General features: G+C 50.7%; 1 protein-coding gene and 1 long non-coding RNA gene across 3 annotated transcripts in view; one reads left to right on the forward strand and one right to left on the reverse strand.

Annotated features, from left to right (window-relative positions):
- Nucleotides 1–9,829: 9,829 nt before the first annotated feature.
- Nucleotides 9,830–48,288, reverse strand: LOC131479568 (uncharacterized). Of its 2 annotated transcripts, none has more exons than XR_009244973.1 (4): nt 48,086–48,288; nt 24,564–24,709; nt 20,525–20,657; nt 9,830–10,011 (listed from the first exon to the last, which is right to left on the reverse strand). It is a non-coding gene; the product is annotated as an uncharacterized LOC131479568 (long non-coding RNA). The 2 variants fall into 2 exon arrangements; XR_009244974.1 differs by lacking the exon at nt 9,830–10,011 and adding an exon at nt 10,018–10,102.
- Nucleotides 48,289–65,592: 17,304 nt separating this feature from the next.
- DMRTB1 (DMRT like family B with proline rich C-terminal 1) overlaps nt 65,593–70,837 on the forward strand; it is a 6,436-nt gene continuing 1,191 nt past the window's right edge. Inside the window, exons 1-3 of the mRNA XM_004588789.2 lie at nt 65,593–66,298; nt 68,118–68,326; nt 70,602–70,788. Of these exons, the coding sequence (XP_004588846.2) occupies nt 65,707–66,298; nt 68,118–68,326; nt 70,602–70,788 (988 nt within the window). The 5' untranslated portion in view covers nt 65,593–65,706. The remainder of the gene's footprint in view (nt 66,299–68,117; nt 68,327–70,601; nt 70,789–70,837) is intronic.

Here is a 70,837-nt window from a genome sequence, read left to right on the forward strand (position 1 = left end):
AAGGCTCGGGTAAATTATGAAGAGTTTTGCCACCCGACGGTCCTAGTTCATCAGGACCTTAAGAACTCCTTAGCCAGATTCCTGTCGGTGTCACAGCATATTGGATTTGTCTTCTACTCCTTAGTCTCAGCATCCTTCCTGGCAAAGTTAGAACAACACACCGTTTATTACACATAATAATAAACTAAGAAAGCTCGGTTGGGGAGCTCTGTGATTCATTGGCAAGGATGACAGACACTCAGGAGTTGTATAAGGAGCAGGTGTGTAGCCTGGTGGTCATCCAAGGAACGAAGTTCAGTTCCTGGTTCCAGCCTGTGACTCCAGCTTTCTGCCAGTGTAGACCCTGGTAGGTGGTGGGATGGCTCAAGGTACTGGATCCCTACCACCCACATGGGAGACCCAGCTGGATTTCCTTGCTCCTGACTTTGTGGGTCTCTGGGGAGTGAACCAATAGGTGGGAGATCCTCGCTCTGTCTCTTACCACATGCCAAATAAAATACAAACCATAATTTTTTTCCTGGTTCTCTTAGCGATCAGGGCAACAACAGGGGTTCAGGGGCAGTTGCGGGCTGTAACAGGCTGAAGCCCACTACACTCCCACCAGTGTGTGGCTGTGGCATGTATGTGTGGCCTGGGCTGTTCAGGTTTAGTCCTCACCCAAAGGTCTTATTGGGGTTCAAAACTTTTCAGGCAGTCCCAGCTCCTCAGCTCCCTTGGACTTCTCAGGGAGAGAGGGGCTGGATTCTCTCAGCACCCTGAATCGCAGTGGTTCAAGAAGCAAACATCAGACAGCCCAGGAGTCCAGCCTGCACCAGAATTCCTGCAAAACCATGGGCTTGCTGCTGTCTCGACCTCCCTGAGCCATGGGAAGCCCATCTGTCTCTCTCTGGGCTTCTGTGAGAATCAGTCATTGAATGCCCAGCCTTAGCACATGGTAGCAGTTAGTTGTCCCAGTATGATGTTGCCCATGGTGTACCTTGTCAATCCCCTAACCCTCCCCACCACACCACCAGTGGAGCTGCAGTCCAGCTGACCACAGGCCTGAACCTGTCCTGGGCTTGGGGGATAGGCTTTGCTGGGACTCGAACTGCAGTCTGGCTCTGACACTTGGGATGGCGGTGCCTGAAGCAGTCGGTGCAGATGCCTGGGTGGTTGGGAGGATATTGCAGTTTTTATTATTTTGGGCACATAGCCTCATTCAGGAAGTGGGTGAGTTTGGGATAATCTGTTTCTTTCTTTCTTTTTTTTTTCTGCTGTATCTTACAGGCACCTGCTCCATTCAGAAAGAAAACAGGTTTCATTTGGAAAACTTTGTCCATAGTCCTTATCACCACCTCATTGAAGTGTGCAGTCCAAGTGTGAGGTTTGGCAGTGATGGCAGAGGCACCTGCTGAGAAAGAGGAGGGGAGACAGGGCCTGTGGAGGGGAGGAAGAACCCGAGAGGGAGAGACAGGGCCCTAAGAAGGAAGTCAGGGCCTGAGGAGGAAAGACTGGGCCTGGGGCCTGAAGAGGGGAGGCGCGGCCAGCTGTGGGAAGTCCCTCTTACTGGCCTGTGTGGGTGGGGCTAGGGGAACCATGCAGGTACTGGGAGAGGGTCAATCAAGGACAATTGACCGCACCCTTGGCAGAATATTTCATGCCCCTTGACATGGCATCTCTAGAAAGTTTGAAGTCACTTGAAGATGCTAACATCAGAACGTTGAGCAAGAGACAAAAGGTATAGCATTGTATGGCAGATGGGCCTGGCCACCTGAGGTTGGATGGAATGTCCCCCTACAAGAAAATCTGGAGCTCTGCTTCTGTCCCAGGTGCAGCAACAGTGGTCAGACCACCCCTCCCACCAGACAGCGGCAAAATCCAGCAAAGGTAGCAGCTCAGACAGCAGACCTCAGCCAGCAGGGGCTGCGGCCCCAAAAGAGGAGACCTGGAAGCAGTAGGCCTTGGCCATGCAGCAGCCTGTGTGCAGGTGCAGGAAGCTAGGGGTGCTGCAGGGCGGGGACAGGGCAGGCAGAGCCCAGGCTGCCCTGGGATGAGGGCTCTGAGCCGAAGCTCAGGGTTCACGAGCGCTGAAAGCCCAGAGCTGAGGCCCCAGAGGAGAGGCTGCCAGCACAGCAAGTTCTGGGGCCTCTACAGGGCCTTCTGCTGGGGCTGGGAGTGAGGACTCACTGAACCCCAAGGGGCTGCCTACAGGTAGCAGGGGAGTGATGTACAACCGGGGTCTCCTCTACTCAGAGTCATAAAACAACGTTACCAACAACATAGAGGTGACCATGTGGAGTCTATTCTGGGGAACACAAAGTTGGTTTCACATTTAGAAACTCATCCAGGAGGGGCAGGTATTTGGTACAGCAGGGAAATGTCCCACATCAGAGAACCTGGGTCTGTGTGCAGCTTCTTGCTGATGCATACCACACAAGCAGCTCGTGGCGGCTCCATTATGTGGGTCCCTGTCACCCATGTAGGAGACTCCATGGAGCTCTGGGCTCCTGGCTTTACCCCGACCCAACCCCTTTGGTAGATCTCTCTCTCTCTCTCTCTCTTCTTTTTTTTTTTTTTTTTTTTTTTTTTAAGATTTATTTATTTTATTACAAAGTCAGATATACAGAGAGGAGGAGAGACAGAGAGGAAGATCTTCCGTCCGATGATTCACTCCCCAAGTGAGCCGAAACGGCCGGTGCGCGCCGAAGCCGGGAACCTGGAACCTCTTCCGGGTCTCCCACCCGGGTGCAGGGTCCCAAGGCATTGCGCCGTCCTCGACTGCTTTCCCAGGCCACAAGCAGGGAGCTGGATGGGAAGTGGACCTGCCGGGATTAGAACTGGCGCCCATATGGGCTCCCGGGGCCTTCAAGGCGAGGACTTTAGCCACTAGGCCACGCCGCCGGGTCCTCTCTCTCTCTGTTTCTCTCTCTCTGTCAAATAAGTAAGAATTGAAACAAAAAACTCAATCAATGGAATTCAGAATTTAGTTGCAAAGTAAAAATAGAAAAACATACAACTGGCGGGTGTTTGGTGTTTGGCACAGTGGCTATACTGTTCTGAAAGACACCCTCAGCCCATTTCAGAGCGCTCAAAGTGGAGTCCTAGCTCTGCTCCCAGGCCTGCCTTCCTGCTGAGGTACATTCTGGGAGGAGCATGGGATGATACAGATAGTTACATCCCTGCCATCTGTATGGGAGGCCTGAACCAAATCCCAGCTGGCGGCATTGGCCTGGCCCAGCTCTGGTTGTTGCAGGTATGTGGGTAAGAGAACCAGCAGATGGAAAACCTCTTTTTGTCTTAAAATAAGCAAAACAAGAGAAAAAAGCAAGGGAAGCAGTCAGGACTGGAGTCTGTACTCAGAGACTAAGATCAGATGGACAGATCTGGAATGAATGTAGCAGGTGCCTCAGGGACACGCAGGGACTGTGAGAGGAGAGAGGCGTGAGGAGCAGCTGGAGGGCACAGGGTGACAGCCGCTCACCAGGGCAGATGAATCAGGAGAGACGCAGGCCAGGGTGACAGCCATTCACCAAGGCAGGAGGGCCAGAAGAGATGCAAGAACACTTTACAGATGCCTGCCCTGGAGGCGTTGGCCGCTCTGGCATGTGTCCCTGAGGCTGCAAGCCCTGCCTTTGTGTTGGAAGGTCAGACAGCTCCAGCTCCAAGGTACACAGAGGGAGGCATCAGAAGTCTTGATGTAGTGCCTAGAGAGAGGCCACGGGAGCCTGGGCCAGGCACTCAGGGGCACCGTCGTCATAGGAAGGCTGGGCTCTCCAAGTGGCCCGCGCTCCTGCCAGTTCCCTACTGGCTGTGACCAAGCCGGCAGAAGGAGGAGGCGGAGAGCTCTCAGGGCCTGAGATAGGAGGAGTCAGGCCCTTGTGGAGGTGCCAGACACACATGCCCGCTCCGAGGAACCAGCCAGCCTGGTCTCACGTCTAAGCTGGCAGGTTTTTTTCTTTGTGAAAGATGTTGGGCCAAGTCCATGTCTGTCGTTTCTCCAGCCCTTGCTTTTTTCCCACTCATTCGTGTATCCAGCAAATGGCCCCCAGTTCCCTCAGGCAGGAGTCAGCCGGTGCTGGGTCATGCCAGGGAACCCATCCGCCTGGTGCTTACCCCTCTGGGTTTCCAGGCTGGTGGCAGCCAGGTTACAGAGGAATTTGGCAGTGTCTCTCCCTGGCAGGGCTCTCCGGGATTGGCATCGCCAAACCCCTTTTCTTCTCTGCTGCCAGCATTCCCACCTCTCTTAGCATTGGGTCCCCTCCACGCACGTGTGTGCTACATCCCTTCACTCCATCCCCACCCTCCCCACTCCCGGGTCCTCTTTCTTCTTTCCGAAAAACACGCTTTCACGGCTTCCAGAAAATTCCCTCTGCTGGCTACCACCCTGTTACAAGGCAGGGCCTGGGATGTGCATGGAAACACGCAAAGCGGAAGCAGGCAGCCTTCTCACACGCCCATGCCTCGTGGGAGTCTCTGCCCCATGAGCCTCTTGCTCTGCCCCTGGCCCACCCTCACTCTTCCTCCCCCCCTCCCAGGGGGTGCCCTTCTTCCCTTGATGTTGCCTGCTGTGTTCTCAGATGTGTCCACTGCTGCTGACCTTGAACCAGTTCAAGTCTTCAGATCTGACTCCCACCTGCTTCCCTCCCATTCCCTTCCGCCTCAGGAGAACAGATTGTCCCTGGAGAGCTTGCCACACGCTAGGCTAGACGGAAACAGTGGCTGAGACCCGCCCGCGGAGAGCTGCATCCAGAGCTGTTTATCTTGCCAGCCAGGTCAATATGGCTTGGGTCCCTGGGTCACAGGGTCTGTTCCTCCCACCCCCCAGCCATCTGCAGGGAGCCTGCCAGCTCGCTTCTTCTTTATCTGCCCACCCCTGTGGTAACTACTCCCAGACAAGGCCTTCAGCAGCCTTAGCAGCCTTCTGTGCCCCACACACTGCCTGAAAACTTTTGTAGCCAATCGTGCTCTAAAAGCAGCAACCACCAACCTGTGGGAACTCATCCCTCCTCCCTTATACCCCCAGACTTGGGGCTCAGCCAATGCATGGTCCCTGGGTGATGTAAAGCAAAATGTGTGGCTTGTGGAAGGTATGCCTTCTGACTCAGCACACTTCCTGAGGATGGTGAAAAGTCTGGGTCCCTCCTGTCTGCCCCCAAGTCCAGCTTACGTTAATCTTTGATGGGTCCAGGTTATTTCCATTCATACTCCCTGCGCCTGGAAATTTCCATGGATTGCACTAGACAGGAGAATTCTCATTTCAAATGACATACACCTAACATTCACTGGTGTCACCAAATAACTGTTTATTGGCACACAGTTTTTTGAAATTCAGAGGTCTGATACTGGTGCTACAGCATAACAGACCAAGCCTCTGCCTGGCATTCCATAAGGGTGCAAGTTCAAGTCCAGGCTGCTCCATTTCCAATCTAACTCCCTGCTGATGGTCTGGGAAAGCAGTGGAGGATGGCCCAAGTGCTTGGACCCCTGCATCTATGAGGGAGACCCAGAAGAAGCTCCTTACTCCTGGTTTTAGATTGGCCCAGCTCCAGCCATTGTAGCCATTTGGAGAATGAACCAACAGATGGAAGAACTCTCTCTCTCTCTCTCTCTCTCTCTCTCTCTCTCTCTCTCTCTCCTTCTCTCTCTCTGTTACTCTGCCTTTCTAATAAAAATCAAATACATCCTTAACAAAAATACATATACATAACAAAAGCTTAGTGGCCTCCTTCTAATGATGGCTATACCTGGGACATCTTGATCTACCGACTCCTGCTTTTCCCCTGGTCCGGATCACTCTCAGGCACACCCATCCCCGGGGCCAGCCTCGCTCTCCCTATATCAAGGCCTGCAGGTAACCGGAGGCCAGGCAGCAAGCCGTGTTGTCTGCGGCTGGATCACATGGCTGGTCCCTAAGCTGCCCCCTAGGCACAAGCATATGCAGTGTTCTAAGGGGCACACCTGGTCAGACACTCGTTCCTGGAGGGCAGGGTTGGCACACCACCCCCATCCCTCTTGTGAGCAGTGAGTAGGGGAGGGCAGGGTGGGTGTGTGGGCTGGTCATGACACAACCACCCCTGCCCTGGACAACAAGCATTGTCAGAAAGCAGGAAGCTGTAGAAAGATCTGTTGGGCCAAGTCAGTGTTGACATGATGCATTATTGGTTCCCATTATCAGGTCACGCAGCCACCGCCACCAATGTCTCCCGTGACATGGGGCTTGCCGTGGTGAATTTAGGGAGAGCACAGGATTTGCCTCCCGGGCCAGGCTGGCTGCTCTCACTCTAAGTAACCTCAAAAGACCTTGCTCTAGATCCCGAGCACCCTCTCCCAGGCCAGCTTATCTCGCGAAGAGTTTGTCCCAACTCCGTGTAGTGAAGAGGTGTGACCCAGGCTTCGGGAAGAAGTGCAGGGACACTCAGTTTGGCAAGGACACTCAGTTTGGCAAGGACAACAGTCGCTGAAGGAGCTGTGGCCGCATACGAAGAGGTCATCTGTCCTGGGGCTCCCCCTGCTGGCCATAGCTCTAAATGTCATGCAGGAGCTCAGGTCTCTAGGGTGTGGACAATCTTTGGAGACTCTGGCAGCAGGGAACTTGCAGGACAGCCTAGGCATGGACAGGTGGCAGCCCTGGAAGAGGCCAGACTCTGCAGTCTCAAACGGTCTCTTGTTGCTGTACACAGAACTGTGCAAAGACGATACCTCCTCTCCCCGTTTGCACGCAGGTGGGGAGGGCTGCACCAGGCTTGGCCGCTGCAGAGCTCCTAGGACCCTCTGGGTCAACCAGCTCCTCTCTGCCTGTGAGTCAAGGTTGAACTGCTGCTAACCTTAGAGGGCTGTGTGAAGCTGACAGTGAAGTGCTGATTGATGTAATGTTCACATAAGCACCCTAGAAAAATTGTACATGCTTTAAATGTATATTGGCTGTGCAATCAAGGTGAGCAAGTTTCCCCACAGCTCAGAGGGAAAGGTGTACCCCAGGGAGGAGTTCTCTGTTTCCCCAGCTTGACTTCAGCAGTCTGGGAGAGAGAGAGAGAGAGAGAGAGAGAGAGAGAGAGAGAGAGAGAGAGAGAGTTAGTTTGTGTGTCCATTAGTGCAGGAAACTCTGGGCTACAGTGACAGTGGCCTCCCCAGGTGTCCTGGATTCCGTGGCATGCCTGACTTTCAGAGGAACTGAGTCCCGTCCTGAGTTCTGTCCACCTGTCCTTCCTACTCCTGAGATACATCACGGCCATTTAGACCTCCCTGCTCCTCGCCCATCCCATCCCATCCCATCCCACATCCCATCATGTCCTGTCCAGACCCACATGTGTAGACACTCCCTGTGCCCTACTCGATCAGCCCTGGAATGACAGAACAGGATGAGACAGAAATTCCTCCCAGAAACCAAGTTTTGGAGAAGTACAAAAGAACAGGATGGTAATTCAATGCATATTTTTTAGCCTGATATTTATAAAATATTACCATTTTGGCAGGTGATACTACCACCGTTATCGCAATCATTTATTTTTCACACAGAATGCTTGAAATCCAATGTGTGCACTGCACATCTTAGTTCAGATGAGCTTTGCAGCAAGTGCTTGATAATCATGCATGGTCGGTGGCTGCATGATTGGACAGCACAGTTCTAGAACCTTCTCCGTCTGTCCCAGCCCCTGATAGCAGCTCCCATACCCCTGTGGGGATGCTTTCTGATTGTTTCCGGGGTTTTCAACATGTTCTTGGTGATGATACAGCTAGAGTCAGGAATCCCAGGCAGCCTGCAGGCCAGGGCCCTGGACAGGGGGTTGGGAGTGGGGCATCCCAAGAGACTTTCCCATGAAGCCCCAAGCCCCAGGTGCTCCACCTTAGAGATTGTTCCGGAATCTGACGAATGGGTACACCTGATGTCCTCCTCCGCTAGCAGGGGTATGGGGGAAAGAACAGCCTTTGCCTTGAAGGACAACCCAGTGAGTCCAAGATGTGAAGAAATACAATGCAACCCTATTGTGGGGGATTTTTCTACCCTGAGGCCTCACAGACACTGTTCCCCAGCCATCCCCCAAGGAAATCGCAGAGTGGGACACCCTGGGGACCCCCAAGACCCAGACGGGTCCTCACCAGCACCATGCATATTGCTCTCCAGCACCAGCAAAAGCGCTGATCTCTCCCTGCAAAGCCACCCCAGGCCTGCCCTGCGCAGCGGCACTGTCACCTCTGACCTCTCTGTGCCTTCCTCCCTTCTCCTGAACGATATTCAAACAGCCCCAACATGCATGCCCTGCACGCCCCGGCGGAGGCTCCCAGGCCCGTGTCCTTTAAGGAACCAGGGACCCAGTGCCCTTCAAGTCCAGGGTGTACATGGATCCTCTTCCAGTGATTCTTCCTTCCTGCCTCTCAATTCTCTTCCCATCTTCAACCCTGCAGGAATGACTGTGAACAAGTTCTTGAAGCTTTCTGTGCGTGGATTCTCTTGTCTGTGTGAGACAGACAGTGGCACTGACCCTCACGGGGGTGTGGTCAGGATTGTGCAAGGTACACGTGAAAGGCTCCTGCCACGAGGTAATGCAAGCTTGCTGTGAGGACTGTGATGGCAATGATGATGATGTGATGTCGATGATAACGATCACATGGCCATGATGTTACTCCCACCATCAGGCAGCTACACCCATCACACAACTGCACCTGTGCCAGCACCAGTGCAGCCTCACATCCTGTTCCCACCTCTGCCAGAAATGGCAGGTGTCGGGGAGGCCAGCAGTCCCTCTGGAAGCAAAACAAGCTTGCCGTGCAACCCAAATGTGAGAAACTCAACCAGCAAAGCAGGTTGTGCTGTATGCACCGCAATCCGTCCCTTGTTCTGGGGGCACGCCCTGTCTTCCTTTCTTTTCAAATGCATACCGTATTGTCCTACCTCATGTTTATTTTATGGCTCCCTGCTTCCAAAATAAATATGCAGCTTGCTTCTCAAACGCTGAAGAGCTGCTTGCTTCTGACAAGCGGCCTCCTTCCCCCAGGACCTCGCAACAATTCCTGGAAAGCTGCTGAGGATGGATCTTGAGCCAAACCCACAAATACCAGCGACATGTGAGGCCGGAGGTGGGACGGTCCCTGTGCCCAGGAAGGGACCCAAGGACACAATTGCAGGAGCCAGAGCATCCTGTGGGGCTACCCAGGGGCTAGAAGAGCCCTGGCAGCGGGTGGCCCTGGCAGTCCTGCTTGGTCAAATGTGCCCCCCCAAAACAGCCCTGAGCTGCCTGGGGCGCTACCATCTTCATCTCCACATTCCACTGCAAGGGGATGGCAGGGTGAGAGTTCAGGAGAACTCTAGGCTTCCAGAATGCTTCCTCTTAGGCTAAACCTGAGTGGTGGTGAAAGGCAGGAGCCGTTTGTGACTCTGCCACCCCCACTAGGAGCCTGACGGCCTCTTAACCCAGGAGTTTTCTCGTGCCCTTGGACTTCCCAACACTGCCTCCTCCAGGCAGCCACAGGCTAGCTCTCCACCCGGTGGGTCTGTCTACACTGAGAGCGGGTCACAGTCTTGCTCTGCCTGGTTTCTTTCATACAGAATGACAGCCTGAGCTGCCCCGGGGAGATGGGTGTGCCAGCCCCTTCCCCAACCCCCTTTGGGTTCCTCCTCCTCCTCAGCCTTACCCATTTACCCTTCAATCTGCTGGTGGCGAGGTTTGCTCATTTACTGGGGACTTAGGCCTCGGCAGTGGATCTGCGCCTGGAATGGACCAGCCTCTGGAGCAGCAGCAGGTGGAGGCTCTGGGTAGTGGGGGAGGCCCTGAGGCCTCCTGCCCAGGACACAGACAACAGCCCCCATCTGGGACTTCCTCACAAGAAAGAAACAAACATGGTGCTCCGTTTTTTTGTTTTTGTTTTAATTTTTAACCTTTATCAATTCAAAAAGTTCAGATTCAAAAGATGAAAGGCCATAGACTGGGAGAGGCAGGCCCGATCCATGCCAAGCTGGCAGAGAGCCGCGGAGCGGTTGCTGGCTCTTCTGCTGTCACTGGGTCGTGGACAGGATGCAGTCCTCTGGGCAGGGACCTGGGGAAGCAGAGAGGAAGGACCCAGAGGGGCCAGGGGAAGGGGAGGCCAGAGGGGAGAGAGGCAGAGCAGAAGCAGAAAAATGGGGCAGCTGGGAGGAGGGAGGGGAGGAGAGAAGAGAAACAAGGAAAGGGAAAGAAAGGGAGAGAGGTGAGTTCATTTTTTTAAATTTACTTGTTTATTTGAAAGGTAGAGTTACAGAGGAGAGATTGATTTTCTACTGACTGGTTCGTTCTCCAATTGGCTACCAGTCAGCTATAGCTGAGTCAGGCTGAAGCCAGAAGCCTGGAGCTTCTTCCAGGTCTCCCATGTGCGTACAGGGGCCCAAATATTTGCTCCGTTCTCCACTGCTTTTCCAGATGCAGTAGCAGGGTCTGAATTGTAAGTTGAGCACCTGGGACTCAAACTGGCACCTATGTGGGATGCTGGCATCACAGGTGGGGGACTCCTGCTATGCCACAAAACCAGCCTGATTTCTGAAGCTGTAAGCACAATGACATCTGAGCAGCTTGGAAGACAGGAGGGCAAGATCCTGGGTGGGAGAAGGGGCCTGCAGTGAGCTGGACTGTGTCCTCGAAAAACACAGTGCGGAGGCCCCAAGGCGTGGCACCCATGAATGTGGCCTTAATGGACATAGGCCTGCAGATGGAGTTAAGTCACATGAGATCACCTGGAATTGGTGCACTTTATCATGACAGTGAACTTTAGACCAAATCACACATGGACATGAGTAGGAAACCCTATGGGAAGATGTGGTTTTGAAGGGGTATCGCAGTCATCCCGACGTAGGTCCCCCTCCAGTTGCCCTGGTATCCTTAGGAAAGCAGGAGAGCTGGACCGGAAGAGGAGTGAAGCCTCCTGGGAAACCAGCCCTGCACACACCTTGGCCGTGGACTTCCCACATCCAGGCTTAAGGGGAGATGAATATGTGCTGTGAAGGGAGCTTGCACAGGCTGGCAGAGCCCCAGCCCCTGCGGGCAGGAGGGCAGCTGGGGGTTTACCTGTCTGCTTCCTCGGGCCCACTTCGGTGGCCACTGTGTGCTGGCTCTCAGGTGGGGAGAGCGTGGGCATCACACTGGCACCTGCCCAGCCCTTCCAGAAGGCAGAGTTCCCTGTGTAGGGTAGCCCTGGAGGTGCCTCTAAGCATCTTGCCTCCCTAGGCCATGCTAGAGCCAAGTGCCCTTCCTCTGGGGACCTGAAGCTTCCTATGTGTGGCTTTCCTACCCGCGGAAAACAGGGTATCCTGCTGACAAGCTGGAACTTCCTTTCCCTGGATACATGGTTTGGATGCTTTCGTTCTGGCCCTGCCCTGCATTTTCTGCCAGGGCTGAGAGTTCATCACTAAAGGGGTGCCAGCTGTGGCCCAGAGCCCCACTCCTGGCTGAGACGCATGTCAGGAGCCCAGAGAAGGAAGGAATGTGGCCCAGGTCACACAGCTCTCTGGAGGTCAAGTTGAAGCCAGAACACAGGAAAGCCTGCAGCACACACTGCACATGCCACACAGGTGGGCTCTGATGCAACCCGACAAGGTTGCTGTGTTCGGGGCCGGCTGCAGAGCCTGGTCCAGAGCCACAGGTGCTTTGATGCCCAGTTGATTATGGCAGAATCTGGGTCACCGCACTGTTAATGCAATGTGCGGGTTTACAAGGTGCTTTTATTACAAAAATAAATTTCAGTAACCACCGTTCAACCAGACATTTTGCAATTAACAATAAAACTGCACAGCAAAGAGAAACGCAGCTCAGTCAGCCAAGCTGGGCTGAGTGCCATCCTTGCCCTGACCCGTGCTCCCCTCCGACATTCAACCTGCTTGCTGGCATTCACCTGGGGCGTAGCTCCACTGGCTCATTTGCTTTTTCGCCTGCTCTCTGGATGATTGGGCAAGTCCCTATTTTTAGCTAAAGATTGATTCCCTAACAGTCACAGTCCTTTCAGTGCTGAACAATCAGCAGCTTAAAGCAACTCTTTGCTTAATGAAATCTCCAGCTGGAATCTTGTTACTAAAACACAAGCTCTGGGTATGGAGACCCCCACTGCATCAGTCAGCCCCCATCTGCTGCTTTGTAACAAAACATCACAGATTGGGGGCTGGGGTGGAAAGGGCTGTGCTCCTGGTTCAGCCTAGCATCCTGATGTCAGTGCAGTCAAGGTGGGCCTAGGGCTCGCTCCCAGGTGGCAGCTGGCTGTCTTCTCACCACATTCTTACTGGCAGAGAGAGGGCAGGGTCTCACTGGGGCACTGGCCTCACCACGAGGTCCCCATCCACATGACCTCCTGGAGGTCACCTCCCACAGGCCTCCATCACTTTGGCAGCCAGGGCCTGGGAAGCCAGAGTCGGACCATTTGTTGGTCCAGTGCTCCTGTTCCAATCTGCACTTGGGAAGAGTGGGGACCGTTTCTCATGTATGTCCCCTGTGCCAGCATGTCTATCTCCTTCCAGCCATGCTCCCTTTGGCTTGCCGGTGAAGGTCCCTGGGAAGGAATGAACTGTGTGCTTAAATCCCACTCATCCAAAACAGGTGGGATGTTAATTGTTGTTCCCAGCTCCAAGGCCACTCTCTCTAGCTGCAAAGGAGCGGGGCCACCCCAGGAGATGAGCCAGGGACCTCTGATCACGGCTCCCCTGTGTGTGTGTGTGTGTGTGTGTGTGTGTGTGTATTAGTTCCTCATTCTGCCAAGAGCTCTGTAGCAGAAGGGGGAAACAGCCGTTCAAGAAGTGAATGAATTAGGCAAATGCTCCTGATCCTAAGGGTGGATAATGCATGCTCCACAGACTCGGCTTTTGTGGGATTTTTCTATACACGATGACATAGCTCATCTTCGTTTCCACAGCATGTATGTAGCTACGATCCAGCATGACTGGCATATGGCAGGGCAGCGGTATGTGTCTTTTAAGCAGAGATGCAACTGAAATTCGATATTTCCCATGTGGCACCTGATATACTGTGGGCGTGGGGGTATTTATAGAGCCGTAATAATATTTGAAAACACTGTGATGTCTACAGGCTCCTCTTTCTTTCTTTCTTTCTTTCTTTCTTTCTTTCTTTCTTTCTTTCTTTCTTTCTTTCTTTCTTTTTTTTTTTTTTTTTTTTGCAAGATTCATCTAGAAGGCTGTCTTTTGCAGACATGAGCTCCTGCCAGCCCTCCATGGCAGATGCTGGAATGCTGACAGTGTTAGGATACATGAGCCGTTAGGTTACGCGTGGTTGCCTCTGCACCCCTCAGAAGCAAAGTCACGTTCCCACGGGATGGCAACATTGGCCTTCCAATGCTGCCTTTTGCCCTTTAAAACAGAGTTAGGTGTTTGATGCTGTTGCCGTTCTTAATAACCTCTGTAGGGCCTCAAGCATTGCATGATGGTATTTTGTGCAACTGTAGCATCCAAGAGACTTGCAATCTGAAGATTGGTGGGCAAGGAGCCAGCCTAGTTGTCATGCTAACCAACCCCTCTGGCTCCTTGGTGAACCAAGGGAGGTGCCAATTTGGAGATCTTTTTTTCAATCACAGTGCTTCCAGGTTGATTCCTAGGGCCCATGTGACACTGTGCTTCCTACAGAATCAAGAGACTCTGTGCAGAAACCATCCGGGCCATGCCATCCAATCTACAGACCGCTTGCCAGGTCCAGTGCCCCCCACCCCATCCAGGTGTTAGCCAGAAATTGCCACCTCATACATGCAACATGAAGGTTCCCCTGGGGCCCAGTCTTACCCAAAAGTCCACAACTAAAAGTGGCCAAAATAGGATGCGAACCTGGGACTGCAGGAGGGAACCTGCTGCCTGGAGCCCTGCCATTGGAGTAGTGGGAGAAGGAGTAGCAGCGCCAGTCCCTTCCTGTGAGCAGGGAAGAGTATTCTGCTGGCCAGGCTGGGGCGTAGACACCACATAGGCACATCCCAGCCTGAACTTGGCCACAAGCTCAACACTGACCCCTCCCTATGCCAGGCTCAAGCCGGTGGGGGTGCACGCAGAGCTAAGGGGGAATGTGGTCCTTTCCCTGAAGGAATGCCCAGGCTCTAGGGGAGGCAAGAAGGAAATAGATGGCCCATAGCGCTTGGTGATCCAGGCTGGACAGAATGATAGTTGGGGCTGCTACCTTAATCCTGGGGGCCGGGGACAGCCTTGGGATGGGGTGATGCAGGAATTTCCCTGGAAGGGTGGAGGGCAGGTGGGAGCTGAGAAGGGTAGGTGGCAGGGGAGGGAGGGCTTCCAGGCCAAGTGACCTGCACGTTTCAAGGCAAGGGAGCAAGGAAGGGCCAAAGACTGGCAGAGGGACAGGAGCAGGTGCAGCTAAGCTAGAATGGCTCTACACTGGGGGCCTGGGCAGACACACCCCAAGAGGCCAGGGGAGTCCTGGGGGCTGTGGTCTTGACCTTGAACAGGTAACAGTTTCCCTGCGGAGGAAAGACTCAGGGATGTGAGCCTGCACAGAGGGCCAAGGGGACTGTTGAACGAAGTAGATCACAGGAGACAGAACCAGAATCACAGTGACCACAGGGACAGGGCAGCCTCAGGGGAAGACAGAGCTTGAAGGTGAGCCCTGGGACAGCCAGAGCCGGGAAGAGAAAGCCCGCTGAGGCCAAGGCCCTGTGAGTTCCTGCCAGCACACCAGGGAACAAGGGTGAGGGTGGGGGCAGAACAATGCTACCTGCTGAGGGGAGTTAAATGAAGGTCAGGAGGGACAGGGACTGGATAGTCCTGAAGGGCTCAGTAGTGTGAGGACCCAGCAGCCTTGGGGGGCCCTTATCCTCTTTCCCCTGGGCAAAAGCCCCTGCCAGGGCCACTGCAATGTCCTGGGTTGGGTTTGCCAGGTGGGCTCAGGGGTGGGGGACCATGCAGGCTTGCAGGCGATGAACCTGGCAGGATCTGAAGAATGCCACCCATGAGACTCCACACATCGCTCTCGGTGCCAGGAAGATCTGTGTCCAACTTTCTGTGGGCTCCTTGGTTAACAGGGCCAACTCCCAAGACAGCTGCGTGAAGCACAGGCCCTACACAGGGCCGCCCACCCTGGATTCTGGGGGCCCACCTGAGCCAGGATAACGGGCCACCAGGGGCCAGGGTCTCAGACCACAGCCCTCCCCCGAGGGCAGCTGCAGGGCAGAGTAGAGAGGTGCAGGAGTGGCAGCCACAGCTCAGCAGGGCCCTCAGGTGCCCAGCTGGGACCAGGAATTGCCCCCAAAGTCACTCAGGCTGGCTTTAAGAGAAGCAGCTCTAAGGGTGGCTGTTTCATGGGGTGAGCAAAGAGCTAGGGGGAGCTGGCTGTGTCCTGGCCTGAGCCGGCACGCAGACTCCCCGAGGTGCCGAGCCAGGAACAGCCTCCTGGCTTCACCCTCATGGTTCTGTTTCTGATCTCAGGGGTCTCTTTAATTGCCAAGGGGGTGAGTACTTAAGGGGCTGGCATTGAGGGCAGCTGGAGAGTACCCTGTACCACTCGGCGGTGATCCACTCTGTCTTCTGGGAAACTGAGTCAGTGGTGGGAGTGGGGGCCTTAGGAAACACACCTGCAGGCAACGCTGGCATCTGTACCCACAACACTTGCCCTCAGTCCACATGGAGCAAAGGTTCCCCCTATGGATGTGGCAGGGATTTGAGTCAGCCCAGATGCTCCCAGGTCTGGGTGTTGGACTGGGTGGTCTGGGGGCGGCAGCATGTGCAGCCATCCTGAAGGAACCCGGGGCGTGAGAAGTTGCCTTAGGGACGTTTCTCGAAAGCTGTTTGTAGGGGGAATTTGGTCACAGAGAGTCCCAGCTCCTCATCCCCAGCCCTGTGGCTGCTGACAGAAGCAAACCCCAGGCAGTTCCCAGTGCCTATGACAGCTGTTGTGCCATCTGACCAAGCATTCTCTGCAAGGACTACAGATGTGACAGATCCATGCTGGAGGCCATGGGAGCCTGGCCAGAGCATCAGGCACGGGGCCTTGGCTGCCTGCCGCCTCCCCGCCTCCCCGCCTCCCCGCACAGCACTGGAGCTGGGGGCCTGCAGCTGTGTCCCTGTCACTAACGTGGCCTGAGGGAAGGAGGACAGGGGCCTGAACTAGGGTACACTCATCATTTTTAAAACTTTTAAAATATTTATTTGAAAGGCGAGGGACCTGCAGACCTGTGTGCGCCACCAACTGGGACAGAGAGGGTCGACACAGGGGGTTCCCTGCTGCTGCCTCAGGAACCCCAATGGGGGCAAGACTGTCTTGGGGGTGTTACTTGAATGACTGGTGGGTTAGCTTGATACAGAGCCTGGGAGGTACAACCTCAAGCCTATGGCCCTAAGCTTGCTGCCCGATTGTCCTGATCTGGCCCCTCACCTGGTGGATCCTTACCGCTGATGGGAGCCCTCCCCTTCTGTGGGCATGGCTGTGCACCCCGCCCCCCATCATCCTGATTACTCCGAGAGCTTACTGGCTTCACAGTGCAAGAAGTGACAAACTACATGTCCTCACACAGGCTCTTCTTTGTTCTCTCTGTGTAAGTTCTGAGGCCTGTTGTCCATAGCTACCTCAGAGTGGCCACAGGCCTGTGCTTGCTTTGAATCTTGGCCTGAAGTATTATGCTACTTACTTTTCTTTCCATCCTTTGAAGAAATACTTGAGGTCTTCTGTTGGGTTATGGGAGCCAGCTCTCCTGTCTTTTCTGTGCATCTGGGTATGTTTGCCAACACTACATGGGAGTCAGCAACATGTGCTCTGAGGCCAGACCACACATCTATGGAATATTCTATGAGATAGGGGATCCTGTTGTTCAAAGGCAATCATGAGACTCGGGGAGCCCACTGCTGACCAGGCCACCTTTCCTGGTCTGCGCCAGTCCTGGCTCACAAGGCAATTAATCCTTGTTAGAGGAAACTGGGGAGATGGTCCAGGGTAACTGATTGTGAGTGGGCTGGCAGGGAGTGAGGTGACCATTGTGGCCTTGGAAGGGGCAGCTAGAGGCCTGTGTGCTCCTGTCCGTCTGGCTTCTTCATAGCTCACATGCTGGAGCAGAGGTGACCCACTCTCATTTTGGCGACTTGACCCAGAGCTCAATCCCTGGGACTGGCCAGGCACCGGCCTGCCCCAATACTGAGCTGCAAAAGCTCCAGAGCGTTGCATGCTGCTGGTTTTGTGGCTTTGTTTGTTTTTTGGTTCCAGAAGGATGGGTTTAATGTTCAGTCTTTATCTGGCTGCCATGCCCACAATCATGGATAATGATCACGTCTTGCTGAGGAATCACAGTGGGATGTAGACTATGCAGAGGAAGACAAACTGACAAGCACTGTCCCAGCCTGAAAGACTTACAGTCTAAATAGGCACGATTAAACGTCAGTGACAGTGTGGAACACGGAGAATTCTCCCTCACCAAGCACATGTGTGCACGTGTCTGTGTGTCATATATGTGTATGTGCGTGCATATCTCTGTGTATATATGTGCGTGCATGTGTGTCCCTGTATGCACGTGTTTCCATGTGTATATGTATGTGCATGAATGCATGTGTATCTGTGCTTGTGTGCAGGTATGTGTGTGTGTGCATGTGTGCAGGTATGTGTGTGTGCATGTGTGCAGGTATGTATGTATGTGTGTGCATGTGTGCAGGTATGTGTGTGTGTGTGTGCATGCGTGTGTATCTGCTGGGGAGGAAGTCATTGCTGGGAGTCCTCACAATTCCCAATAATGCAAATTGAACTAAAAAGTAATCTGAAGGGAGTTTAGAAGAGCAGAAATGCATGAACAGGAAACACCAAAAAAGAAAATGACAAGTGAGGCTTTGTATCATGCTTGCCATCTCATGGTAACTCTGCCATGCCATCACTGGCACCACAGAGCTCCAGGTCCATTCCTCCAGGCAGCCAGCACAGACCAGGCACCTACTGTACACCAGACCCCCAGCACGCCAACTTTTTTTCAAATAATGAGCGGCCCCTGACTGGCAAAGTCTGCCATTGTCCAAGTCGCAGTCATTGATGGATCCATGTTGGACATTGGAAGCATTAGGTCTGTTAGGCTTAGGATGTCTTCATGTTCAGTAACTCAGATCCCAGGGCTCAGGGTCCTGAAATGGACAAATGTTTTAAAAACAGCCAGGGTTTGAGGGTGGGAGCATGCTCTGGCAGCATCGATGCTCACCACCCATGTTGCAGTGGGAGTCTCTCCCAGCTCCAGCTCCTTCCTGCTGAAACAGACCAAGGGAGGCAATGCTGGCCACTCAAGTCACTGGGTTCCTGGAACCCATGCTGGAGCCCTGGTTTGCATTCCTGCTTTCAGCCAGGCTAGACCCGGCCCAGTTCCAGCCATTGCTGGCATTTTTAATGGATAGACCAGCACGCATGTGCGCAGGCACACACACTCACAGTGCAGGGATTTATCATGCAAAATTCATCACAGCAGTGGGAATCCCACCTAAGGAGTGACAGCAAACAGCTGCAGGGGAGGGTGAGGTGAGCAGGGTGTCCCTGGGCTTGGAGTTAACTATTCAGGATACCCAAGACAGGGAGGCGGGCTCGGTGGGAGCAGGTCAAAGCAGCTGGCAGCGAGAGACTGGCTGGAGGTGAGGTTGGCAGGACCCTCAGGGCATCCACAGGCAGCCGAGTCACCTCAGGGCTGACCCCTGGGAAGTCAGACTCACAGTCCTGCCTCTGCCCAGCCGGACAACTCTGGGAGGTGTCCCACAGTTTCTTGGGACCACCATTTCTCCTCTGTAATGCAGAGCTCTCTCACAGGCTGGCCGGGAGGACCTGGGGAGCTGGCCAGTGGCAGTGCTTGTCAGCACACACTACTAGTTAGCCACTGCTGTTCATAGGAGGGAAATGGTATTTGCATCTCCACCTGCCTCCCCATGCAATCCTCTTCCTCTCCTGCTGCTGCCTGGACTGAGGCAGGGCTGACCCTGCACAGAGGAAGCTAGAGTGGGCCTGGGAGCAGCCTGGAATGCAGTGAGTCATGGGTGCTCCAGCCTCTCCTAGAGGGGAATCACAGAGTCGGTGGCTTCCCAATGAAGTGTGCTTGCTGGTAGCCCTACTGTAGCTGTGGCCACTTGGTACCTCCACTGCTGAACCTGACTCCTGCCTGCTGCTCTTCCAGGAAGTTCTGTTCCTGCTGCCCTGGGCAGAAGCCAATCTGTGGTATGCAACCAAGATCTTTACCACCCAAGACCTTCTCTCTGGGACAAGAAGCGAGAGGGGCTCACCTGAGAAGACAGCCCTGAAATTCCCCCAGGGCACCGGCTGCAGAGCTGCCTGGCAAGACCCTCTGCACCAGATGTCGGCTGCCTACCCAGGACCACCAGAGTAGTTGGCAGGCCCCCAAGGAAACCAAGACCCAGGAAAGCCACACTCTGCCCTCGCCAAGCTCAGAGGCGGCAGGGGCCTAGGGGCAGGGCCCTGCGGATCCAGGTAAATACTTACCCAAGAATTGAAAACATGGTTTGTGGCAGGGGTTGTGGGGTGTGTCGTGTTCTTCTGTTCCTATTTTTCTGCGTTTTCCTGAAACCTTTCTTCAAGCGGGGTAAGGGTGTGTTTGTGCTTGTTGCAAATTACATGGTAAACACGGATGCCCTGGTGGAGGCAGTCACTGAATCTCTTTGTTAGAATAATCAGATTACAACAATCTGGGCAGACTTTCAAGTATTTATTTTCCAAACGTCACTTCGGAGAATAGCAGGCAGCGTACCAGGCCTGACTGGATTCCCTGCAGAGACCTCGTTTCTGTCCCGGGTGTCTATTCCTCCACATAGGAGAAGAGAAGGTGGCGGCATTAATCCCCAGCCTCTGACGTGGGCCACGTGCCCCGCAGCCTGTTCCCCACTCAGCGAGTTCATGTTCACGTTCTCTGTTGCTGGCCTTGTTCTTCGGGCTTTGCACGGTTTCGAAAGAGGAACCTCTACAGTGAACCTTGCAGCACCCCTGCAAACCTCTGAGTGCCTGCCCTTGAGTTTGCAACTGTTGTGCAACTATGTGGGCCATTGTGGTTCTCCTCCCACAGGGAAGAACGATGTGCCATGAACAGGGACAGTGAGCAAAGCGTGATTTACTGAAAGAGAGAAACCTCCTGCCGCAGCAGTCCGCAGCTGGACTCCACGGGAGAATTTAACAAGAATCTTGCCAGTGCTAGTGCTTTTACACACAAAGTGGCTCTCTCAGCTCCCTTTCTGAGGGCAGGATCCAGATTTAACCAATAAGAGGAGGAGTAGAATAACAGCCAGTCAGAAAGCAGGAGTAACAACCAATTAGGAGGTCAGACTAACAACCAATCAGAGGGCAAGAATAATAACCAATCATAAAACAAGGATAACAGAATTGAAAGTGTATGCTAATGAGCTAATCCGAAGTAGGCAGAGTTCTCAATCAGGTCCTTTGGGCAGATTGACATCATTGGAGATTACACTGTAATCCTCCTCGGGGATCCTGGATAGTTAGGTCATGTGATTTTTCTTTCCTATCTGACGCCCCTGGCATTCCAATCAAACCTGCACTTCAGCACCACCTACTCCAAGGCAGACTGCTGGAATACAAATTCCCATTCTTCTGCTGCCATGCATTAGTACCTTGCGAGCAGTGTAGCTCCTGTGCAGGAACCAGCCTCTCCCTGCAGGTGCCAGGGAAGGTGGCAACTCTTCTAGTGGATCTCTGGAATTTCCCATCCGAGGCTCTTGTGGATTCCCTGGGCTGCCAAGAGGACTGTGGAAGGACAAACAGATGACTCAGAACATCCCTGCCTCCCAGGGGTTACAGCCCTCCTGGGTGCCCTGCCAGCACACAGGTGTTCAGAAACTTCCTGGTGGGCACTGTCGGCCTGCAAAGCTCCCCAGGTGCCCCCAGCCCGTGTCACCATCCTACCGTCTAACCCACAGCTCTGCCCTCGGCTGCTTGCTGTGACACTGCAGCTTCCTGCACTATCAAACCTCTTCTGCTCCAGCCCTAATTGAGTGACCTATCACGTTCTGGCTTGTTTGCCACACCCTTCCCTAGCCAGCTCAGGGTTTCTCTTCTGGGATTCCTCTCTAAGTGCTCGGAGCTGCCCTGGTCCACAGTTCCCAGTTGCTGCCAGGTGCTGGATTTCTTTCTTTTTTTTTTTTTTTTAAAGATTTATTTATTTTATTACAGCCAGATATACAGAGAGGAGGAGAGACAGAGAGGAAGATCTTCCGTCCGATGATTCACTCCCCAAGTGAGCGCAACGGCCGGTGCGTGCCGATCTGAAGCCGGGAACCAGGAACCTCTTCCAGGTCTCTCACGCGGGTGCAGGGTCCCAAGGCTTTGGGTCATCCTCGACTGCTTTCCCAGACCACAAGCAGGGAGCTGGATGGGAAGTGGAGCTGCCGGGACTAGAACCGTCGCCCATATGGGATCCTGGGGCATTCAAGGCGAGGACTTTAGCCACTAGGCTACGCCGCCGGGCCCCAGGTGCTGGATTTCACGTCCCTGATTCCACCTGGCAGCCAGGATCTCACGGGGGGGGCAACTGCAAGCTCATCTTGCCATCCTCCAGGCTGAGCCAAGCACGCAACAGGGAATATTAGGGACCTCGGTGGAAGTTAAGTGAATGAATGGATGAATGAACACATAATGAGTGGATTTGTTAACAGAGACACAAATAACACTTAGCTTCCTCCAAGGACCTTTTCAGCTTACAAGGACATCAGGTGCTCCTGGCTCCTAGTGCCAAGTTACGGCCCAAATTCCACATGGAGGTGGACTCACAGCACCACATAGCAGTCCAAGTGTGAGGACTGCCTGTTGCCAGGAGCGAGGTAGGAGGGATGGCCACCCAAGGCAAGCAGTTACCTTTCATGGTTGGGGACACTGGAGTCTCAGAGCTTCGTCTACAGTCTGAGCCGGGGGTGTGAACCCACGTCTTAAGACTTCAGACCTTTTGTTCAGGCCCCAGCAACATGTTGGCAGATGGGCAGTCCCAGAAAGGGGCCTGCATTAAAAGCCTCACAGGGCTGAGTGAGGATCCAAGGGACACCGCCAGCCTGGTTAGGGGGACTGATGCAGGGACAGGGGAGGGAAGGTGGCGGCAGGCAGGCCAAGCTTGGGGCCTGGGACTCGATGGCAGGTAGCAGACAATGATTGATACCGGAGCCAGAAGGGGCAAGGTTCCGATTGGCCTCCTCCCCTGGGGGCAAAGGTTGGAAGGATACACTTTATGTTGCTGGATTTAGTTCTGGAGTGGGTGTGAGCAGGAAATGAACCCTATAGGAGAGGCAGGGGAGGACCAGAGGAGAAGCAAGCTAGAGACAGGCCGGCCAGCTGCAGTCTTGCAGTTAACAGTTGAGCAGACCCGGTGACCTGACATGGTAGTGGAACAGAAAGAGAAAAAGGGAAACTGGCGCAGGAAATGCTGCAAATACCTCCTAACAGAAGAAGAATTTTTCCACTGAAAAAACACCATCCTCGGCTGTCTCTGGCCCCTGAGCTCGGTACTTTCTGTTCCCTCTGTGTCAAGAGCCCTTCCTCTGCCCACCTGCATGCCCAGAGATACCTGCCCGTCTCTCTGGAGCCTGTTCAGGTATGACTCCTGACTTTGGGGTGATGCATCCCCATGTGAGGGGCCCAGCCTCTGCACTCCTTCAGCCCCCCGAGGCACCAGCACCTGCTGACTGCTTCCAAAGCAGCTCTCCAACACAACTCTACGGTGGCTGGGAAGGGTTTCACCTTGGAGTCTCCGTGTGCCTGACACGCCATCTGCATGATGTCACTCGAGTGAAAAAAATGCACGGGCGGATGCATGCGTGAATAAACTGATATGTAAGGGAGGGGATGTGTGGGCCAGACAGCGCCCTGCCTCCCGTTCTGCAGCCACGGGGGAGGCCCTCTTGGAGTAAGGCACACCTGTCGTGCTCTCTCAGTGGACTTCGTCCTACAATGTGCCTCCAACGGAAACTTTGCTTTGGCCACCAAGTTCATGGCTATTTCACTTAGCAAGCCTGAGACAGTCAAGACAAAGCAAAAGCAAAACCACAACAGAACAAAAGGCTTTGACGGAAGAGAAAGGAAAAAGCAGAGCGAGGGGAGAGTGAGGCAGGACTGCTGACTGGTAGCTGCAGTTTGCTCGGCAGGCCGAAGGGAATCAAAGCCCTGGACCTGTGTTAGATGCTGCCTTCAAGTTGTTGCTTTGTCTCCTTGCATTTGGTCCCGAGAGGGACCCATGCGGAAGGCGTGGGAGCTGGAAAGGAACACCAGGACCTCCATGCTACCTTCTGACAGGCTGGCATCACCCTATACAGGGGGAGAAGGACGCTGTTCACTTTGCTAAGATGTACATCCGTTAGGAACCAAAGATGTCCAGAAACAAAAAATTAACTCTTAGTTGGCACATGTCCTACCAGGAGAGTGGGAGGTATGTGCAGACATCAGCAGCCGAGGGGCGAAGCCATCTGTGGTTTTAAAACGAGCAATTTTCTCAACCTGAGGTAGTGTGCTGTTGTGAAATGCTAAATTAAACACCATGACACACCAGCCTGGCTTCCCAAAGTAGCCAAGGGCTTCAGCAAGAACTTGCATCACAAAACATGTGAGCTGAAGCTAAAAGAGCTCAGTGTAATGTGCCAAAAATCTGCTCACCCCATACATTGTTAGAAAGAGCAGCAGGAAAAGAAATCTAAAATTTGCTATTTCATTTGGTGGTAGCCAACATTGCCTATCTTCCTTGGCAACAAGGTGGTTTTTTTTTTTACATGCTGTATTTTGCACACAGAAATCTGCATAGCATGATTTACATACCAAAACACATTTGTAAAAGAAACCGTCTGCGCAAAGACCAGGGGAAGATGGGGTCCTCACTGCTGGCTTCCATACAATACACAACATCCCAGGACTACTCGCTCTCCATTTTCCTACATGCTGAATCTCCCACGAAGGGTTCGCAATTTCATGACGCCTTAAAGAATGTGAAAAGTAACTACATCCTATATGTATCCAAGACAACTGTAAGAACAACACAGGCTGACTCTCCCTCCCCATGTTGACCACCTGCTGGCTTCTTCCTGATTGGCTGACAGACATGTTCTCATGCCCTACGTGTTTCACATCAGTCATGGCTTAGTCCTCTGTCAGGCTGCCAGGCAGGCACTGTGCTTCCTTGTTTTACAGACAAGGAGACTGAGGCATGGCGAGGAGCCGTGGGGAGTCCATGCGCAACAGGAGGGGAGGGGGGCAGCGCCAGGAGCGCCAGGAGCGCCACATCTGGGCCCTACTCTGCTCTTTGCATCCCCAGGTGCCACTATTTCCCTTCCCCGGGTTGACTCACGAGGTGGGGATCTCTTTGGTTTCTGTGTTTCTTTTACTTTTTCTTTCTTTCTTTCTTTCTTTCTTTTTTCCTGATCAGAGCCCAGAAACAAGGCAAAAGGCTCTGTGCAGGTGCCCAGTCAGTGAGCTCAGGGAAGGCTTCAGGGTGAATGGGCAGCAGCTGGTGACCCAGAAGGGGCAGGGAGAGACGTACAAATCCTGGCACAAGGGAGCTTGGACACCACAGGACCCTCCCACGTGGTGTCTCTGCGCTGTCAGCAAGGCAATGCCAGCCCAGCTGTATTCTTGGAAACACAGACTGGCTTATGTGCACTTGATTGTAATGCTACTTACGGAGAATTGATCAGCAGCAGATTAGAGCTTGATGCTGTTCTTAAGGGACAGAAACAAACAAAAAAGAGGCAGTCGTCCTGAAATGTGTTCATCAGATGAGTCTTGGCTTAGTCCAGGGTACTGCGTGTGAAAGAAATCAGCTATTTCTGCAAAGTGAGGAGGGGAAAGGGGCAGAATTAAAAGACGGTGAATGCCTGCAAAAAAAAAAAAAAAAAAAAAAAAAAGCCAAAATGGTTACGTTTGCTTTCTTTCAAGCTGCCTCTTTGTGAGCCTTCTCCCCTGCTTTTCCCTCTTCAGGACAGGAAAGCTCATTTCACCTCCCACTCTCTGTGGATCTGTCATTGTCCACACACTCCTGGCTTTGAGATCTCATTATGCGCTAGTCACTGTTAGCGAACCACTCTGAGTAACAAATCCCTTTTGATACAATCTATAGCAGCTCTGCTTTATAACAGGTTCCCAGCCAAAAAGCAAGTAACAGGACAGAAAATTGCTTTGGCGGCAGCAGACCTGGCTTATATGCTTTTGTTGATACAGTTTGACCTTAATTTCTCAGAGCCTCAGTTTCCTCCTCTGTTACACAGGAGGAAAAACACAGAAAACAGACCCTGGTGGCCCAAGTGTAGGCATTTGCCTCTTCCTGCCTTGTCAACAGCAGCAGCATCAACGCCATCCCAACAGGCCAGAGGGTGCCTTAGCCCAGCACGTGAGCTGCACTGATCCAAATTCTCTATTCCGCTGTACCAGTGACGGACTGGCCTGCTGTGTCTGCAGCAAGGCAGGTGACCCAATTCTGCCCAGGTAGGTTGCTGGGAAACTGCTGAACGCTCCTATGAAAGACTCCGCTCTTTAATAAGAGAGACATGGGAAGAGAAAGTGCCTTTGTTATTGTCTCCTCGTTTCCTGCTGTGGATGCTGTTATGGTGGTGTTGACGGGAATTCTAGGGGTCCCCAGGTAGGAAAGAAAACAACAATAAAATCATGCAGAATTTTACCCAGGAGCGCTGAGGGAGGGTGGGATGGGGAACATACACGTAACCTTCCGATTGGACATAACTACGACTCTACTCACTTTTGTGCAAAACAGGTTACTCTTACATCAGTCCCCTGATTGGTTCACATAGCATGCCTCATTAGCATTACACTTTCAGTTCTCCAATTGGTTGCTATTTTGGCCTCCTAATTGTTCCCTCCAGAAAGGGACCAATCAGAGAGTGCAGGCCACTTTGGACCACTTTTGGTCTAAAAGAGCGAGCCTTGGCAAGCTTCTCAGGCAACTATCTCCTGTGGAGTGTTCCTCCTGACTGCTGTGGCAGGAGGCTTCTCATTTTTAATAAATCTTGCTTTGTTCACTGTCCATTTCTACATGGAAATTCGTCTTTGGTGTGAGACAAAAATTGAGATTGCCTTCACCACCCACCCCAGCATTGTGACAGCCACTTTGGGAACATGAGGGATTGCCTCAGAGACGTACCAACAAGCAGGGTCTTCTGGGACACCTGGACTAAATTGAACCAACCCTGGTCTGCCCAAGGCCAGATTCTTATCCACAAGAAATGGCCTGGAGCTGGCGTTGTGGCACAGTGGATTAAGAGACCGAATGCAATGCTAGTATCCCATGTATGAGTGCTGGTTCTGGTCCTGCCTGAGCCACTTTTGATCCAGCTCCCTGCCAATGTGCCTGGGAAAGCAGAAGGAAATGGCTCGAGTGTCTAGAGCCCTGTCATCCATATGGGAGACCAGGATGGAATTCCAGGTTCCTGGCTCTGACATACCTAGCCCTGGTCATTGTGGCCATTTGGGGAGTTGAACCAGCAGACAGAAGATTTCTTTTTCTCTTACTTGTTCTCTTTCTGTCTTCTAAACTCTGCTTTTTTATGGTTTACACAGTTTTGTATTGGGTTTTGCGTTACTTGCAAAAAAAGAAAAAAAAAACCTACACAAATAGTAGTCTCACATGATGGCTGTCCCAAATGATCAAATACAAACTTCACAAGATGGTTATAATAAATGATGTATTGTTCATAAAACACACATCAAAATGCCTATGGCACAGTACATGGCTGCTACAAACATTAGTAACAGCATTTATCAGACATAGCAATGATTTAAAAGAACACAAGTTTCAAGCACAGATAAATAAGACGAATGGGCCTGATCTAGCACAACAGAAAGGCCATCTGTATGTAATGAGGGGGCTGGGAGAAGCTGGCTTGCAAGATAATGAGTGCAGCGACAGGCCCTCTTGTCTGGGAGTAAGACGTAACCACAGCCAGAGTGGGAGCATCGCTGGAGCTGAAAGGGCTGCGGTTCCTTGCCAGGTTTCCGTCCACCCGCTCCCGCAGGGACAATCGCCCTGTCAGCAGCTCCCATTCATGTCTGAAGCCAGCAATTACATGTGTGTGAATTACCAGCCTCCAAACGGGGAGAGTGCTTCCAACCCACACAGTCTCTTTCCAGAATTCCAAATCTAAGAAAGAGTTTTGTTTCTTTATGGCAGGAAAGGAAGATGCACTGCTACCTAAGAACACTATTTAGGAATGCCATCTTAGATCACTGCGGTAACTCACAGGATGCTGGGCACTTTACAGGTGACATCACTGATGTTTGCAATACAAACCACAGAACAAGAACACAGGAAGATGATACACAGGTGCAGGTACCTAGCACAGAAGGGATGAGGCTGTGTAGTAAATACTTCATAAATCATCCTTCTTTTGTTTTAGATTTGATTTATTTGCAAGACAGAGTTACAGATAGAATGGGATAAAAGGGTGGAGGGCGATAGGGAGAGAGATAGGGAGATCTTTCTTCCACTCATTCACTCTCTGACAGTGGCAGGGCTGGGCCAGGCCAAGACCAGGATCCAGGAGCTCAATCCAGGTCTCCCACATAGGTTGGCAAAGGTCCAAGTACTCAGGCCATCTTCTGCTGCCTTCCCAGGCACATTAACAGGGAGCTGAATTGAAAGCAGAGCAAACCAGTACTTAGATGGTATACTGGCATCCCATGCAGCAACTCAGCCTGCTTTATCACAACACTGGCCCAAATAATTAATCTCAAAGCAAATCAGATTCCCGCCCCCCTTCACTCTGTATTTAACAAAAGAGGCAAATAGCAAAATTACAAACTAGCACATGCGCATACTCAACACCCATATCCACCATGTCTGGGGCTGGTGCACGTCCCCCCGAAGCCCCGTGTCTTTAGTTGCGGTGCCATACGACAAACACTGACTTCATGACTGGTGGCTCTGAGACTTTACAAATCCCTAGATTCACCATAGCACTCAGCATAGCTATTACAGGGAAGAAGCGAGGAGACATGCACACAAAACACATAGCTAAGATAAAAAACCAAAGAGCATTTCTGGTGACCTTGTAGTTAATTAAATAAAACCACAACTTCTTAGCGTAGTGGACTGTGATTTTCTAGTATGTTCTGCACACACCTGCTTTTCTCAAAATCCATCTGATCCTCTTTCCTCCTTTGTGGTCGGGGGTAAAGCTGGTGGGAGCTCATGTTCTCACTTCAGGGAATGGCTCTCCACCATTCATGAATGGTGCCTGCCTCACTCAGGGCTGGGAAATCAGGTAACTTCCACCCTGCATGACACGGTATGTTTTTCCTCATTGTTAGTAAGTAGTCCACTTTTGCAGTTGTGGTCTTAGCTGGCTTGAAGAGACAAAGGCAAGGTCATATATAACTAAGACACAGAGTCACGTGGTCTTCACAGCAGTTCCACACGCCATGACATTCACTCCTGCAAAGTGTACAATCCAGCCATTTGCAGTGCCCTTCCAGTTTGCAGAACACCTCCACCACCTCAGCGGAAACCCTGTGCCCATTAGCAGTCATTCCCTGCTCACCCCTCCCACTGCACCCGCCACTCCAGCCTGTGGCCGCAGTGTCCTTTCTGCTCCCATGGGTCAGCCCGATGTGAACGTTTAACATAAATGGGATCAGAGAGTATGTGGCTTTGTGAGTAGGGCTTCTTTTACTTAGCATAATGACTTCAAGGTTTATCCACTTTGGAGCATGGATTTTACTTCCTTTAATGGTAAATAATACTTTATTCCCATTTATGGCAAAGATGTTCCATTGTATGAATAGACAATATTTTTACCATTTCATTCATTGATGTGTATTTGCATTGTTACTACTTTTGGCCTACTCTGAATACAGTGTAATGTTTTTGCTTTTTCAATATTTGAAAGTTAGGGCTACACAGAAAAGGCAAGACTGCGGGGGAAAGAGAGGTCTTCCATCCACTGGTTCACTCCACAGACAGCTGCAATGGTTTAGAGCTAGACCAAGCTGAAATCTGGATCCAGAAGCTTCTTTCGGATCTCCCTTGTGGATGGCAGGGGCTATGGACCATCTTCCACTACTTTAGCAGGACATTAGCAGGGAAGCAGATGGGAAATGGAGCAGCCAAGACCTGAACCGGCACCCTTATGATGAGATGCTGGTCTCTCAGGCAGTGGTGTTACCGGTTCCATAATTTCTAAAATTGAAGTGAAATTCATACACTATATAATTTTAAACAAGTTTAAGCATACAGTTAAGTGGTACTTAATGTATTCACAATGCTGCTCAACCACCACTTCTCTACTTTTAAAAACTGCGGTTTTCTCGTCCTGGGGGGCAGGAGGAACCCAGTCATTGTATCACCACTTCCCATTTCCCCTGCACCACAAATGTCAAATTTTGCTCTCTGTGTCTGCTCTGTGTCTGCCGAGCTGCCTGTTCTGGATATACATTGTGAATCATCTTTGTGATCTTTTGTGTCTGGTTTCTCTTATCCAGCATAGAGTTTTAATTAATTTATTTTTTAAAATATATTTTTATTTGAAAGGCAGAGGCCATGGAGGGTTGGGGGAGGTGGAGAGAGAGAGCCTCCACTCACTGGGTCCCTTTCCAGTGGGCGACAACCGCCGGGACTAGAGCAAGCCAAGCCAGGAACCCACAGCATCATCCACACAGAGGGCTGAGGTCCAAGTACTTGAACTGCCTTCTGCTGTTTTTCCAGGAATATTCCCAGGGTGCTGGATCAGAAACAGAGCAGTGGAATTTGAACCAGTGTTCGTGGGTAGGCAGCAGCTCTCACTGCGCCACACTATGCCAGCCCTCAGCTTGGCGAATTTTTTTTAAGATTTATGTATTTTTATTGGAAAGGCAGGATCTATGAAGAGAAGGAGACACAGAGAGAAATATCTTCCATCCCCTGGTTCACTACCCAAGTGTCTGTAACAGCAAGAAGTGAACTGATCTGAAACTAGGAGCTTCCTCCAAGTCTCTCACACAGGTACAGGATCCCAAAGTTTTGGGCCATCCTCCACTGCTTTCCCAGGCCACAAGCAGGGAGTGGATTGGAAGTGGAACAGCCAGGACACCAACCAATGCCCATAGGGGATGCTGCTCTTGGAGGTGATGGATGAACCAGATGAGCCATCACACCAGACCCCAGCCTGATGATTTTGAGGTTCATTCCAGCTGCAGCACAGACCACTACTCCATGCCTTTCTGGGGTTGCACAATGCGTTGCAGGAAAGAACACATACCTCACTGGCCATGTGTCCCACCACTGATGGCCTGGTGGGCTGCCTCTGCCGCTGATAGCCATGACGCTTTTACACCCCCGTCACCATCCTGGTCCTGGCTCCCCTTCTCTTTCTCCTGGATTACAGCAGTGTTTTTCCTGACCTCACTCCCTCTGCTCCATTTCTGCCAAACAGCAACCCGAAGGCCAGTCCACGCCCGAGGCCTTCAGAGTTGCAGCTATCCTCAGCGCACTCTAAAAGCTCCCACTCCCAGACGAGAACTCAGCCCTGGTCCTTTCCCACCTCCTTCCTGGCATCACATTACCTGGCCCTCTCAGCCAGGAAGCTCCAGCTAGACCCCTTCGCACCTCACAAGCTCCAGGCTGCCTCCAGCAGCCCTGGGCCTCCCCTCTGCCAGCCCAATCCCTCCTTATCCCCTAGGTCCCACCTTCGAGACCACGTAGGTCCATGATTTCACTATACTCTGGGTTTCCTTGGGGCATCCACACAATTTTATTTTTCCAACCAGACATCAAACTCCACAGGGCAGGGTCCAAGTATTAGTCTCATCACAAAAATTCCACCTAGCACCAATCTTGGCATCAGTAGACTGGGGCATGGATGGAATTAGCAAAACGTGAAAATGTTGAAGACCGGCACTGAAATTGTAATGTGCTCCAACACACACACAAACCTGGTAAGTCACATTGTACCTACTCACCCACAGTCAAAAGGAGTTCAGGGAGGGCAAATAACTTAACGATGCTACCCAATTATTGTAAGCATTATATATAGGGGATTGAGACAGTGATCTCACTTCTCAATGTCAAAGAATTTCCATGAGGACAGGAACAATGAACAAAGTGAGGTTTATTGAAAATGAGAAACCTCACGCTGCAGCGGTCAAGAGAAGGACTCCAAGGCAAAATGGCCTGGGAATCCTGGAAAAACTCCTTTAAAAACTTAAAAAAAAAATTATTGGAAAGGCAGATTTACAGAAAGAAGGAGAGACAGATCTGTCCGCTGGTTCACTCTGCAAGTGACCGCAACAGCTGGAGTTGAGACGATCCGAAGTCAGGAGTCAGGAGCCTCCTCCCGGTCTCCCATGCGGGGGCAGGGTCCCAAGGCTTTGGGCCGTCCTCCACTGCTTTCCTAGGCCACAAGCAAGGAGCTGGATGGGAAGCGGGGCAGCTGGGACACAAACCAGCACCCGTATGGGATGCTGGCTCATTACAAGGCGAGGACTTAGCCATTAGACTGCTGTGCTGGGCTGAAAAAGTGCACAAAGATGATTACTTATAGTGAACCAATCAGGGAAGAAGCAGAACAACCAATCAGAGGGTTACAATAACAACCAATCGGAAAGCTGAAGTAATAACCAATCAGATGGCTGGAATAACAACCAATTAGAAGGCTGGACTAACAACCAATCAGAGGGCTATAATAACAACCAATCAGAAGGTTACAAGAACAACCAATCAGAGGGCTATAATAACAACCAATCAGGGGGTTACAATAACAACCAATCAGAGGGCTGGAATAAAAACCCGTGGTGCGACTCAAATTGGTAATATTGGCTATCCTATTTTTATACCAAAATCAAGTGTTGTTAAAGGCAGCCTCTGGGAAGAAGCAAGCGCGTTGTGTACTCTTAAAAAGGTTACTCCCTAGTGCAGTAAAATAGTGGCTAAGTCCACTGTTTGCATGCGCCGAAATGCCATATGGGCACCAGTTCTAATCCCTGGAGCCCCATTTCCCATCCAGCTCCCTGCTTGTGGCCTGGGAAAGCAGCAGTAGGTGGCCCAAAGCCACGTGGCTCTTGGCTTCGGATCAGCTCAGTTCCGGCAGTTCGGGCCGCTTGGGGAGTGAACCAGCAAATGGAAGACTGTCTACATCTCCCCTCCTACTCTGTGAAGCTGCCCTTCCCATAAAAATAAATGAAATTAGCAAAACAAAACAAAGTTTCTGCCTCTTATTCCAACAGGAACATGACCTGTCTGCATTTAGCCTGCCAAGCTCCTCACACTGCTATAAGCGATGATGTGATAAGCATGGCCCAGTGCCACGGCTCAATTTATTAATGCTCTCCCTTCAAGTATTAGGATGGGTTCCATATGGGTGCCATTTCGTGTCCTGGCTGCTTAACTTCCCATCCAGCTCCCTGCGTGTGGCCTGGGAAAGCAGTAGAGGATGGCCCAAGGTCTTGGGACCCTCAATCACGTGGGAGACCGGGAAGAAGTTCCTGGCTCCTGGCTTTGGAAGGGTTAAGCTCCAGTATCTGTGGAGTGGACTAGCAAATGAAAGATCTCTCTCTGTCTCTCCTCTCTGTAAATCTGACTTTCCAATCAAAAATAGTAAATCTTACAAAAAAGAAATTTAAATTTCCTTTCAAACAGCCCTTGTACCTGGTTTGGAAAATAATTGCTCCTTGGGACTGGCATTGTGATACAGCGAGTTAGCCACCTGAGACACCAGCAGCCATATTAGTGTCAGTTCAAGTTCTGCCTGCTCCACTTCCAATCCAGTTGTCTGGCAACGACCCTGAGAAAGCAGTGGAAGATGCCCAAGAGCTGACGCCCTCTCATCTACATAGGAGACTCAAATGGAGTTTCCAGTTCCTGGTACACTCTGGCCCAGCTGTTTAGGGAGCCAGCAGCAGATGGGAGAGCTCTCTCTTCACAGCCTTTCAAATAAACAAACACATCTTGAACCAAAAATAATTGATTCTCAAGATCCCAGAAAACAAACATCTATAATTGCATAGTTGCTTTTCCAAATGTGACCTTCTGACTTCTGAGCTTGTTCCTGGCTTTGAAAGGCTCAAAGGAAACACTTTCTAAAGTCGCAGTATGCAGCAAAGAAAAACACTCTTTGCAGGAACTCTTCCAAGCCTTCCAATCCTCACCGTGTGGCACTGGCCTTTGTTTTTCAAGATTTTACCTCCTCCCTTTGTGTGCTTCTCAAAGGACAGATCAATGCATGAGATTACAGCTCTACCATGAAATTAATGTCATATGCATCAGAAAGCTACTTTAATCACCACCTGGGGGAAAAGATAAAGAGCCTAAAATCAGCTTCCTTAGTTGTGAGGACTAAAGATGAGAGAAAAAAATAGAAGATGTGACAGATAAAGCCTCTTGTTGAACTGTCAGGAACAGAGCTCTGTGTCTGTGACCAGTCCTTCAAGTCAGGGTGGAATCACCCAGCTGCTGTGGACAAGGACTTCCAGATTAGATATTTTGGGCCTGGCACCACAGGCTAACAGGCTAACCCTCCACCTCCAAGCGCTGGCATCTCCTATGAGCACCAGTTTCTGTGCTGCCTGCTCTGCTGTCCATCCAGCTCCTTGATTGTGGCCTAGCAAGGCAGTGGAGGATGGCTCGAGTTCTTGGGACCCTGAACCTGCATAGGAAACCCAGAAAAAGCTTCTGGCTCTTGGCTTCAGATCAGCTCAGCTCCAGCCACTGCAGCCATTTGGGGCATGAACCAGCAGACAGAAGATCATTCTGTCTCGTCTTTTCTCAGTAAATTTGCCTTTCAAATAAAATTAAAATAAATACTAAAAAATAAAAAGATTAGAGCCCGTTACAGTAGCCTAGCGGCTAAAGTCCTCAACTTGCTCACACTGGAATCCCATATGGGTATTGGTTCTAATCCCAGTGGCTCCACTTCCCATCCAACTCTCTACTTGTGGCCTGGTTTTGCAGTCGAGGGTGGCCCAAAGCCTTGGGACCCTGTACCTGTGTGGGAAATCCAGAAGAGGCTCCAGGCTCCTGGTTTCAGATCAGCACAGCTCTGGCCGTTGCAGTCACTTGGGAAGTGAATCACTGGACGGAAGATCTTCCTCTCTGTCTCTTCGCCTCTCTGTATATCTGACTTTCCAATAAAAACTTTAAAATAAAATAAATCTTTTTTTTTTTTTAAATTAGGTATTTTGGGGGCTGACACCATAGCACAGTAGATTAAGCTATGGCCTGTAATGCCAGCATCCCAATAGGAGCCAGTTTGAGTCCAGATTCCTGTTAACACACCTGGGACAGCAATAGAAGATAGCCTAACTACCTGGGGCCCTGCCACCTATGGGGAGACCTGGAAGAAGCTCTTGGCTCCTAGCTTCTGGCTTCTGGTTTGGCCTTGCCTGGCCCAGCCTGCAGCCTTTGCAGCCATTTAGAAAGTGAATCAGTGTAAGGAATGTCTATCTCTATCGTCTCTGTCCTTCTCCGACTGTAACTCTGCCTTCCAAATAGTCTTTTAAAGAAAATTAGGCTTCTGTGCTTTAGTTATTCCTAAGCAAGTATAGGTTCTCCATAATTGAGGCATATTACAAACTTTCCATTAATGAAAAACTCAGAAAATCTTGTGATATAGAGAAAAACCAGATTTATTAGAAATCATTTTCCCCAGCTATAGCAACTGCCTGTGTTAACTTATACCTAGGCAAGTGTTACATTGCTGAGAGAAGCAGCCAATAGCTGATGGGCATTCTGGACCTGGTTCCTGCCAACTCTGTGTCAGCTGAGTTGCCTGTTCTGGTTTTTTGTTGTTGCTGTTGTTGTTTGGTTGATTGGTTTTTTTAAAGATCTGAAGGGGAAGGGGACAAAGTATCTGCTGTGGCACTGTGGGAACACACCAGCTGGAGTCATCCTGCCACCATCACTTCTTCAACAGGCAGGGGAGTGGAGAGGCATACATTGCTAGCAGCTGGGAGACTGGGGACAGACTGGCATAGTGGTCATGGAGGGCTTGATTGTCATACATAAAAAAAATTGCTGGAGAGAATCATGATGACGGAATAAGGTAAGGACACATTTAAATAGACAGAGAAATATTAGCCAGTGTGAGCCAGAGAGGGCACATTTGAGGAAATAGGAGAGGAAAGAACAGCAGAGGGGTACCTAGAGATTGACAGACACAGGAAAGCAGTGAAAACAACAGTGTGGTGTTGTAGTAACTGATACCCCAGAGCATTCAGCAAGCCACGATCTAAACTCCACCAGACAAAGAACTGCCCATCCTGCTGGTCTGTTTGATTTGACCAGGAGCAAAGACAGAGCAGCATATCCCAGATGGGCAGTGTGGGAACAGGGTGAATTTCACAACCCAGTACATCCCATAAAGCTATATTGGGCTCCATTTTGTTTAAGGAGGCAAGGGCTATGGACAGTACTGTGCATGCATTGAACTGGGAGTGAACTCATTTCTGGTTTAGCGAACTCCAACAACATGGCATCCTACAGGTTCCACCCAAGATAGGTCCGGCCATACCTGATGGCCAGCAGATCAAGAACTCTAGTAGTGGCACATCAGGCACCATTTTGTACAGAGTAGCAAGGGTTCTGAGGCTGTGGGGACAGTGCTGAGCTGCGCATGCACTGAGCTTAGCGAGAACTCGTTGACCTCAGAGCACTGCTCTGGTCCACAGGAAAATAATAATAGACTATGGCATCGTATGGGTCAAAATAGGTCCAGGTGGCCCACAGATGGCAGGTTCGAGCAAGAGCAGCATCACCAACAACCCAGCTATATAGGACACCTGGTGTCTTCCTAATTCACAGAACTGCTCAAACCAGAAGTGGAGGAAAGGTTGTACAGACAACGGTGCAGCCTAAGCACAGTATCACAGGAGGTGGAGACTGGTGAGCCAAGAGCTGGGGCTACAAAGACCATGGTAGAAATCTAACATAACCCAGATCTGGAACTCGCTGGAAGGAGTGGCACAAGTGACTGCAAACAAAGAGCCATGTACCAACTTCAATCAGTAAAATCGAACTGTAGACCTGTGGGTGACACAGGTTAGAAACCAGTCTAAAGAAAAGAATCTGCTAACCGGAAGTGCAATGACCAAGAGCAAAAGAAGAGACAGAGGCACAATGAATATTACTGAAGACTCCCCTGCAAAGGAGCAAAACCCTTTGCCAACCTCAGAGTTAGCTGAGGAAGACATCGAGAAAATGGGGGAGACAGAATTCAAAATATTTGTTATAAAACTTCTTAACAACGACAAGCATGTAAAGCAGGCATTCAGGGAATTTAAGGAACATGTCACACTGGAAATGAATAAAATGAAAGCTGATACATAGGAAATGAAGAATACAGTGGAGCAAATTAAAAGTATAGTGGAGAGTCTCCAAAATAGAGTGCAGGAGGCAGAAGAAAGAATCTCAAAATTAGATGATATTTCCTGTCACCAGGGGTAAACAAACAAAAAGCTGGAAGCAGAGCTGGATCAGACCAAAAAAGGCATTCAAGAACTGGAAGACACTATTAAAGACCAAATATGAGTTATGGGTATCCCAGAAAGTGCAGAAAGAGAAGCTAGTTTTAAAATGTATTTGATAAAATATGGGAAATTTTCCCTATTCTAGAGAAAGAATTGGGAAACAAGATCCAGGCGGGGCATGAACTCCCAATAGGATTGCCCAAAAGTGATCTTCACCAAGACACATGATCATCAAGCTCTCTTCAATAGAATATAAGGAAAAGATCCTTAAATGTGCATGTGAAAAAGAACCAACTGACATATAAAGGAATGCCAATTAAGCTCACAGGAGATCTTTCACAGGAAACTCTACAGACAAGAAGAGAATGGAGCAACATATTCCAGATTCTAAAAGGAAAAAAAATGTTGACCCAGAATAACGTAACCAGCAAAGCTTTCCTATGTCTTTGAAAATGAAATTAAATTCTTCCACAGTAAAGGAAAGTTAAAAAAATATGCCTCTTCCAAACCTGCCCTACAAATGATACTTAAAGATGTTCTCTTGAGAGAGAAGAGGAATAGCACCCACCAAAACCAAAGGCAAATGCGAACATCCCAGTAAAATAACAATAGAAGACTTAATCAATGAACAACCCATTGCTAAAATGACAGGACCAAATTACCACCCATTCATATTACCCCTGAATGTAAATGACTTAAACTCATCAGTCAAACGTCATAGGTTAGAAGACTGGATTAAAAAACAAACCCATCTATTTGTTGCCTACAGGAGATACATTTCACCAATAAAGATCAGTGGAAACCGTATCGCATGGATTTTGATTTTTTTGTTAGTTTCACCTCTTCAAAACACTTTCTTCTGATTAAATTCTTCAATGACTCATAGATCATACAGTAGCATCATTTTCTTCAAGAAGGTTCTTGATTTTCTTTTTCATTTCTTCAGTGACACATTAGTCATTCAGTAGTATGTTATTTAACTTCATGGTGTTGTTAATTTTTTTTCTTCCTGTTGTTGATTTTGTTTTGTGGCTTTTCATATAAGGGATGTATAGTAACTGTAATGGAGACTATCATATCTAGCAGTCTGTAATTTAACTTCATGGCATTGTAAATTTCTATTTTTCTTCCTGTTGTTGAAATTGTATTGTGGCTTTTCATTTAAGGGGATGTATAGTAACTGTGTAATGGAGACTATCATATCCAGATGTGAGTATTCAAAGCAGTGTGCATCTCTACTTCCAGATCAAAGAAAGACTCCCAATGAAGCTGTTAACTGTATCTTGAAATAGGATTCTGGACTCTGCCATTGTCCATGTCTGCAATGACAGACATATGACTATGTATGAAGAACTACACTATAATAATGACATAGGGGATCTGGGCGGGGGGAGGGAATTGGGGAGGGGGTAAGGGAAATCCCAGGGCCTATGGAATTGTATCATAAAATGATAATAATAAACAAGTACAATTAAAAATTAAAAAATGATTTCTGGGGGGCTTCTATGGGCTGGGCCATTGCACCCAAAGCTAACTGAGGGAGCGGAGATGGGGATTACAAGAGTGAATCTGGGTCAAGCCAAAATACTTCACACAGAAGAGCTATGGCTGGGGGTGGGCTGGGCCAGGCTAGATCACAGCAGCTGCCAGTGCTTACAATAGCTATGTTTGGGGTCAGGTCTGGTAGGGGTTCTTTGGGATTACCCTGACTAGACTACAGGATCTTCCAGTGACTGGTCTTAAGGCAAGCCATGCTGGGCTGGGTCACAGCACTCACTGGCATCCATGAGAACTGGCGTTCAGGGTAGGCCTGACAGGGGATCTTTTCAGACTCGCTTACTAGGTCACAGCGCTCGCTGGTGGACACTAGAGTTGGGGCTGGGTGCAGGCTGGTGTTGGACTGGGCTGGGCTAGGCTGCAGCACCTGCCCTCTGCTAGATTTACTGACCACCTGAGAAAAAAAATAGCGCCGCATGCAAACAAGCCTTTATTAAACAAAGGGAAGTCTGCTCCTGGGCCTTTCCTCATGCAACAGAGGAGTAGGTGGACAGGATGGGGCTGCAAGAACAAAAGGCAAGCAAAATGGTGTTCGTGAGGGTTTTACACCTCTTCTGATGCAGATACTGGCTCAGGCTCTGCTTGACCCTAATAAAGCAAGGAATGTTGGCCCAAGTCTATCACTGGTCTGTTTGTGGTTTGGTTGTCTCAGGGAATGCCAGATTCCTGACTGAGGTCAGTGAGATGTGTCCATCCTGAAGCAAACTCCACCTGCCATCACCATGGTAACCATCACTCTCCAACATGAGAGCCCAATTTGAAGTTGAGACAGGTAGAGGTCCTCATGAGTCTTCCTGACTAGGTTTTAGCACCTACTAATACAAGTAAGAGCTGGATCTGGGGGAGGGCCAGGCCAGAACACAGTACCTGCCAGTTCATATGGAAACCAGGTCTAGGGGCTGGCCAGATCAGTGCTACAGTACCTGCTGGTATGAGTGAGACAGGACTGGGGGCAGGCCAGGCTAGGCTGCAGCACTTGCTGACTGACTTGAGAACTAGTTCTGGAGGCTGGCCTGGAAGGGATCCTTGGGGGTCTCCTGACATGATCATAGCACTACTGTTACAAGTAAGGGTTCGATCTGGGGGTGGGCCACAGTGGGCAGGGCTACATTGCCCACGGGTGCACACAAGAGCCGGGTCTGGAGACCAACCTAATAGAGACTCTTGGGAATTGACCCTTGAGTTCACGACATTCAATTCCCAACCTTAAAGCACACCACATGGGTGCTTTGATCTAGCATGGGCCCAGAGCACATGTGGGCTTGGACCACCTCTATTGCCAACTCCATCCAAAGAAAGACAACATTCTGGGATTCATCTGAAAGAGAATAGCCAGCAAGTATGGAAAGTGCTGTCTTACACCTGGTGCAATAAAGTCAACACCACAGAATAATCGAGTCTCAAGCAACACCCTTAGGGCATTCTTTCCCCCACCAGGGTCCCTGAGAAGAAACTGGGAAGTCGTCTCTGCCCTTGGAGTGATGTGATTTGGTAGCAAACAGCAGTAAAACATCTCCTCTCCCCTTCTGCCCTCTCTCGCAGCCCTGACAGTCACAGGAGGGAGGGCAAGGTCTTTTCACTCACCACTGCTTCCCCCCCAGTCCCTTCCCATCCCTCTTAGAGACCTGCATGAATGTGCAATCCCCTCACCTATGTAAAAAAAAAAAAAAACCCTTTTAAAATGATTTTTTTTTCTTTTTTTAATTATTATTATATTTTTGACACTCTTTACATAGTTAATTACAGTAAAAAGGTTCAAGGGCTATAGGGAAGTGGGTGAGACTACCATTTCCACAGTTTCCTTCATGCATCTGAGGTAAAGGGGGTTATTGATGGAGAAGCCCCACCCAGTTTCCCACCCCAAGTCCCGGATGTGGGGCATGCTCTGAGATACTTGCTTAAGTGGTTTTGATAGTTCACCAGCTATGAATCGTTGCCAGTCTCGCTACTCCAAGCATGATGAGGTCATTGAAGAATCCACTGATTGACACAGTCCATCATAGAGTTTCCATTCGCTCAGTATTTCACTGCCAACATATAGCTGAAGTGGTTGATTGACTTGTTCTGTCTTCTGTCTTTTCTTGGCTAGGGTTCTGAGTCCGCCATTGCGATTGGGGAGACCCCCAAAGAAACTTTGAGTTATTCCCAGACCAGACTCTTGTATGTTCTAGCAAGCACAGGGCCTGGCACAGTCTATCACCACGATCAGCTGGTGGTTGCAATTGCTGGGTTGGTTCTGTTTTCAGTCCCGACTTCCACTGGAACCAATGGGTGTTGCAATCCAGCCTGCTACTGCCCAGCGCATGCTTGGCCCTCACATAAACCAGTGGGAGCTGCATCCTAGTCAGAGCGACCCACAATAACCCCCACCAGGCCCGTCCCCTACCCTGGTTTACCAGTATGTGTAGCAGACTAGTCCAGTCTGTCCCACATCCCATTTGGCTCTCATACATGTCAATGGGTATTTAAGCTTAGTTCCATCTAACCAGCTCAACTATCCAGCCCTCACAGATGTTGTTGAGTGCCCCTCTGTCTAGCAATCCCAGCCGACGTCCTAGTTTTCATGCCCTCCCGCGGGTGTAGTAACCCAAGAGGGAGGAGCCCACTATTTCCCTCCAGGTCTCACTCAATTCCGGTTTATGCACTCTCCAGGTGGTTCTGTGGTTTGACTTGACAGAATTAGCCCCCAGTGCCAGCTTCTGCTGTGGCTAAGCCCAAACAACCTTCACCCACTCTAATTTATGCTTGCACCAGTAGGAACAATCCGCCCAGCCTGGCTTTTCCCTAATCTAGTCCACATGAGGAGCACAGGTGTTGTAGCCCTGCTTAGTCTGGTCTGTCCCCATCCCAGCCCACGCTCTCCAGTGGGAGTAGCTGTCCAGCGAGGGGACCACCCTCTTAATCCCCCTGCCGGCTCTGCCCACTCCCTTCCTGGTTCTCACGTGTGCTGGTTGGGTGCTGCAGTCACATCCAATACAGGCAACCTCACCTTGGCATTCCATATTGTGCACTGGTTTTTGTTGCGACCGAACCTGGCTCAACCCACACTCTGTTCTGGTGTTCGAATTTGCCAGCGGATGACATGGACTGATTCAGCCTGGTCTGCCCCCGACCCATGCCAAATTATACCTGTGGGAAACTTTCCATGACCTATTCTGGGCTGTTTCCTATCATGCTTCTTGCGCTTACCCGCTGTGTCCTGCCAGAGGAGTTGCCCAGCCTCCTCCATCAGAACCTCTCCCAGTGCCAGATTTTGCACATACCAGGGGGTCCATGAGACAGCCCTACTCAGTTCACCTCCTGTCCTAGCAGGAACAGTGGCTTTTCTTGACTGGCCTTCAACCCATTCTGGTTCATGCTGTTGGATGTTTCAGCTCCCCAGCCATGGCTCGTCCATACCCACATACGGCTCACATACGGCTCAGTAGGGATTGAGACGTAGCCTAGTCGGTTTCACATCTACCCTGGTCCTCCAGGACACCAGACAGTGTTGGGGTCTGGCCTGGGCTGGTGCATCCAATCCCAGTCCACGCTAGTGCCAAGGGAAAGTACGACTGTTTCCTGGTTAGAACGCAGCCCCCATTCCAGCACACGCGCCCCTTGGTGGGAACCTCAACCCAGTTAGGGTGTCTCCTTAGCTCCCCAACCAGGCCTGTTTCCAGCCATAGATCACGTGCATGACAGTGGCTGCTCTGACTCAGCTTGGCTCAGTCCCTCACTTGTCCTGGCCTCTGCCTTAGACACTGTGGCTTAGCGTGCTTGACTCACGTAGACCAGTAGGTGCTTCAACCTGGTTTCTAGTTTCTCTTGTAGGCTAAGGTTTGCTCAGTCCTGCCCATTACATCCTGTTCCATTACCAATTTACACATTAGCCAACTGTTGGAGCTACTTTGCCCAGCTTGTTTGACCCCCAGAGGTCTGGACCACTTGTTCACCATCAGGAGCTATGACTTACCAGGGGAGTTTCCCAAGTCCTTCCACTTGATCCCCTCCCAGACCCAGTTCTCATACATGCCAATGGGTTTTAGGCCAGTGCTCGGCACAGTCTGGCCTTCCATTTGGCCATGCATGAGCTGGTGAATGTTGCAGCCTGACCCACCCCACACCCTATTCAGGATGCACATTTGGGTGCTGCTGCCTTGACCAGTCCAGACTGCTGCGGATTCCTTTACCTGTGATTGATGGCAGGCTCCTTGGTCACACCTAGCTTAGTCCATCACCACCCAAACTCTTGAGCTAACCAGTAGGGCTAGAATTTCCACAGGGTGTGGCCCACACATCCCCCATAGAATCTATCCCCAGATATGGTTCTCGAGTGCTTGTTAATGTTATGGCCCTGTCTAATGTGACCAGTCTCCTGATCCATCAACATGTCAGGTAATAGCATATCCTGCTGGACAAGCCCCAACCCTTAGCTTTTGCATGAACTGGTGTTCGGTGCTCAGCATTGTTCAGTGATTACAAGTTCTTCAAAGGAAGAGTTACAGTCATTGGGAATCTTTAGGATCGACTCAAATCCCAGAAACACAGTGGGATCAACCTGGAGCTACTTAAGCAGCGATTCAAAGAACCAAAACTCTAGAGGTCCCGGCCGGGAGGCCAGCAGGCAGAGCCTGGTGCCAAAAGGCATGCTGGCAGGCCCAGGGACAGCTCACCATGTGCACATGGTGGCTGGAGTCGGGATCTGAGCAAGACGCCCCATCCTGAGGCTCACCTAAAATGATTTCTTAAATTAAAAAATTTAAAATGAAACTGATTTTGAGGTGCATAAAAACAACTTTCAAAGAAGGGTAGTCATTTAGCAAAGTGCTGAGTTGGAGTAATGAAGACAGCGTGGGCTCCGACCTGGCACGCATCGCTTGTCAGCTGTGACTCTGAGCTAGCTTCCTGGCCTGTAAGCATTTCTCACATAAAATAGACTTTAAGAACTGATGAGATATAAGAAAATGAATATGCCATGCCTAACAATATCAGATGTATACTATAGCTTTGAGAATTCTAATGATATGCATGGTTTCACAAACAGCACTAATTAAAGATGGAAAAGAATATTCCCATTTGAGGGGACTTCAAACATCCTATGGAAAAGAGAATTAAAAGATATATTATGGTGCAAAATTTTTGAAACCCATGCATATGAGGGGGTCGTCCAGAAAACTCACAGAAAATACATATTAGGAAAAAACTATGTACGATTTTTGAATTTTTTACATCAGAGTAAACTTACCCTTGAATTCCACTTTCCCCAACGTTTTTATAGTATCTTTGTATGTTCTCAGTTGGAATGAACCTGTTACTATTAAAGATTACAGGAGATGAACTCATAGGAGACAGGCAGGAAATGAACAGCTTTCAAAGAGGTGGCTTTGAATTCCAGCCTCCACAGTATTTTCAACAAAGAACGACATATTTTTTAGAGAAAAATTAGAAAAAGGATTTTTGAGCTTTTGTGGGAGATGACCTGGGGGAAGGCAAGCCAACAATGGGTAAGGGCTCATGTGTGAAGCCGGCTTACACAGAGCCCTCTGGTGCCAGCTCCCGTCCAGCACGGGGCTACAAGTTGTCTCTGGTGGCTGAGCCGACTTCTCAGGGAGGAGACAGCGACAGTCTCTATAGCTGGAAATCTGTGTTCTGCTTCTGGCCAATGGAGGGAGGGCACCTTCTTTATTACACCCACACAGGTGCCACCCAGAACAGAGGCAAACTGGGCCCAGAGGAGCAGGCATGGGAAAGGCCCTCAATAACCCTGAGCTCCCACGCTCTGTATCAACACTGACTCCCAGGCCCCTGTGTATGCAGACATGTGCAAGTGTAAATGGGAACACAGGCTCTGCACGTGGAAACTGCTGACTCAAATGAAGAACATCCTTCTCACTACCACCCTCGGGGCAGCCAGAATCCACGCCATATGTTTCCGCAGGGATGATACTGCTCTAAACATACGCTGTGTGTGTCACCAAAGTCCTCTGGTGTTATCCACAGCACAATCATGCAATAACACAGACCAGAACAAATGATCTCTTGCTATATTGAAAGCCACAGGTTTCGCTGAACTTCCTTTAGACATTACTGATAGAAAACACTTCATGTTTTCAGTTGTTGATCAAAGAAATTTGCCTCAGACATTTTACAAAAGAACACTAGATGAAAAGGGATTTGTGTTAAAATTTTACGGAAATGAACCTACACAGCCATGTTCCATTGAATTGATCTCTCCTTCACTGAGAATATTTCTTCTCTTTCTCTCTCTCTCTTTTTAAAATATTTATTTATTTTTTTATCAGAAAAGCAGACTTACAGAGAGAAGGAAAAGTAAAAAAGATCTTTCACCTGCTGTTTCATTCCCCAGATGGCTTCAACACCCATGAGCCAGGCCAATTTCAGGAGTCTGGAGTTCCATCCAGGACTCCCACAAGAACATTTGGGTCATTATCTGCTGCTTTCCCAGGCTCATTAGCAAAGATCTGGATTGAAGGTAGAACAGCTGGGACCCAAAGAAGCATTCGTATGGGATGCCAGCATTCTTAAAGGTGGCACCTTAACCCACTGCACCACAATGTCAACCCACAGCTTTACTTTTCAACACACTCAGGCACTAACTTCTTTTTTTTTTTTTTTAAGATTTATTCATTTTATTACAGCCAGATATACAGAGAGGAGAGACAGAGAGGAAGATCTTCCGTCCAATGATTCACTCCCCAACTGAGCTGCAACGGCTGATGCTATGCCGATCCGAAGCCGGGAACCTGGAACCTCTTCCGGGTCTCCCACGCGGGTGCAGTTCCCCAATGCATTGGGTCGTCCTCAACTGCTTTCCCAGGCCACAAGCAGGGAGCTGGATGGGAAGTGGGCCTGCCAGGATTAGAACTGGCACCCATATGGGATCCCGGGGCTCAAGGCGAGGACTTTAGCCGCTAGACCATGGCGCCGGGTCCTCAGGCACTAACTTCTTAAACAAAGACCAAGTGCCTAAAAACATAGAAAATGGTCCTTCCTTCCCAAAACACAAAAGCACTAAATAGAAACACTTGCATCCCATCTCACTCACAAATTCCACCATTTTTTCCCCCTTAAAATTCTTAGTTAAGCAATTGAGACAGTCCAAACATACTAGCATCTACACATTCTGGGGTAGCTGGGCAAAGAGCCAGGTCTGGGTGAGTTGGAATTCTCTCTAGTCCTGCAATGTAACGTTACTCCTTCGCCTATCCATCTACAATCCCCACCCTCCCAGAATGCACCTGTGAGGTGATGCCTAAAAACAACCTGGAAGTTAAATTCCACATGCTAAAGAGATCCAGCAGGCTTCGTGCGTACCAAGACCCCGGCTCTCCTGAGGTTGAGAACTGGTCCAGCTCTCTTTGTGCCCTCAGCTCCAGCAGGAAGGACTACTCAGCAGGTTCCCTCTTCCTCCTCGTAGGCAGTACTATGCCCCAGTAAAGGTATGTATTATTCAGTTGCGGGGGGGCGGCGGGAGCAACTCATACTCACATGTCACACATGTTTACCATATCACTTTTAAATAAACCCTGTCCTCACTCATGTACCTATCATTGTCGGGGACAAGAACCCGGATGAACAGCAAGGTTCTTGGTGAGTTCAAACCCAGTGACTAGTATTAGCAAGGTAACACTGAGTAGCAGAGCCTGATCAGTTGGTAAGTGTAATTTAATGCCAGTTAAGGCAATCATGTAACACTTCATTTAATTCCATAAAATATCATGTCAAAACTTATTTCTTTCCTTTTTTTTAAAAAAAGATTTGTTTATTTTTATTGGAAAGGCAGATCTACAGAGAGAAGAGCCACAGAGAAAGATCTTCCATCCACTGGTTCACTCCCCAAGTGGCCACAACAGCCAGAGCTGAGTTAAACTTAAGCCAGGAACCAGGAGCTTCTTCCGGGTCTCCCACATGGGTACAGGGTCCCAAGCTTTGGGCTGTTATCTGCTGTTCTCCCAAGCCAAAAGCAGGGAGCTGGATGGGAAGTGGAGCAGCTGGGACACACACTGGTGCCCATATGGGATGCTGGCACTGCAGGTGAAGTATAGCCTCTTCAGCCACTGTGCCATCCCCTCACTGCTTTTGTCATCTCAGAGAACTGAAAATGTGCCTTAGAACTTCAGTACACTTTATGAACTTCAAGCACTGAAAGAAAATTAAACGAACAGCATCTGTTACATTAAAGTGTGATTTTTTTCCTTCTTCCACATCATTCTTTAATATTCAACCAAGAAATGGTTGGAATGTGTAGGTTTTTTGATTTTTTTTTTTATTAACGTCAGGGTGGTATGGTCTTTGGATGTACGGCTGTTGAAAGCTGAGTTATTACAAAATAAACCTTCAGAGAACAGACTCCCAGGGTCAGTCTGTTTTGGATTTCCACATTGATCCAACTGTAGCATTTCCGGGAGAGTGTGTGTTCTAATCTGCAGCGGCAGAAACGAAGGGGCTTGGCAAACTGGGAACACCCCAATCTTTGTGGGTTTCTGAAAATGGGGAATCCATACCCGGCTCCCTGGTAATTGAATCATGATGATCATTCATGCTGTGATGGGCACCATCAGCAAATACTCCCCAAGTCCTTCATCTGTGTGGGCGCGGGGTCTCTGGGGAACTAAACACTGAGTGGCAGAATTGCACTTCATCGCACCCCACCCTCACCCCACCCTGCCCTTCAGCGGTGTGGATCTTACAGTCTCATCTGGGATGACCTCCATGAACATGCAGACTCAACAACTGTTGCTTGTCATAGTTGAAAATGCACTGTGTTGGGCCAAGTGCAATAGCCTAGTGGCTAAAGTCCTCATCTTGCATCTGCCGGGATCCCATGTGGGTGCTGGTTCAAATCCGGCCTGCTCCACTTCCCTTCCAACTCACTGTTTGTGGCCTGGGAAGGCAGTTGAGGGCATCCCAAAGCCTTGGGACCCTGCACCCATGTGGGAGAGCCAGAGGAAGCTCCTGCCGCTTGGGGAGTGAATCAGTCAACGGAAGATCTTTGTCTGTAAATCTGACTTACCAAAAAATAAAATATATCTTTTAAAAAATGAACTGTGTTAATTTCCCAAAGATAATGGTTCCACCCCCCCCCCCCCCCCAGGGACATGCTTGCCAACATCTTGGGTGGCCAAAATCAGGGACTGGCTTGGTGGGGCAGTGGGTTCACCTGCTGCTTCTCTATCCAGCAGCCCAGCTCTGATACGGATCAGAGCTGGGCTGAATGAGCCGGTGGCTCCACTTCCAATCGGCTCTCTGATAATGTGTCTGCATTGCAGCAGACCATAGCTAAGTGCTTGGTCCCCTGCCCTCCTCCTGGGAGTGACCCAGAGCTCCTCGCTTCTGACTTCAGCCTGGCCCCAGCCCTGGCTGCTGCACCCATTTGGGGAATGAACCAGAAGATGAACACCTTTTGTTCTGTCCTTCAGATAAGTAAATAAGTATATTTTCAAAAAATAAAAAATGGTGGTGGAGGGGAGAGAACTGGAAAAGCACAAGAAGCCATAATTCCCTAATGTGTTGACGTTTTACACACCCAGCATGCTAGCTTACAATCCCTAGGCCACACGCACAAGGCCACGCCCACTCCTGCTTCTTCAAGGATGTGGGGGGCCTTCCGGCAGGTGGTGGGTGACAGCACCCAGAGACTGTTGAGCGGGAGCATCATTAGGCACCTGGTGGGGCCCCAATGTGCCCCTGCAAGGTGTTCCGGACTGGCTTGCTCTTGTCCCGCATCACACCACCTCCGCCGAGCATACCAGATGCAACAACAAGGCGATGTCGATAGGTGTCACAGGGTGGTGGCCAGCGACTGGTGCACCGTGGCTCGAGGATGACCCCTGCCTTCCCACCATCCCCATCTCTACGAGCAGGGTGATGCCCCTCCTGGCCACGTTTCTCCGAGTCCCTGGCGGCATGGCACCCAGGTATCCCAGCAGCAGGTGTCGGCCCAGCTGTACTCCTCCTGCTGCCCCTCAGGACGGGTCCCGCCTGGCCTGACTGACACCCACCACCATGGTAGGTCTGCCCCGGCCGGGGCCACAGCCTAGGCGGCGTGTGCTCCCCGAGCTGCCTTGCACACCGTTCTGGGCAGGTGTAATTGACCCGCTCCCTTCCCTCCTCGGGCAGATGGCACCCTCAGCCCCCTGGATGCTTCTAGAAATAGCAGTGACTCTAACCCCTCAACCCTCGTGGGCCCAAGGCCTCACCTGAAGCCGTGACTCGGACTTTTTCTGCAACTTAGTTGCCTAGTTCTTTACGAAGACGTTGATAAAATAAATCAACAGGTACAAACATGAATAAACGCAGGAATAGGCGAGTAAGTAGATGAGGAAATGCGCCAGGGGCCGAAGAGGCTCCATGGACTGCTGGCCTGGCTGAGAAGCCACCCTACTGAGCAGGCTGGGGGGCTGGGGAGAACGGCTTCTCCATGGCAACGCCGTTCCAGGGCAGAATGGCGGGGAGAACCCGCGTGGCAGGTTCGGTTGATGCTGCTGGCGTCTCCCCAACAGGGGGCCCCTCTGACAGCCCCCTGAGGGTACGGGAGGCAAGGTCTCTTACTAAAATTGGGGGTGGGGGAAAGGCAAAGGAGGGTGCTAATTCTCTCCTTAAGCTTGTCTTTCATTTTTTTTTTTCCCATTGACTACTGAGTGTCCCTGAGCCAGTGTGACTTTGGAGAATAGGAAAGCAAATCAGAAGGCCTTGCTTCCTGCAGGGAATTTTCAGTTTTGCTGACCTGGGAAATAAGAACTTTGTGACTCCCAACCATCAATCACTACCCTGTCCTCATTCATGCACTCATTCCTTCACGGGTGATGTGTTGGACCCCGTGCAGAGAGCTAGGGAGTCAGCAAAAAAGCAGGCGTGCTTCTGCTTACTTCTAACAAAGCTAATTCTACCTGGATAGTTTCAGAAGATTCCCCAGGGGCCAGTGTAGATGGGTTTTGGGGTAGGAGTCCACTGTGGGAGGAAGAAGCAGGGCCAGGCGTTTGGTTCAACCCTCCCATCCCAGACCTGCAGTCCCGTGGTTCCAGGCCTGGCTGTGCTCCCTGTTGAGGCTTCCTGTTGATCCCCTGCCCTAGGAGGCACAAGGTGATGGCCCAAGTGCCTGGCTGGCTGGCACACAGGGGAGTGCTTGGATGGAGGTCTAGGCTCTTTGGCTTCTGCCTGGCCCAGCCCCAGCTATTGTGAGTGTCTGGGGAGTGCACCAGCAGCAGGTCAAAGATCTTTCTCTACCTTTCAAATGAAAATGGAAACAGGGCTGTGTTGGGAGCCCTGAGAGAGCAAAGCCTTGTTAAAACCTCCTGAGCTTCCCAAAATGAGCTCCTGGAGAATATGGGTCCCCCTTTGGAAAAGGTCCATGTTGAAAGGAGTTTGAGAAACAGCTGTGGACGGGTGCAAACTCTGTCACCCCAAGCAGGTGACACGCTGTTTTTAAGATGCAGAGAAATCCTAGAGCAGCACCGGCTTGTGGTCCACCACATTTAAAAGGGGGACAGCAATTAGGAACTGAGTCTGAAAAGGCTTCTGGGGTGGGGGTGGGCTGGGCAATGGGCAAAAGGCAGGGCAGTGGCATGGCAGCCCTCCCCCCACCCCGCCCTCTTGGAGCATCCAGCAATAGTCAGGCACTCAGAGCCCGCGGCTGGTGACTGCACCTTTTTTCGTTTGGGGGATTAGGACTTCACCAGATCTCAGAGAGCCACTTTTGTTATTTCCTATCTAGTCCCATTTCACAGACATCATCTTCCGTGGGGTTTATTCGGAGGAAACGGTGGACTGTGTCAGACACGAGCTTAGAGTACATATGGCGTCAAGAGGGCCAGGGGAGTAACAGCAGCAGCTAGCGTGGATCACGCCCGCTGGCCTCTGTATCCTAAAGGGACCCCTGAAATGTCTTCTTCTCATGGAACAGGGGTCCCCTTTGCTTTATGAAAACCAAGGCTCATCTCTTTTGCAGGAGCTACTTGTCCTATGCCATTCACATACTGTAGAGATATGGTATTTGCTGAGTACCTAAGATGCTTACTTATCATTTCTTTTATGTCACAAACACAATTGTATTTGGCTCACGCTTGTGGGGCCTGGGAAGTTCGAGAGCATGACACCAGCATGTGGTGAGAGTCTTCAAGTGTCATTGCATGGTGGAAGGCAGAAAGGTCAGAGGGGTAGAGTGAGAATGAGAGGTTTGTTGTTGCTTTTTTTTTTTTTTTAAGATTTATTTACTTCAAAGACAAGTCACATATACAAGCAAAGAGATCTTTCACCTGCTGATTCACTCCACACGTGGTCACCGTGGCTGAGGCTGCCAGGCCAAAGCCAGGAGCCGAGAGCATCATCCAGGTCTCTCATGTAGACAGCAGGGGCCCAGGCATTTGGGCACCTTCTGCTGCTTTCTTGGGGGCACTGGTAGGGAGCTGGATGGAAAGCAGAACTCCAGGGCTGGAACTGATGGGATGTCAGAATCACAAGTGGCAGCTTAACCTGCTGTACCACAAAGCTGGACTCCCCAGCCTCACATTTTTTACATTTTAATATTCATTTATTCCTCCCAGCTATAGGCAACTGCCTAAGCTGCCTTGTACCTAAGCAAGAGTTATACTACTGGGAGAAAAGCAGCCAATAGCCGGCAGGTATTCTGGGCCTGGTTCATGCCAACTCTGTGATAACTATGCCAGTATGTCAGCATAGTTGCCTGTTGTATTATTATTTTTAAATGCTGGGAGTGGGCAGAGTGCCTGCTGTGCCAATGTGGCATGTGCCAGCCAGAGCCATTCCCAACCAGAAGGGAAACTGAAACATTCACCTCACCCACCTTCACCCCCTCCATCCTAGCCAGAGGCCCATATGGGTCTGTAACACCTTCACCTTTGTAATAAGTATTAAAATAAAAATATGAAAAGCAAAAAAAAGGAGATTCATTTATTTGAAAGAAAGGACTCTCCCACCCACTGGTCTACTCCCCAGATGGTCACAATGACCAAGGCTGCACTAAGACAAAGCCAGGAGCCAGGAGCTTCTCCTGGGCTTCCCACACGGGTAACAGGGTCCTCAGCACTTGGGCCATATTTTGTTACTTTCCCCAGGTTATTGGCAGGGAGCTTGATCAGAAGTGAAACAGCCAGGACACCAACCAGTGCCCACATGGAGGCTGGCATCACAAACAGCAGCTTTACCTGCTGGGCCACAGCAATGGCCCCCTGATCTCACCTCAGCATTTGTCGGTGGGTACTGTAGCCTGGCCTGGCCTAGTCTACCCCAGCTCACAATGGCTAGAGCTGCCACCTAACTTGGTGCAGTCAGCCCCTAGTCCCGGCATTAATGTGAACTGCCTGGTGATGTGGCCAGACCCAGCCTGTCCTGCACCCTATCCTGGTTCTCAGATCTGCCAGTGGGTGTTATGAACTGGCCCAGCCTGGCCCTCCCCCAGACCAGAGTCACATATATGCCGGCAGGTACTATAACCTGGTCTGCTCTGGGCTACTCCTTGCTTTGGTTCTTGCACTCACTTGTAGGGACTGTGCCCTGACAAGGAGTTCCCCATGCTCATCTATTGGGTCTCCTCTCAGTGGCATATCTCACGCAAACTGGTGGGTCCTTGGTCTGGGCTGACTTAGTCCACCTCCTGTCCTGGCAGCAACAGTGGCCTTGCCTAACTGCCCCACACCCAACTTGGTTCTTACTGTTGAGTTTTACCCCCCAGCCAGTCCTGGTCCATGCCCTAATGCAACTGTCATATGGCCCAGTGGGAGCAGAAACCTAGCCCAACCTGCCCAACACCCACTCTGACTCTCACGTGCACCAGTGGGTGCTGGAGACTAGCCCCGTCTGGCATACCCCAGAGCTGTACACACCCATGCCGGGGACACTGCAGCCATGTCCAGCCCAGACCACTACCCCAACTCTGGCTCTAGTGCTCACCAGTGTGAACCATAACCACAACCATCCCCTAAGCTCCCCAACCAGGCCTGTTCCCAGTCCCAGATCTTGTGCATGCTAGTGGTTGCTCTGACAAGCTCTGCATAGCCCATCCCCTGTCTTGGCCTTTGCCATCAGATGCTGCAGCCTGGCCTGACCTGACCCACCCCCAATGCCAACTCTCACTGGTAACTGCTATAGCCTGGCCCTGCCCAGTCTGCTCCCATCTGTGACTCATGCAAACCAGTAGGTGTGATAGCCTACTGGTTTGCATGACCCAAATTCCAGCCTGGTTCCTGTGCTTGTCAGTGAGCTAAAGTTGGCCTGGCCCTGCCCACTTCAACCCTTTGCAAAACCACTCCACGTGTGTGTAGACAGGTGGAGCTACCCTGCCAGTCTGACCAACACTCAGGCCTGAATCACATGCTCATGAGTTAGAACAATGGCCAACTGGGGGAGTTTCCCTAGTTCCCCCATCAGACTCACTCCCAGACCCAGATCTCACCCATGACAGTGGGTTGTAGGCCCTTACTGGTCGTTGATTATCCCCTCCATCCTACATATATATGAGTGGTGGATGTTGTGGCCCTGCCCACCCCATATTGTGTTCTTGAGTGTGTCTGTGGATGCTGCAGCCTGGACCAAGTCGGCCTGCACCCAATCTCAGTACCCAAGAGTGTCAGGGGTCGGGGAGCTTCATGGCCATGCCTCGTTCAGCCTGTCATCACCTCCAGCTCCAAGGAAACCAGCTGAAATTGCAGATCACAGGGGAGTCTTCAGTAATATTCATTGTGCCTCTGCCTCTTCTTTTGCTCTTGGTCATTGCACTTCCAGTTAGCAGATTCTTCTCTTTAGACTGGTTTCTAACCTGTGTCACCCACAGGTCTACAGTTCGATTTTACTGATTGAAGTTGGTACATGGCTCTTTGTTTGCAGTCACTTGTGCCACTCCTTCCAGCGAGTTCCAGATCTGGGTTATGTTAGATTTCTACCATGGTCTTTGTAGCCCCAGCTCTTGGCTCACCAGTCTCCACCTCCTGTGATACTGTGCTTAGGCTGCACCGTTGTCTGTACAACCTTTCCTCCATTTCTGGTTTGAGCAGTTCTGTGAATTAGGAAGACACCAGGTGTCCTATATAGCTGGGTTGTCAGTGATGCTGCTCTTGCTCGAACTTGCTGACCATTAGGTCTGAGGGCCACCTGGGCCTATTTTGGGTGGGACCCGTAGGATGCCAAAGTTGGTACTATTTGCCCTGAGGGACCAGTGCAACACACCGAGCTCAGTGAGTTCACTCCCAGCTTAGTGCATGTGCAGCTCACTGTTGTCCTTTCACTCCCACAGCCTTTCCCACACTGCACAACATGGCATGTGATATGACAATGGCTGAGTTCTGGATCTGCTGGCCATTGGTCTGGGGTCTACCCCAGACCTATTTTGGGTAGACCTGTAGGATGCCCCGTTGGTACTGTTTTCCCTGCGGGACCAGTGCAATGCACTGAGCCAAAAATGCGTTCATTCCCAGATTAGCACATGTGCAGTTTGCTATTGTCCTTCTAATCCCACAGTCTTTGCCCTACTACACAAAATGGCACTCAATGTGGCACTGCCCGAGGTTGGGGCTATGAAATCCACCCTATTCCTGCACCGCCTACTTGGGGTCTGCTGATCTGTTTTTCCTCCTGGTGGGATCAAACAAATCAGCAGGATGGGCAGTTCTTTGCCTATGGTCACCTCCTGAGCTCCTGGTGAACTCCCCTTCCCACCTGGCTGACAGTGAAGCTTTGGCCAGCAGAGGAGCTCAGATCATTACTTGCTGACTGCCCCCTGGTGTGTCTGGCCACTGCAACACCACATTGTTGTGTCTGCTGCTTCCTGGGTCCATCAGTCTCCAGGTGCCCCTCTGCCATCGGCCTGCCCTCTCCTGTTTTCTAGAATCTGCTGTCTCTACTTCACCATGGCTAATGATTCCTCGTCTGTTTAAATGTGTCCTTGCCTTATTCTGCTGTCTTGATTCTCTCTTTCAGGGGTTAAGTTTCTTTCTTTTTTTTTTAAGATTTATTTATTTTTTTATTACAAAGTCAGTTTGGAGATTCCTCCTATTTTGCGAGTGCCATACGCAGTCACTGTCTACTTAAAAAACCACCCCCACACTGCATCGCTAACAGACACCCTAATTCCTCAGGCAAATATTCTCTGTCCTTCTCATGACATCTTGATTTACATGCGGGGTATCAGATTTTCAGCCATAAGTACTTGGACTTCTTAATGGCGTCTCTATTCAGTTACACAAATATAAATCCATGCCCAGCACCCTGGTCCTGTGCCTATGGCTTTGTGTGAGCCCACCCACTTGCCTCTGCCAACGCAGGTCATCGTAGAGAGGAGGGGGCAAAGCAGGTCAGCAGGAAACTTGACCTTGGTCAGTCATCTCCTGTGTGCCTCCTGCTGATGTCTGGGCAGTCTGCCTGGCTTTCACTTGTATGACGTCTGGACTGGGTGACTTCTGGTTTGTGATGGTATCACTAACACATCAGACAAGCCTATGAGTACCTCACTGACCTTATTGGGTGTCATCTAAAGGTGCAGTGTCCTGTGCAGTACCTACCAGTGAGAACATAAGCTGGAGGAGTTGCTGGCTTGTTTTTCTCAGTTTTAGCATAGATGCAGGGAGGGAATCTTAATTTATCACTTCATCCCTGACTGCAGGTCTCTAGGTTCATCATAAGTTTGGAGAAGAAATACTGTTTCGTTTTAAAAGCATGTGGAGGACATGGGAATGAATACATTTAAGTTGTTGGAAACTTGGTGGGCAGGAGACACAGTGATTTCTTAGACCCTGCTGTGAGTCAGCACCATGACCTGTTTCTACTCACAGTTCTGATGCCCAGCACCACACCCAGTCCTCTGACTCCTAGACCCCAGTGGAACATTCAAGGAGGCAATCCTATCCTAGCCCTAACTGCTCAGCGTCCATGTCAGACCCACAGGGTATGTGCTCAGATCCACAAGACTGCTCCACAGCAGGTACCAGTTGCACATTTATCTCTCCCCATGCTCCACCATACTTCCAGCCCTGCTGGCTATAAACCAGGGGCTCCCAGCTCTCCTCCTCACGCTCGACAACTTCTCATAGGACTCAGACTCAAATGGACTGGTTTGTTATCAAAGCAACAACTGATGGAGAAATGTCCATGCAGGATATGGAAGGGAAGATGGGGTGCATAGGAGCCTGGCCTGTTCCCTGTCCACCAGGTGGGAACAAAGTCCCTCAAGCCCTGAGGTTTAGGGTTTTAGGTTTAGGTTTAGGTTTTAGGTTTTAGGATGCCTCACTTCTTGGGCATCACTGGTTAGGTCATTGGCCACTGGTGATTAACTCAGTCTGCAGCACTCTGCTTTCCAGAGGCAGAGTGGGGGCTAAAATGTTCTCCCCACTGATGACAGGTCTCTGGGTGGCCAGCCCCAGCCTGCAGCCACCCAGGAGACCCCATCAACAGTCTTCCCAGCAGCGTATGCCATAGGGCACTGCTTCCACTCCAGGGACATCTGGGGCCTTAGCAGCCCTTGCCAGGACCTGGTGGCTGAGGCAAACTATCACATAAGATGTGGCTGTCACCCCTGGTACTCCAGAGATTACCAACAGGCTCTGTGCCGGGAACCGGGAGGAAGACTACATCCATCACAGCCAGACACTGTGCGGTGGTGGGGAAAGTCACACAGCTCTGAGCGGACGTACATTCTGAACTGCACTTTTTCCCAGCTGTGTGACCCTGGTGGCATTTATTTCTTTGAAAACAGAGTGACAGGGAGAGAGAGGGAAAGACAGAGACAGCTCTTTCGTCTGCTGCTTCACTCCCCCAGGTGCGTTAGCAGGAAGCTGGATCCGAAGCAGAGCACCCGAGACTCAAACAGGTGCTCTGATGGTGCTGGTACCACAAGTGGCAGCTTAACTCACTGTGCCACAGCACCAGCACCCTTAGCCTCTTTCTGAGATTGTTTAATTTGTTTTTAACTTGTAATTTGGGTTAATTATAGCTCCCTCTGAGGGTTGCTGTGAAGAGGGAGTGTGTTTGAAGTTCTCAGCTCAGTGTTCTGGATGGGAGCCAGCATCCGGAGCACCAGGGAGGCTCCTCACCTTCCCTTACTGGCCCTTCATCCTTCACAGCTTAGGTGACTTGAATGCCTTAGCCCCGCGCTCTCCCCTTCCCTGGCAGCTCGGCCTCTCTTGACTTGATGATCTGGGGCAGAACTGAAGACACTGTAAATGGCAGAGATGTGAGCTTCTTTGACAGTGCCCTAGGACGTGTCAAGACATACAGTAAGTGTGACAGAAATTGCTCACCCAGACCGCAGAGGGGGGACAGCCAGCTGGGCAGCCTTCTTCCTCTCCCACCTTCCAGCCTTGTGCTTTGTTCAGTAGCATCCTAGCAACAGAGGGCACCTTGTCCTGGCCTTGTGCTGCAAGTTCAGTGTCCCTGGTAGCCTTGCAGCCTCAAGCCCAGCGACCTCCAGCTACTAGCAGCGTGCAAGGCGGAAACACAGGTTTGGGAGCCAGGTGTGGCTAGCTTCGAATTCTGGATTCTTCTATTCTGATTATGGAATTTGCAAATGTTATCTCAATGTCCCGAACCTCAGTATCCTCATCACACCTTATTCGTGGCATTAAGTTAAATAGAGCCCAAATGGTCCCCTTTGGATAGTGTGTTCTGTGCGGCAATGGAGCAGCAGGGGGCGCTGTTGCTACTACTGCCTTCTTCCCAGCCCGGCCCCACCCAACTCCGCCTCACACCAAATAAAGCCTTAGTAAGCCGCTGATGAAAGATGGCCAAACCCACTCGGTTTTAACTTTTCTAATGTGTCCCACATGCTCACAGTAATGGTACGTGTGTATTTGGACCGTTTTACGTCTTGTGCGTTTAATTTATAACCCTTCTCACTCTAGGTGGTTTAGGAGGTGCCAGGGGATCAGATGTTTATTCTTCAAATTATTCAACCCCAATCAACTAATTATTCTGATGAATTGTATACTTTTTCCCCCTCTTTGATTCACCAGATTGGAAACAATGATAGGCATTCAACCGAGATTTATTTGTAAAACTCTGACAGATTGGGAATTATGGAGTTCCCTAAACTGTCTCTTAAAATAAATATTTCTAATTTATCTGGAAAGTTAAAGAGGGAAAACAATCCCCAAACTGATTAAACTAAGTTGAACCATGTTGAAAGAAGATGTTGTGGGCGGGCAGTCTTCGCTGAGGAGAGCGCGCCCCTGTCCAGTCGTCCTGCCTTTTCTTGTCAGAGGAACTATTTGTGCAAAGCAACACGAGCGCCCCTAGAGGCAGCAGCTGTTACCTGCTATGGGTACCCGGGGAAGCAGAGGGCCTTAATCAAGTATTTTCAAAATTAAATTCCTAGAATTCTCCAACAACTCAGACAGCCGGCGGAACTGCATTTATCAAGCTGCAGGGACACCACTGACCCAGGCCTCTGGTAGGTAAAACCGGTGGGTTAGGTCTCACCTGTAAGCCTCACTATGGCGGGCTTCTGTCCTACACAGCATTTTACTGGACAGTCATACCCAAAAAGACACATATGGAAACAGCCCTATAAAAATAACCTAGTATGTCTGAATATTCAAAACGCAAACGCGTTGTAGCGGACTCTTCCGGCTGCCATATTCCAGTAGTCTGATTAAAATGGACAGTCCTGAAGCACGAGACAGCATTATGATGCTGTTTGACATCCCTAAGTGGCAGAGAGTGGAGATCGGCCAGTGAAGGCATCCGCCAGGGTCTGAGGGAGGTGGGAAGCCCGTGCAGCCACAGCAGCTGACGGAACAGCCTGACCTTGAACTGCTGTTGGACACCTGGACATGGAGGGAGGACGTAGCAAGTCAAATCCAGGGCAGTGCCACGCAAGAGAAAAGTGAGGCACAAAGTTCATACACTTTTGCATTTTCTGGTAGCCACGTTTTAAAATGTAGAGTCACAGTAAATGAGATACTGATGGGCATTTGGGCTGGTGAGTAAGCCGCCCCTTTAACATGGCTGTGCCCCACATCAGGGCCTGAGGTCAACGCTCAGCTCCGGCTCCTGATTATGTCTGTGCATGCAGGCCCTGGGAGGCAGCGGTCAGGTCTCTATCACGCATGCGGAGGATCAGTCTGAGTTCTGGCTTCGGGCTTTGCTGACCTATTGCAGCTATTTGAGGCATGAACCAGTGGATGGGGGTTCTCTAATCAAAAGATATTTAAAAGTGTTGTTGAACTCAATATATCCAAAATATTATTTTACTATGTCATCTACATAAAACAACTGTTGAGCTAGTACCCCTCTTTTTATTTTTTTCTGCATCCTATGGTTTGATAGCCCGCAAGGCATCCCAGGTGCACAGGCTGCTTCATCCTGCAAGAATAAGAGGCTTCTTTTCCCTGGTGGGGTAACTGAAAACCTTCAACGATGGCCCTGTGGCAGAGTGGCTGGCCCCGTGGCCCTCTCTCATGCCCTGGATGCCTGGGGGACACAGTTCATGACTCCAAACTTCAGTGTTACTGTTTGCCAGACACCATGAGAACCGCTCCCTCACAGACGTGGTCCTGTGGGTTAGAGGGGAACACACCTGCACAACGGTGAGTGTTCACTAATGTTAGCACCGCCAGGAGGTGCGACCCTCTGAAAGCTGGCAACACATCACACAGCTCTTGTCACTGTGGCGGCATAGCTTCTGATTAATGACCACGCTCACACCCGGCCAGCCTGTCTCCTGAGCACTGGTCTCGCCATCTGTTTTCACTCCCCACGTGAACTGAGTTTGTCCTGACTCTGTGACATGAAACAAAAAGCGCCCTGAAGAGAGAAACTCCTGACATGTGTATGCCGTTCACAGAGAAACGCAATTTGGGAGAAAATTTTAAATATATGTAAGTGAGTTTAATGTTCTGAGAAACAATGAACATACCCAGAAAAGGATTAATTTTCTTTGCCCTTTTGTTCTTTATTACTGATTTCTAAAAAATTTATCTAATACTAATGGGTTTAGTATTCTCTTTTAGCACTATTTATAGGGACCCCAATATTTAAGGGCCCCTTCTCAGAAAAGAATTTTTTGAAATTTATTTTTTTAAGATTTACTTACTTTTATTAGAAAGTCAGACATACAGAGAGGAGGAGAGACAGAGAGGAAGATCTTCCATCCAATAATTCACTCCCCAAGTAGCTGCAACGGCCAGAGCTGAGCCAGTCCGAAGCCAGGAACCCGGAACCTCTTCCAGGTCTCCCATGTGGGTACAGGGTCCCAAAGCTTTGGGCTGTCCTCGACTGCTTTCCCAGGCCACAAGCAGGGAACTGGATGGGAAGCGAGGCTGCCAGGATTAGAACCAGTGCCCACACGGGACCCGGCATGTTCTAGGCGAGGACTTTAGCCACCATTCTACCGCAATAGACCCTGAAAAAAAATTTTTTTTGAGGTTTCATTATTTATTTGAAAGGAAGAGTCAGAGAGTGACAGGACAAGACAGAGCAAGATCTTCTATTTGCTGATTCACTCCCCAGATAGCTACAATGACTGAAGCTGGGCCGGTCTGAAGCCAGGAGCCAGGAGCTTCTTCTGGCAGGAAGCCCAAGCACTTGAGATATCCTTCGCTGCTTTCCCAGGCCATTAGCAGGAAGCTTGATCAGAAGTCGAGTAGCCAGGACTCAAATCACTCACTACCCATTTGGGTTGTCAGCTCTGCAGGAGAAGGCTTTTCATGCTATGCCAGAATGCTGGAACCTTTTTGAAATCCCTAGACAAAGGCATGCAGCTGGTTATACATATTATAAAAGTTTCTCTCCTTATCTGTATGTAGAAATATTTTTTTATTCCATTAGTAAGTAAAAACCAAAGTCAGTGAGTTGGATCTGACACGGTGCCAGTCTGGAGGCTGTACGTGCCTGGGTGCCCAGTCCATATCCCCATCTTTGCCCACACTGCCTCTTCAGCAGCTCACCTCTCACTGCTCTGTGCCTCATCACTTCACCTTTCCTAGAAGTGAAGTAAGGGGTTCCCCTGGTGGTGCTGGGTTAGAAGGAAGCCCTGTGCGGCACAGGGCTGCTGCAAGTGGGTGTCTAGCCTCTAAAGTGAGCCTCAGATAAAACCCTGTTGCCCTGCCTTGACTTTTTTTTTTAATTTATTTTTCTAAGTTTATTTTTATTGGCAAGGCAGATTTATAGACAGAAGGAGAGACACAGAAAGATCTTCTATCCACTGGTTCACTCCCCAAATAGCTTCAGTGGCTACAACTGAGCTGATTCAAAGCCAGGAGCTAGGTGCCTCCTCTGGGTCTCTCAAGTGATGCAGAATCCCAGGGCCTTGGGACATCCTCCACTGCTTTCCCAGGCCACAAGCAGGGAGTCAGATGGGAAATGGAGCAGCTGGGACATGAACCGGTACCCAATGGGATCCCAGCACTTGGAGGAAGATTAGCCAACTGAGCCAATTGTGCCACCGGGGGCGGGGGGTCACCCCACACTGGAATCTTGCAACATCCACATAGAATGTTAGTCTCTCCTTGTAGCAGTTTCCAAAGAAACAACCGAGGGTCTAGTCTGCTGGACTCTGCCATTTATTTTCTTTGTCTTAGACGGTGAAGCCCACAATTGTCCCCAGGGACTCTCCCAAGTTGACCGCCCCTTTCCGCTCCAGCCCTCTCTCACTAGCCTTCCAACTTCACTGCCAGGGGCACACGCAGGCTTTCTAACTCGTGGGGCCGCACTTGGCTCATTTCCAACTGACTCCTACGAAAAGCCACCCCCTCAAGGAAGGCTTCCTGGGTTTCTCACACATAGAATACCACGTCTCTCTGCAGCCTTCATCACCCTGGCATTGTTTCTGGATTGCCAGCTGGACCATAAACCCAGATAAAGGCAAGGTTCCTATGTGTTGCTTGCCTCTGTATACACTGTCTTAGCACAGCTGCCATCCACGAACACTGGCCAGGGCACGGCAGAGTGGGCCTTTCTGGGGAGTGTCCCCAGGTTGCTACCTCGCTCACCTTTTACCCCAACAGTAATGAAGGCTCCATAAGAGAAAGACAACTCTGCTCATCACCAATGATTCTTGAACGAGAACGCTGTTCGGTTGACAAGAAACATGTGTGTTTGGGTTAGCAAGCACTTGGTTGAGAACACTGACTCTGAGGACACATTTCCTGCTTTTGAATCATGGCCCTGAAACATGGGAAAGTTCTTAACTTTTCTGGAACCCAGTTTCTTCCCCCTATAAAACACCACCAGTACCTGCCTGAGAATGTTGGTGTAAAGATTAAATGAATATGGGATCCCATACAATTAGGTGCCCACGCATAAAGGATTTAAGGGTTTCTGGCACATATAACAATCACTGTTAGTATTGTTGGACCAGAAGAGGTTGGGAAGAGCTCAAGGGTGACCCCCCTCCACCCCAGTCCTGCTGGGTAGAATGGTCCTGGTCACCATGGGCTTTTCTGCTGTGCCAAGGACTTGTGCCATGTTGGAGTGAGTGACTGGAGCCAAGCTAACGGACTATGCCAGTGGAGGAGATGACTGACGTTGGCACAAGAGAGGAAGGCAGGATTCACGTACCCATTCAATCAGCATTTACCACCCGTCTGTTTGGGGCTAGACAAAAGGAAAATCAGGCACGCAGAGCCAATTGCTGGGGCTGACAAAACAATCAAGAAGGAAAGAGGAACCAGCATTTGGGGTTTGGTGGGGGGAGGAGACATCTTCTAGGGGCTATAGCCCATCAGAGGACCACAAAGAGTGCAGGAAGCCTAGGGCCAGTGTCAGAGCATTTGCCATGGGATGTGTCAAGTAAACCTGTCCCTCCACCTCCCCTGGGAAAGCTCTCAGAGTTTCCATGGATCACGGAGAGAGGGCTGAGAAATGAAAGAGGGAATCTGAGTTACAGCTGCAGGGGGAATGATGCCACAGGCCACACAGCCCTCCCTCACCCCTGTGCACGCGCAGTAGGGGCATACGGTGTTTAAGAACCATAAATAACCACCTTGGGCACTCTGTAATGGTGCCAACAGCAATCACAGCAACTGCACAGAGAGGTTTTGGGGAGTTGCCTCTCCCTACCCAGAAAGGGGAGCCAGAGCCACCACCAGGCAGTCCTCTTGTGTTGAATTAGTCAGCAGCTCTGAACTGGCACTTTAGAACGGATAGCCTTACTGAGTCCACCGTATTCATCTTTCATGACTTCTACTTCTCTACTTTTGTATCACCATCATCATCTTTTAACTTGTTTAACCAAAGAATTACGTATTACAGAAAGCAAGGGAGAGGAAGAGAGAAAGGGAGTGAGAGAGATTTTCTATCTGCTAGTTCACGCCCCAAATACCCACAACAGCTGGGGTTAGGTCAGGCAGCAGGCAGGAGTCAGGACTTCAATACCTTTTTCCCATGCAGGTAGCAGGGACCCCACTTCCTGACTTACTGTCTGCTGCCTTTCAGGGTGCACACAGCAGGAAGCTAGCGTGGAGGCAGACCCCAAGCTCGGAACTTGATGGGATGAGCGCATCCCAAGCAGTGACTTAGCCACCAGCCAGCTGCTGGGCCTCACCATCTTTTTCAGCACAATTTAAAAAAAATGTACAGCACACATTTTTTTTAAAAACAACATCTCAAGAAATCATCAATCATCAGCCAAAACAAAACTACCAATTTGCCTGAGTTTCCAAGAGTGGAATAAATAAAGCTCTGCTGAAATTTACCTGCACAAATTGAGACTTTGGAGGGAAGACAGAAATAAAACAGTCTTTTTCTTTTCTTTTTTTTTTAAGATTTATTTTTATTACAAAGTCAGATATACAGAGAGGAGGAGAGACAGAGAGGAAGATCTTCCGTCCGATGATTCACTCCCCAAGTGAGCCGCAACGGGCCAGTGCGCGCCGATCCGAAGCCGGGAACCAGGAACCTCCTCCAGGTCTCCCACGCGGGTGCAGGGTCCCAAAGCTTTGGGCCGTCCTCGACTGCTTTCCCAGGCCACAAGCAGGGAGCTGGATGGGAAGTGGAGCAGCCGGGATTAGAACCGGCGTCCATATGGGATCCCGGGGCGTTCAAGGCGAGGACTTTAGCCGCTAGGCCACGCCGCCGGGCCCAAAACAGTCTTTTTCGTCTTGAATTTGTTTACTGCATAAACCCTGGGGTGTCTACATTTTAGAATGTGACGACTGAATAAAAAGATATATGGCCGCTTACTAATGCTCTCAGAGCACTATGCAAATTCACATCACTGCAGTATATTTCACTCCAAAAGCTATCACGTGAATATGGAAGCATTTTGTAGTTAACAAGGCTAAAATATGTTAATAGATAGCTTGCTTTGCTTAAGATTTTCCATTAAATCATTAATGAGAAAATAAAGACAGCTTGAATGGTCGAGTATGAAATGCAAATGAGTAACTTGGCTTCTCAGGCCTTGCTACCCAATGTCATGTGATGTTTATATTTAACTTTCATAAGGCAGAGTGTAGTACCATGCCACAGTGCAGCCGGTGCCCCCGGATTTGCTGACCGCGATATTGAAACTATGCTTTTTAAGCACTTTTAAAAATATTTGTTTATTTTACTGTAAAGTCAGAGTTACAGAGAGAGCGAGCCAAGGAGATAGAGAGATAGCTTCCACGTGTTGGATCACTGTTTAAATGGTTGAACTAACCAGAGGGATGCCGGCACCACAAGCAGGCTTAGCCTACTGTATCACTGTGCTGGTCCAGATTTCTAACTGCCTTTGAACAATGATAAGGTCAGGGTAAGACCACATATGTGCTGAAATGGGTGGATTGAGAACAGCTTCCCTGTCCTTTATCTAAGGGATCATATTTTTTAAATTAAAAAAGAAATTCATGTAGGGGTGGATGTTTGGCCTTGATGGTAAGAAGCGAGTTAAGATGCCTGCATCTGCTCTGGACATGTCTGGTTCAAGTCCGGGTCTGTTCCCAACCCCAGCTTCCACCTAAATCACACGCTGGGAGGTGATGGCTCAAGCAGTTGACGCTCTGTCCCAGGGAGACCAAGAACAAGTCCCTGTTCCCGGTTTTGGCCTGATGCTATGGACACTGAAAGGGAAGGGAACCAGTGGACGGGACCTCCATCTGCCATTTTGACTCTTAAATGAATATTAATAAACTATTTTAAAAATTAATAAAGCATTAGAATGAAGCAGAGACAAACCTAGCCCTCTTTAAATGAATGCAAAGTACCAGTAAACTTCTCAGAGAATACACTGTTATTATTAGGATGAAGAATTAGTTTTTCTTTTCTCTTTTTTAATATTTATTTATCTTTATTGGAAAGTCAGCTATACAGAGAGGAGAAGAGACAGAGAGGAAGATCTTCTGGCAGATGATTCACTCCCCAAGTGGCCGCAATGGCCAGTGCTGCGCCAATCCAAAGCCAGGAGCCAGGAACTTCCTCCAGGTCTCCCACGTGGGTGCATAGTCCCAAGACTTTGGGCCGTCCTCGACTGCTTTCCCAGGCCACAAGCAGAGAGCTGGATGGGAAGTGGGGCTGCCGGGATTAGAACTGGCGCCCATATGGGATCCCAGAGTGTACAAGGCGAGGACTTGAATTGCTAGGCCACCGTGCTGGGCAATCTTTTTTTTTTTTTTTTTTTTTTTAATGCAGAAAGACTGCAAACATTATTCCCAGTTTCTTGGGCCACTGCCTCCTACCACAGGTACCTGACGATGCAACTGCCTTCAGACGCAGTGGTCAGTAAGCCTGGCTACTTCCTTTCATGTGACCAGGAAGAGGGCTCTGAGCAAAGGACAGTGACATACACCGTCCTAGCCTTAGCCAGGGATGACCCTTACTGCCTCCTGAAGTAATGCTCATCCTACATTGGTAACCTTGGGCCACTTCCAACCTTTCTTTCTTTTTTTCTTTAAATCTCAAATAAGAAGACTTCAGGGATTCACCAATTTCTATTGAAAATATATATATTAAAATATTGTAATAAATATTATAAATATCTTATATTTAAGTTGTACATTATATTTTATATAGTATATATTTATCAAAATATTATAAACATATATTATATACATGAATTGATTTCGTGTCTCCGGGGAAACTGTGAAGCCTGTGGCGGTTTTCCTGAAGAGCTGGATTATTTCTCAGATAGCGGCTCTACATGATGCTTCAAGCAGGTGCCAAAAAATCCTCTGTTTATTTTATGTCACAGTGCTCAACCTCTGGAAAATGGCGCCACCTTCCAGAAAAACACTCCTATGCCCCAGCCTTTTCCACCCCGGGGAGCAGTCGGAAGGACACACCCTTCCGTATCCATCACACAAGGAGGCACACCGCAGAAAATTCTAGAAGCTTCCCTGGAACTGGCTGCTTCTCTGCAAGGGAGAAATAAACTTTACTAGTAGCAGTGGCTTCAGGAAGGAGAAACACATTTTTGGTCTGTTTGTTTTGTTTTTCCTCTCACAATTCTTTTACACTGAATCAGGTTTACTGAGAGGCGAGTTTTCTGCAGTGTCAAGTTCGCGGCTGTTGATATCCCTCCGCCTTTTTTTTTTTTTTTTTTTGGAAATTATAAAATACCTCCTGTCTCGTCAGAATGGCGAGAATACCATGTCTGGAAAAATTAAATGCCTAATCCTGCAGATATTCTAGATGGTACACATACAGTAGCATGCCAATAAAAATTAATACCCATCCCTTGCATCTAACTACCCAAAGTCCAGAAATCTCAAGTTTGCATTGAAAAGGGGCGTGAAAGAATGCAAGGGTCTTCTTGCAGGCCGTCCCTGGACGTTTCTTGGGACATACTGTGCGCCGTTTTGTTACAAGTGTATCCAGTGTCCCCGGCACCAGGGACTTGTGGGATGTGGTGCCTTGCCGCGCCACTTGCTCGGCAGCTTCCAGAGGTGACGGTTGCAGTATGAAGGCGGACCCTGCAAAACTGGCTGACAAGATTCTGCGCACCCCCAAATGCTCCAGGTGCCGCAACCATGGCTTCCTGGTGCCTGTCAAGGGCCATGCAGGCAAATGCCACTGGAAGCAGTGCACCTGTGACAAGTGCTACCTGATTACGGAGCGCCAGAAGATCATGGCCGCACAGAAGGTGCTCAAGAAGCAGGGCTTGGAGGAGGAGCAGGAGCTTGCCCAGGCCCAGGCCCCAGGCCCGGCCCCCCGGGGGCCTGAGCTGGCTGTTGCAACCGGAGTTGGGGCTGCGGCCGCGGCCACCAGCCAGGGCTCAAGCTTCTGCCCGCTGCCTCCACTGCCTGCTGCAGCAGGTCCTGCGCCAGGCCCTGATGGCCGCGCGGCAGTCTACCTTTGTGAGAGGCCACCGCGAGGCCCGAGCCCTGGCCCCAGTGCCTTCCAGCCTGTCCTGGGTGGCCGCAGCCAAATGGCGGCCCACCTCGGGTTGGAGGCCCCAGACCTGCGCGACCTAGGCGGCCTAGGTGGCCCTGGCCACCAGGAGTTATGCAGACCGCTGCTGCCTCCACCAAGCCCACCGTTCGCCAACTTTGGTAAGATCCCAGGGCCCTGCTTGGCTTTGGCGCCGCTGTCCAGTTCCCCTTCAGGCTGCAGGCCCACTGCGTCCCAATGCGGCCTAGTCCCTGATCCCGTTAGAACGGGCTGCCGGGCTAGAGGGTCTTAGAGGTTTGAGGAGGGGAAAAATGCTTGGCTTTAAGCAGCCTTTCTCTAGTCAGGGACTTGGGTCGGGTGTCTTTTTATAGAAAGGGCGATCCAGAGGCCTTTGAACATTCCGTTGTAGTTTTGGCTTTAAAAAAGATGGCCCCCGTCGCCCTTTTAGCAGTGGCTCCCCCTGGGGACGCTGAGCGAGATTTGCACCACTGCGCTTGCGCACCTCTTCTGGCGCTGGGGGCCTCTTGTAGACAGGTGGAAGGCGCACAACTGTGAATACGCATGTGCATCCCCTCCTTTTTCCGGGGGCAAGAGGCCCCTCCCGTGCCTGTGTAGTGCTTTCCGCCATTTTGTCAGCCATTTTGTCAGGCTGCAGGCTCTGCTCCCAGAACGTTCCCGGGAGCGTTTGTGGGGCTGGCAGGTGTTTTCTGCCGTTCCTTGGCCAAGCGGCTTCTCCTGCTGCTGCACCTGGCCCAGTGTGCACCTGCGTTCACCTTGCCATTCTTTCGTCCTGTGTGGGAGCAAGAGGTAGCCGCCCCTACTCTCCAGAACAGTGTACCAAAACGTGATTGTTTTTCCATCTCCATTTTGTACGTAAACTATGTGTTCCCCATGTCTTGTAGCTTTTATATACAGGTTTAAGTCTGGTGAAGGATTTCTTGGAATTTTTTTTGTCACTGAGGATTTATGTGTTTTGGAAGGACTACAGAGGGGGGAAAGGCAGAGACGTGCAGAGAGCAGCCTTCCGTCTACTGTTCACTGCCCAAATGCCCGCAGCGGCCGGAAGCTGAGCCACACCTCACTTAATCCTGGTCACCGGGTGTGGGTGGTCCAGACCCAAGTGCTTGAGCTTAGCAGGAAGCAGGATCAGAAGCCGGGGAGCCGGCAGCTGAACCCCAGCTCTGCCCGACGTAATGCCGGGCTCCCACATGAGCGTCTGCCCTCATATGTGGAGTGAAAAGTCTTAAAAATCTAACTTTTTTTTCCTTGTCTCTTTGGTGTGATACATTTTCTTGGTATTTCTCCCATGGTGGCATGGTAGAGAGTGTCCAGTCTGAGGTTTCTCACATTGTAACCTCGGACAGGTTTCTTCCAGGGACTTACCCGGAAAATCTGTGTCTCAGGGAGCTAGCCAGCTGGTGGGAAAACAGACCTGCTCCAGCAAGCCTAGGAGAAGCTTACTTTTCCGGGGAGGTAGTGCTGTTGGTGGCTGTACAGCAGCAGGCCCCAGACTCTGGCACCTAGGTACAGGTAGGGGCACACACTGCTGGCCCCCTGGGGCTCTGGAGGGATGCTAGTCACCCATCAGGAGAGCAGGAAGGGCTGGTAGAGATGTTCCGTTGTGCAGCTGAGCCATCATGGCGAGTGCCAGAGGTGGAGGGGGTTCAAGTGCACTGATGCACTGGGCAGTATGGCCTAGGGTGCAGGACACAAAGGGATGCTGGGGGGAGAGTTTTCCCTCAGCAGTGGGGGACTAGCTGGGAGCTCTGATCCCCTCTGCTGCCCAGCAGGGCCCAGTGGAGGCAGAAACAACCTGGTAGAGTAGGAGGGGCAGAGATGGGTAAGGGAGACGGGGGGGGGGGAGTTCATTTAGGGGCCCAGTCCAAGGGAGGCTGTGCTACTTACTATCCCAGGCTGGAATGTGCTGCTGGGGCCCCAGGTCCATCTCTCTTAACCTGTCTTACCACCTGCTTTCCTCAGGGCTGGCTCTGAACATCAACATGGATCGCCCTGTTGGGCCTGAGTACCTGGAGCGAGAGCCTGGCAAGCTGTACCCAGGCTGCTCGGTGGGCATGCACCCATTCCGCCCATTCCCATTGGGCTACCAAGATGCAGCCCCAACTCCAGGCCTGCCAGTGCAGGCTGGCTTCCGGCATGTGTCCTGCACCCAGTATCCTGGTGGAGGCCTGGTGAGTCCCCTCCTTGTCCCAGCTGCCCTTGCTCAGGTGGGGAAGTGACTGTCAACCCCCCGGGGCAGCCACTCTGCACCAAGCTTCCCAGTGGGAAGGATACAGGCTTGGCTGCAATGCATGCAACAAGTCACCCCTGTTGGGTGGGGCATGTGGCTGGATTCTGCAGCTTCAGATGCCAGCTACCTGACCGGGGTAGGTATGGGGCCTTTAGACTTTGACCATCTTGGAGGAGGACTGCTAGAGCTGGGGCCCGGGGAGAGGCCAGTGTTGGCTGGGGTTCCCCGGGCCTGGCCCTTTGGGGGTGGACAGTTAGTGCAGCAGGTACCACCATTCTCCAGGTGCTGTCACCTGAAGGCCTGCCCCTTGGGGATCCCAGACACTGCCCCTGCAGGAAGGCGGAAAGGCATGCAGGGAACATGTGGGTTTCTTAGTTTAACAAGTGCGGCAGGAGGTGCAGGTCCTGGGCTGTAGTCTTGTAGTGGATCCCAAGGGTTCCAGGGCACAAGCCCGCCCTTCTGTGCTACCCCATCAGCCTCTCCTGCCTGCTGCGCATACCGATTTCATTCCACGGATGCAAGGGAAAAAACGTTCGAGAACACCAGCTGTCTTCCGGCCCTTCTGAGAGCCTTCAGAGGAGTGTTAGGATGCCAGGCAGAGTTGTGGGAAAAGGCTCGGTCGAATTCAACCTTTATCCAAGGTCGTAAAGTTGGGGCATGAGGGACTGGGATCTAGACAACACAGCTGGTGGTGTCACGGGGACACCTGGTCCCCTGAGCTCTCTGCTGCCCCAGGCAAGTCTCAGGCCAAGCAGGCCAGGTGTGGCCCCCAGTCCTCCTCATGACTGCACCTTGGCCTGTGATCTGTGGGCACTCCTTTGGCTGCTCCCCTTCCAGCCCAGGAGAAAGAAAGCAAGATGTCCCCAGCAGCCTCCACACAATGAGGGGCTCTGGCCAAGCGGGGCCCTCAGCACCATCTGCTCACGCAGAATCCTGGGGCCTGGCGTCCAGGCTAGGCGCTGATGGACAGGCCTGACAGATGCCTTTGTGCCAAGTGCGATCTCAGCTGGTAAGCCAGGCTGGGCATCCCCCACAGGCCCAGGCAGGAGCTGTGATCCGGGGAGAGGAGAGGAAGGCTTGGCTGAGCAGCCCAGAATTGAAGCGCTAATAATCCCCCATCCTCCCCCTCATGTGCAGATCAGGCCTTTATTTGCCAGACTGTTTCAAAACCAAGAACCCACAGGTTCCTTTCTGCCTATGCTGTGTCCCTTGTCTAGGTTTTGAGGTGGGCCCCGGGGATGCCCCAGCCTTCCCCTGTCTCCTACAGTCTCTTCTTCACAACCCTGGGATTCGATCCCTTCTCCATTGTGTGACCTGGCAACAACACCTGGGGTCGGGGCAGGAGCACCTAACTTCTGGGGCCCCTGAGTAACAAGGGGTGGTGCATCCAAGATACCTCACTCAGGGTCTAGCACGTTGCAGGTGCCTTGGGGGGGGGAGTTTGTTCCCTCCTTTGTGGTCAGGAAGGATAGGCGTCCCAGAAGGAGATGGCTGCAGGCTGGCTTGGAGCCTTTAAGGTGCTGCCAGGAGAGCTGGCAGGTGGCTCAGCATTTGGGGAGTTCAGAATCACTTAAAGGAGAGCAGTTTCTTCAAGAATTCTGTCTTTTATTTTCATTTAAAAATGCACCGAAAAGCCAGAGAAATAGAGAAACCTCCTGCCTACTGGTTCAGCCCGCAAATGGCCGCGGTGGCCAGCGCAGGCCAGGCTGAAGTCAGCAAGGAGCTCGTTGGCTGGGTATGAGTACTCCAGTCTTCTGCTGCCTCTGGAGTCTGGATCAGGGTCAGGCCGAACAGGATGCAGTCTGTGGGCTTGAGAGACCCCAGAGCCTTCTGTGGCACCTAATGGTACAGGTCAGTGGCCTCACACATGGGTAGGGTTTGCAGCTGCCTTTGCCAGCTCCCAGCTCTGTGGCTTGGGCCTGTAGTTTCATCTCCCTCCATCTGCTTTTCGTCCTCTTGGGAGAACAGTAGTGGCACCCCATTGCCCTAGCTGGCCCAGGAGGCTGTAGGTCCAGTCATCATGCTTGCATTGTCTCTTGCCTTGGATCACTCAGCAGGGGTTGACCCAACACCGTATCCAGAGGGCTCTGTACCCAGTGTTCTGGGCTAGAGGTGGTGCTTCCCGAAGGGGGACTTCCATCTGGGAAATGACAGACACAACTATGGGCCCCTGGCTCACTGTCCCCCTCTGCCTCTTGGCCACACATGCCATACAGGTGTCAGAACCAGTGGGAGACTTCCAGCCGACTTTCTACCCGCTGCCACCTGTTCAGCCACCACAGCCCCCATACCTGCCACCAGGCTTCCTCTCTGCGCTCCACTTGCTGCCGCCGCCACCACCACCACCACCATCACCCTCCTTCTCACTGACCATCCTGTCTGACACAGACAGAGAAAATCCTGGTAAGTGGGTCCCCCGCTCCTGGTTCTCCAGCCATTGTGGAGAATGGGA

Source organism: Ochotona princeps, chromosome 2 (assembly GCF_030435755.1).
Source record: "Ochotona princeps isolate mOchPri1 chromosome 2, mOchPri1.hap1, whole genome shotgun sequence".
NCBI lineage: Eukaryota > Metazoa > Chordata > Mammalia > Lagomorpha > Ochotonidae > Ochotona > Ochotona princeps.